At 38.3% G+C, this 72,089-nt stretch overlaps 1 long non-coding RNA gene across 1 annotated transcript; it reads right to left on the bottom strand.

Moving 5' to 3' along the window:
• Nucleotides 1-44,118: 44,118 nt before the first annotated feature.
• LOC102900774 lies at nucleotides 44,119-69,357 on the bottom strand. Its single transcript, XR_442269.3, has 3 exons — nucleotides 68,919-69,357; nucleotides 57,899-57,986; nucleotides 44,119-44,152 (listed from the first exon to the last, which is right to left on the bottom strand). It is a non-coding gene; the product is annotated as an uncharacterized LOC102900774 (long non-coding RNA).
• Between the last annotated feature and the right edge of the window lie 2,732 nt (nucleotides 69,358-72,089).

Genomic DNA, 72,089 nt, shown 5'->3' with positions numbered 1-72,089 from the left:
TGCAGCATTTCCTTTGAAAAGTTCCTTTTGCACCTGTCCCTCCCCCCAGGTCTCTCTGGCCATTCCTTCAGGCAATCATGCTCTGCCATCCCCAATAGCACAGAGACCAGCCACCTAGCTTTCCTTCTGGTATTTCCTTTCTTAAATGGTCTTCCTTTCCCTCCCTTCCTGCTCACCCCTCACATTGTATATTCCCTGTGTAACAAGGATAATTAAATAGAACATCAACTTCTATCTCCAAAAGTAATATTCTCATATCCATCACTTTGCTCAGCAAAGAATCATCCAGCTACCCGGAACCAACATCCGCTAAGGCAGTAGGGGATTTTAAGTGACAAAGCCCCTAACCTTAAATTAGTTACGCTACACAAGTTCCCAGGATAATCCATAGAACATTCCTTCTGCAGGATGCAACAAATCTTAAATTCCAGGAAGGAATGGTAACACTGGGTTTTAAATTTATCTTCTTAAAATAGTGGATTTGGGGACACCACTATAGAGAATTTGATTCAGTAGGTCCGAAATGTGGTCCATGAACCTGCTTACCAGGCACTCTTGGTGATTCTGATGCAGGTGATTGCTTGGTGATGCTTTCCTTTGAGAAATGTTTGTAAGACTCAATTATTGACTACCATTTCAGTGAAAAATTTGAGTTCCAATCCAGATGCTAGAAACAGTCTGAGGAAATTCAGCCCCACAAGTGTGGCAATGACTTCTTCCCTTTCCTTATGGTAACAGCATTATTTCTGAGCATCAGAGGCAGGAGGGAGAGAAAGGAACAAGCTAGACACATTTCTCATTTCAGTGGGGAGGGCTTAGAGTTAACATCATGGACATTAGAAGGAACCAGCAGAAAGGGAATAAACAGTTTCCATTTAAAGGTATGTGGGAGGTAGCTTCCATGCATAGAATTTTCATATTACTGAACATTTTTTAGTTCAGAAAATACGTATACTGGGATTAAATTTTTACTCCATCACACTAGAAGTTGTCATTTTAAGTAGATGAATAGAATTCAGGTAAAAATAGAGAGCACATGATGTCAGAGTAAATAACAAAAGGATAGCATAAATCAGATGCAAAATCTTATGAAAATACACTGGAAAAGACATCAAGATATCATGTATCCAAATACATGATACCTAAATAAAGGTAGTACGAGATAATGCTGGGCATGTAGACTCTGGAGCTGGACAGCCTGAGTTCAACTCCCAGATCCAATACTTACAAACTGTGAGAATGTAATGCTTTGGATCGTTTTTTATTTATAAAATGAGGCTAATGATAATGCACCTTATAGGACTGTTGTAAAATATAAAATGCTTAGATAGTGCCTAGAACATGAAATACACTTGAATAAAATAAATGAGAGGTATTACTATTAAAAAGTTTCATATTTGGGGGGATTTGATTTGGGGGTTTCAATTTCTCAAAGTATGAGGTCAGCAGGGCAAAGAGGGTAGAAGGAAGGAAAGGAGGGGGGAGGGAGGGAGGAAGAGAGAGAGAAAAAGAGCAAGAAAGAAAGAGAAAGAAAAAGAAAAAGGTTAAAGAGGTAGAGATTATGAAAGTAGGGGGCGAAACCATGAATAATCTGAAGCTGTTGTTAACTATGGTGAGAAGCTACTAGAAATGTTTTATAGTCTCCTTGTGTACTACAAGGACTTCATTCACCAGGGGCTTCCAAAGTTAGAAGTCCAACAATTTATCTGATGAGCAGAAGCATGAAAAAACATATATATTTTTTAAAAATTTTGAAGTGGGTTGTGCCCTGTAGCTCAGTAAAGAGCCCCTCTAACAAGGATGGGAGGAGAATGCTTCAGAATTTGGAAAGCTATACTTTTCCCCAACCTTTTTTTAAAACCAAATGTCATATCTTAGAATTTTAAGAAAATGATAAGAGAAGAAAGGACAGAAAAGAAGAAGAAGAAATAATAAGAAAACTTGGATAGAAGCATAATCCATATTTGGCCATTCTTGCTCACCTCTTAGTGAGCTACTTCACTGAACAAACATTTGGATATATATTTTTATATGTGTGCATATAAATATAAGTGTATATATATCCCCCTGGATTCTGATTCCTCAAGTGCAGAAGCTATGTCTTACTGATCTATATATATGTTTTTTTTTTCCCAATCCTAGTCTTTAGTACCATTATTTCTTTCTCATTTACTTGTCTGTTTTTCTTCAGCAACTACAAGTGTGCAGGTTCTGTGGGGACATGAACCACGTTGGGCTTGGTTGGACTTTTGCAGTATAATATGGGCCTGATTGTAGCTCTAGATTTGAAGACTGTTGGCTATCATGCTTTTGTTTGTGGCAGCAGTAAATTCCATTTAAATTGGTTCACACAATAAAGGGGACTTTTTGGCTTAAGATAACTAAAACTTCCAGCAGTGGAGCTTAATTCAGATGAGGCTTGATCTGATGATGACATAAAGATCTGGTTTCCAGTCATGGCACGAAGATCATCACTTTCTTCTGCTTCACCTGTGATGGTGAGGGTTTCATCCTAAGGGTGATCACGGTCTGTTTGCGGATGACATGATCGTATATGTAAAAACTCCTAAAGATTACACACAAAATAACTTAGATCTAATAAACAAATTCAATAAAGTTGCAGGGCACAATGTCAACTGTATTTCTATCCATCAGTAGTGAACAATCCAAAAAGGAAGTTAAGAAAACAATCCCAGGGGCACCTGGGTGGCGCAGTCGGTTAAGCGTCCGACTTCAGCCAGGTCACGATCTCGTGGTCCGTGAGTTCGAGCCCCGCGTCGGGCTCTGGGCTGATGGCTCAGAGCCTGGAGCCTGTTTCCGATTCTGTGTCTCCCTCTTTCTCTGCCCCTCCCCCGTTCATGCTCTGTCTCTCTCTGTCCCAAAAATAAATAAACGTTGAAAAAAAAAATTAAAAAAAAAAAAAAAGAAAGAAAACAATCCCAGTTACAGTATCATCAAAAAGAATACAGTACTTAGGAATTAAATAATGAGGTGAAAGACTTGTGCGATGGAAACCAGAAAACATTTATGAAAGCAATTTAAAAAGATATGAATAAATGAAAAGACATCCCGTGTTTATAAATTGGATGGCTGAATATTCTTAAAATGTCAATACTAACCAAGGTGATCTGCAGATTTCATGAAGTTCCCTTCTAAATTCCAATGACATTTTTTTTGCAGGAATAGAAAAATCTATCCTAAAATTCATAGGAAATCTCAAGGGAACTTGAACAGCCAAAACAACACTGAACAAAGAGCAAGGTTGGAGGGCTTACGATTCCTAATTTCAAAACTTACTGATTTCAAAACAAAACGGTAATCAAACAACATGGGACTGGCAGAAAGACCTACACCCAGATCACTGGAATATATGGACTCTCTCTCAGAGAAAAGCAAATTAAACCCACTGTGAGTTTGCATCTCACACCTGCTAGGACGGCCATTATCAAAAAGCAAACAAACAACAAAACAACAGAAAAGAAAATAAGAAGTGTTGACCAGGATGTGGGGAAATTAGAACACTTATGCATGTTAGTAGAAATGCAAGGTGGTGCCAGTAATATGAAAACCGGCATGGAGTTTCCTCAAAACATTAAAAATAGCATATGATCAGCAACCCCATTCCTGGGTATTTATCCTAAAGACTTAAAAACAGGATTGCAGAACGATATTTGCAGTCCCATGTTCATTGCAGCATATTCAAAGAGGCAAGAGGTGGAAACAACCTCAGTGTCCATTGACATTAAAGGGATAAAGAGAGTGTGGTATCTATGTACCAAGAAATGTTATTCAGCCTTTTAAAAGAAAGAAATTCTGTCAAATGCCACAGCACAGATAAATCTTGAGGAAATTTAAACCTTGAGGAAATTATGCTAAGTGAAATAAGCCAGTCACAGAAGAACAAATACTGCATGATTTCACTTATATGAGGTATCTAAAATAGACTCATAGAAGCAGAGAGTAGAATCGAATTTGCCAGGGGTTGGAGATGAGGGAATGGAGAGTTGTTATCCAATGGGTACGGGGTTTTAGTCAGTAAGTTGAAAAAGTTCTAGAGATCTGGTGTATAACAATATACAAATAGGTAACGAACTGTACTATATGCTTAAATTTTATTGAGGGTAGATTAAAAAAAATAGACGCTTTGGTGAAGAATAATATTTGCATAAATTTAGAGACAGAAAAAATAAAGTGCATGAGACGCAAGCCAAGCATGAGTGTGTTAAATGTGGGACGTTGAAAAGAGAAAATTGAGTGAGAAAGAAATTGAGATGACACTATAGATGTACATTGTGTTGAATTATTCATTATAAAATAAATAGCACGTGTTTTATTTTTTAGGGCTTGAACTTTTGCTTAAAAATAACCTACCAGGATTTATACTTAATTGTATAAATAAAAGTGAGTGGTACAAATAAAACCTTCAAAAAAAAACCTAATAAAATTTTCACAGACCCCGTCTACTATTTAATTCCTCTTCTTCCTCCACAATTAGACTTATCCTTTGGCCTGTTATCCATTCGCGTGTGTGTGTGTGTGTGTGTGTGTGTGTGTGTGTGTTTAACTATTTCTTTATTCTTAATATTCTCTCTTTGTCACTTTTCTCCCTTTTACATTTCCTTTACATACTTTTTTTTGTGGTACATTTGCCAACTGTTTTTCTTTTCATCCTCAGTGGTTCCAAAATCTTTTGCTGTAGACCATTAACGGTTCTAGGTGGAGAAGTAGGAGGCAAAGCTATGTTCAAGGTAGGCATCTCTTAATTGAAATCCTGGCTCATCAAACTGTACAGTTAGCCCTCAGCAAGTTACAGCACCCTCTGTGAGACTCAGTCTGTCCATTTTAAAAAGCAGAACACATAATGCTAACTCACAAGTTTCCTGCAAACATTAGATAAAGGAAAAAGTAAAGAGCCTAGTACACAGCCTGGTACATACTTGCAGCTCAAAAGATGTATTCCTTTTCTTGATTTCACTTTCCGCTGAGAAGGCAGCATCCCCCCGCCCCCACCTCAGAGCTCGAACGTTTCACAAGACATTTCTGCTTTCTCTGAGTTCCATTTCCATAAACCTTTCAAATACCCTCCAGTCCTTATCCTCAGGTTCTGCGTACATTTATTTTTCAAAGTGTCAAGTTCCTTGATCGTTCTCTGTAGCTATCTAGGTTTTCCTTTTCAAGTCGTTGACTTTTATCCTCCACTCTGCCTCCTTCTTTGCCGTGTCCTTTTCTTGGGTTGCCAAGTGCCCTTTTCTTTTCAGAACATTCTTTTCAACAGAATATTCTATTTCTATTGGTCATATTACCTAGAAAATGGAATACAAAATTTGACCCGGGGTTGTTGGAATCTTCCCCTTTCTTAAGGTGAATCACATTATAGTATAAAGCAATTGTAAATTATGCTTAGCATTCCTGCCAGATGTGTCTTCTAAGAGGTTCTTACAGCTATGCAGGACCACCAAAATGTCTCCAGTACCCGTACAGAATAATCATAGAGGCCAGACACAAAGAAATGTACAAGGAAATTGGCTTATTTTTTTAAAGAAGAACAGTCTTTTTATTTTCTATAACAGAAGATGAAATTCTTGTTTTCATCTTGTTTTCTTTTTTCTTCTTTTTTTTTTGCTATAGTCATCTTATATTGTTTTTAAATCTCTGTTTATAGAAGTAATGTTCTTCTTTTATTTTAACTTACTAACTTCCTCTTGCTATGTTATTGCTCCTTAATTCAAACAGTAAAATGTTTCATTAAAAGCCTCCATTGATATCTTTAACAGTATAATATTTTCATTTCCTCCCATGTTTATGGCTTTAATAGTGTAGTATATAGCTTTAATGGCCAAGTATTGCTTGAATAATATTTTCATTTTTCATCATTCATTTTAGCTTTATGCTTTTACTGGATTTTCTTTATTCTCCTGAACAGCATTACATATCTGCTCGTTTCCTATTTTTCTGAAGAAATGTCATCCTTTATTCAGGAACTTAGCATTCTCTCTGTTTCACAGGTGAAAACTTCAAGGCTCCCAAACGTTAAATATCTGGCACAAGATGCCACAGCTATTACATTTGCAGAGGTAGATTTTTTAGTGGTTATTTTTTATTTTTGAGAGACAGAGCACAAGCAGGGAAGGAGCAGAGAGAGAGAGAGAGAGAGAGAGAGAGAGAGAATCTGAAGCAGGCTCCAGGCTCCAAGCTGTCAACGCAGAACCTGATGTGGGGCTCAAGTCCATGAACTGTGAGATCATGACCTGAGCTGAAGTCGGACACCTAACCAACTGAGCCACCCAGGTGCCCCTGAATTTGCAGAGCTAGAATTTAATTTCATGCCTGCTGAAACATGGGAGGCCTGTGGGGACAGTGCTAGAGCAGAGGAGAAGTGGTGATGCCCCAGTAAGAAAAGAAAGGCATTTAAAGGAAAGTAGCATTTGAGCAGCCCCCAAAGATCAAGAAGAAATTTGCTGCTGTAGGTAGCAAAGGTATGTCAAACAGAGGGAAAAGTCAGGGCTTGTCATCAAGTTAAGCTCCACTTCATAGAAATTTTATAAGCAAGATCCCATAGAAAGTTGAAAACTCGATATTTTGACATTTTTTATATTCGCTACATATATTCTCTTCAATTCTTATATTCTCTACATTTATTATGTTCAATTTTTACATTCTTCACATTTCCTTTTAAATGTATCATTGTCTAGCAATGGTGCCAATCATTTCACCTTTTCCCCCTTTGCCTGCCACTGAAAAATGGAACTGAGGAAGTTTTCCCCGCTGGTGATCAAATGTGCATGGAGTCCAGTGGGATGACTTTGGACCAGAGAACACCTCACCTCCATCAAGTCCCATCACAGCCCTCTTGTCCTGACCTGTGCCTTCTGTGTTTTTTTCCACATTTTTATTATTTATGTATTTATTTTTAATTTACATCCAAGTTAGTTTTAGCATATAGTGCAACAATGATTTCAGGAGTAGATTCCTTAGTGCCCCTTACCCATTTAGCCCATCCCCCCTCCCACAACCCCTCCAGTAACCCTCAGTTTGTTCTCCATATTTAAGAGTCCCTTATGTTTTGTCCCCCTCCCTGTTTTTGTATTTTTTCTGCTTGCCTTCCCTTATGCTCATCTGTTTTGTATCTTAAAGTCCTCATATGAGTGAGGTCATATGATATTTGTCTTTCTCTGACTAATTTCGCTCGGCATAATACCCTCCAATTCCACCCACGTAGTTGCAAATGGCGAGATTTCATTCTTTTTCATCCCCGAGTAATATTCCATTGTATTTATATACCACATCTTCTTTATCCATTCATCCATCGATGGACATTTGGGCTCTTTCCATACTTTGGCTATTGTTGATAGTGCTGCTATAAACATTGGGGTGCATGTGTCCCTTTGGAACAACATACCTGTATCCCATGGATAAATACCTAGTAGTGCAATTGCTGGGTCATAGGGTAGCTCTATTTTCAATTTTTTGAGGAACTAATTCATTTCCTTCTCTCCACTTTGAAGTGACATTAATTCACATTGTCTCTTCTCTCTGGGCGGTTTTCTCTTGCTTTTGAGCAAGGTGCTTCAGAGCTTCTCCATCATTCAGTTTCTCTTTCTTTGTCTGTCAATTTTATATTTTTAGTTTTATTTATTTATTTTTGAGAGACACAGATACAAGGGTGAGAGGAGAAGAGTCACAGAGAGAGACAGAGAGGGAGAATCTCGAGCAGGTCCGCACTACCAGCACAGAGCCCAATGCAGGGCTTGAACCCATGAAACCGTGAGGTCATGACCTGATCTGAAGCAGAGTCAAATGTTTCACCGACTGAGCCACCCAGGCGCCCGTCTTGGTCTGTAACTGACCACTCCAAATGCCCCAAGACCCCCGGATTCTGTGCCTCTTCTCTCCCTGCTCAAACTCTTTATCTTCATGTGTCACTTAAACCTTGTCTTATGAGTATTTCTCTCCTGTTGCTATTCCTGATATACCTTATGCAATGAGTGTGTATCAGCCAGTGCATTCTATCAATCTCCAGAAACTATTCAAGCTCATTTTGCGCTTCACAGTCTTCCACTTTCCTCCTTTCTAGAATGTTTTCTACCTTCATAGTCTACGGGGTATCATTCCCTACCACTGTTCTCTGGTCTGAAAACATGCAAGATTTCCCACATATTTTTCTTATTTTAAAATTTAAAAAAATTTGTTTTTACATTTATTTATTCTTGATAGGCAGAGAGAGACAGAGCACAAGTCGGGGAGGGGCAGAGAGAGAAGGAGACACAGAATCCGAAGCAGGCTCCAGGCTCCGAGCTGTCAGCACAGAGCCGAACGCAGGACTCGAACTCACAAACCGCGAGATATGACCTGAGCCAAAGTCGGACGCTCAACCGGCTGAGCCACCCAGGCGCCCCTTAAAATTTTTTAAAGCTTATTTTTATTTATTTATTTTGAGAGAGAGAGAGAGAGAGAGAGAGAGAGAGAGAGAGCAGGGGAGGAGCAGAGAGAGAGAGGAAGAGAGAGAATCCCAAGCAGGCACCATGCTGTCAGTGCAGAGCCAAATGCAGGGTTCAAACACACAGGCTGTGAGATCATGATCTGAGCTGAAACCAAGAGTCGGAAGCTTAACTGCCCGAGCCACCCAGGGACACCCCCCTATTTTTTTAAATGCTTATTTATTTATTTTGAGAGAGAAAAAGATAGAGCATGAGCAGCAAAGGGCAGAGAGAGAGGGAGGCAGAAAATCTCAAGCAGGGTCCTCACTGTCAGCATGGGGCTCAACCTTGTGAACAGTGAGATCATGACCTGAGCCTAAATCAAGAGTGGAACACTTGTCTGAGCCACTCAGGTGCCCCCAAGACGTCTCACCTGTTTTTGATGTCTTCTCCTTCTAACAGTAATTTGCTCACCTTCTATAGATTTCTGCAATGTTTCCAAGTTTTGGAAACATTAACTTTAGGGAAGGAAGAATGTTCCATTATTTTTACCATCTCTCTTCCTCTGGCCTCTTACTCCTATTAATTACATGGCCTCTTTTTCTTTTGATAAAAAGAAAAGGTCTCAGCCTTGCACTGTAACACTCGTTATTAATATTACTTTCTTTGAGACTCCTGTCATATCAAGTTTTTCTTTACCCAGTACATTTCACTTTAATGCAATGTTTTATTCAAAACGTTCTGAAATATTGAGTTCATTTTTGGGCAATAGCTCAACCTAAACATTCCTTTACTATCTCTAGGAAATTATAGTGAAATTAATAACAAGGGCAGCCCTGTGCCTATCTAATGAATCACAGGTTTGGCTCTAAGTGTTCTACTGTGATTTAAATGGTCTGGGATATTGGGAATGTCAATGGTTAGCTTATCTTTTATATGTCTTTTTACAGACATAACTATAAAGGTTGAATTAGGGCTGATTGGATTCAGGATTAAAAAGCACATTTTGAAAGTGTGAAGCTTGTCTAGAAAAATGTTGAGATGAATTCGGTGAAGGCTCCAAGTGTTAAAATGAAACGAATGCTATTAACTCTCTGATAGGTGGAGGTACTTAGCTGTTAAAAAAAATCTAAATCTGCCTTGTACTACTCCTCACATTTTAAAAAATTCTTTAAAGATTTATTTTTAAGTAATCTGTCTACCCAACATGGGGCTTGAACTCACAACAGCGAGATCAAGAGTCACACAGTCTACTGACTGAGCCCAGTCAGGTGACCCGTAACTGCTCACATTTTAAACAGGAATTGTTTGTCATCTGCTTTGTCATTAAGAATTTGACAATTTGAGCAAAATGACATTGTGTAGTTATGACAGCACACATGAGTACACACACATGCACACACACACACACACACACACACACACACACACATCACCTCCCAAAACTTTGGCTTGTTTTAATAAACACAAATATGAAATAAGCCGAGAGATCTGGAACAATGATAGTACCCAACTTTTAACATATTCGTATAAATAAGTAGTTATCAACCTTGGAAATATTTAAATCTGTATATAACATTTAGACTATTTTCATCACTATTAATGATTTCTATCACTGTTTCCCATGCCCAGTGGAAATACCTTCCCATGTCATTCAAAAAACGACTATTCACATTCCAGAGTCTAACATTCCTTCATTTTGAAGTCACATCTGTGCATCTGTGCATGTATTCTCAGTCCAGGTTTCATATTTAGTTGCCCACTCAGTAGAAAGAATCCTGGAGTATAAGTCTGCAGTTCCAGTCCTTGTCTGACTCACATTTTTGACAATACTCACACAGCCACAGTAGTATCACCCTCACGTACATCACTTACCTGTTTCCAGTCACAGAACCAAGTTCTTTCCATGCACCATTTTTTTCTGTCTTCTTATCAACCTAGGAGGTTGATGTCAAAGTTTGCTGTCTCCAGACAGAAGTCACAGTCACAGATGTTGGTCCTTCGGCCTACAGCCAGCTGCCACCCTTCCTTCTGTTCTCTGTAAGTGGCTGGAGAGATGTCCTAGGCTTGCCTCTGCTCTGGAGTTTAGGATGAAGTTTCTCCAGCATCATCTGCAAAGTGATCAAAAGAAGGTGCTGGCAACTGGCTTGCCACCTTCACGTTATAGACCAGATCTGTTGAGATCGCCTTTCTCCCCATGTTAGAGATGACAAAACTAAAGCCCAGAGAGGTTAAATGATGTGTTCCAAGTCACAGAGCCAGTAACTGGTAAAACAGGGGCTTCAACCCAAGTGTATGTAAATCCAAAGAATATCACGGAAATTGTCTCATTCGCCGTATGACCTTGCAATTTTACTTCTCTCACTTGCAACATTGGTACTACCAAAGGAGCTTCCCTCATTCTCCCTGACCTTGAGAAGATTCAGCGTTTGAATATGGTAGGAGCTAGGGTAGCCATTCTACCATTCCTTAAATGCCTTACGTATGCACTGTATTCTGGTAGTAACCTGCTCAGGAGGGGCCCTTCATTTTTGGCCACTTAGAAATCTTAAATCCAGAACCTAGGTCTAAAATACATGTTAGTCTTTTGAGTCATATTACAAGAAGACCATATTTTGCTGCTTCCAGAGTTTGAGAGACTGTATTGCTAGTTGCCATATTCTTAAGTGTTAGAATATATTTCTACTTGAAGCTGCACTAGCTCCATATTTGTAACATTTTAGGTTCAATTCTCCAAAGGCTCATTTTCTTTCCACTCCTCAGGCATGAAGCTTTACCCTCGGCTCAAGCTCCATAGCCCTCCCTCTCTCTGTCTTGGGCCTGGGTCCCATCTACAGAAGACCTATTATTCCCATTTCCTTTGCTCTTCCCGGCATTCAGTTCTATGGTTCTTTTCCTCCTCTTTGCTTTTCATCTCGGGACTCAGACAAAGCTCTCTCGTGAAGTGCTCTCTATCTTCATGAGCCATCTTCTTCCTGCTGCTCTCCCAGAACAACTTGTTATTTACCCTCCGCTATTGTGTCCATTTTCCTTTGTTTTCCCACCACAGCTAGAATTCTATATTCTCTATTTCTCTCTCACTTCAAGAAGCCTCTTCCCGGGCGCTCTTTCCCGTCACAGCCCCAGAGCTCCATGAATTCAGGTGGGTTAGTGTGACTTGTTCCAGTGTTTTCTGTCAGACCCTTTCGTCCCAGAGCCAGAAGAGGGCACAGCTGCTTCTGAATCTCTCTTATTATAACAAGCTATGGGGAGATTTGCCCTTCACCGTGAAAGTTAGAAGCAGTATCATTGTGACAAGGGACTCTCCGATGTCCTTGCTCCCCACACCCGAATCAGTCCTTGAGAGCGATGATGATAACTTCACTAATCCTATAAAAGGCTGAGCACTTCCCTTGACTTAACTGAAGAAAGCTACTTGCAATTAGCTGCTTGCTGCCTGTACCAAGTAAGTTGCAACTTACTTATCCCTCTCTTTCTGAAGCTCTCCTTCTATCCTGAGGCTTTCTCTCCCAGGTTCCCAACAAATGAAGTACCCAGGCTGTGTAAACTTTTCTATATTCTCAGAAGTGCACTCCTACTGCAAACTCTTTTTCCACATTCCCAGGTTACAGCTGATGTTAGCTACATATAGATGGATTTAACCAATCTTAAGGGTTAGAAGTCTGAAAGAGAAACTGGTTAGCCGAACCCTCCAGAAAGAACTATTGAGAATTGCTTTGCTATCCTTGAGAGGCACCCCCCCCCCCCCGACCTTCCTGTTGGGGCTTCTTGTCTCTTTCCACACTCTACCAGGCAGCGATGCCCCACCATCTTCGGACTCTTCTACTCTGTGTGTCTACCATCCCTTATTCATCAGCACTCTGCCGGCTGGCCCAGGAAATCAGGATGATTTGAGCCTAGAATTATGACTCATTGAATATGCAATCTCTAGTCCATTCTAATGGAAGGAGGGGTGGGGGAAGGAGAGAAGATAAAGAGCATGGAAATTTGAGGATAGAAATCGAATTTTTTTTTCCCAGTTAAAAAAGACTTCTATTGTTTCTGAGAATGTCTTTTCTACTAAGTTCATTTTAGAGTAAAAACTTCTGGCTTCGATATGCCATCCCAAATGCTTCCTGAATCGCAAAGACGTAAATACAACTCCAGAGCACAATATTATTCTGTGACAACTGTAAGTGATAATACAGTAGTTTTTAATAAACTAATTTATCAAAGACATTACATATTAGAAAGCAAAAATTGAACATAAAAAGTGTTCTCCTGTCATTTCATAAGTCCTTTGAATTTGTCAGCAAGTGATTGAAGCTTATCTAACAGGAGTTAAGGTATTAGAACTGCGTAAAACTTAAACTGTTTCTAATTTGTGCCATACTTTTGACAATTATTTTATATGTGCTTTTGGGGGGTTTTGTATTTGAGAGAGAGAGAAAGAGAGAGAGTGCAAGCAAGAGAGAGGGGCAAGATAGAAAGAGAGAGAGAGAGAGAGAGAGAGAGAGAATCTTAAGCAGGCTCCAACGACTTTTGTGGATTTTTTTAAAATACAAAGTCTTTATTAAATGTTTAAGATAAGATTCTGGAAGATTATTATTTTGGAACAGCCCTAAGCCCAGGGTTGTTTCTCAATATGTCAATTTGTAGTTAATAAAAATTTATATGTCATGATAAGCGCATGTGCAAAGCATCAGTGAACTTATTCTCTGAAAGTACTCAGTTGGTTTAGCAAACAATTGTTCAGCCAATCTCATTCTGAAGCTCCTGTTGAAGCAAATATCCTGAAAACATATTGGATTAAGCACTTTGATATGTGAAATATTTAAGTTCTTTAAAGCTTTCCTTGAGTAAATGACACATTGCAATTGAATTTTGTGGCAACATGCAGAGATGAACCAATGGCATTAGCCAATTTTTCAGGCATGCTATAGTCTGTATAGCCAGTGTTTATAGGATTCCCACCATAGTGGAACTTGTGCATCTCCCTTTGCCTTCCCATCATCCCCTGATTTCTGTAGGTTTACGTGGTTGACGAAAGACCTTTCAGACACAACTCTAACGAAGACAAAATTGACACAAGTCAGCCAACCAATGCTTTTAAACCGTGGTCAGAGATATTGGTGCCAGGTGGTCGTGTGACCCAGTCCTGCCCCATTAGCATGAATCTGAGGATTGTTGAACATTGTATGTCTCAGCAGACATAGTGCCAATAACCACAGCAAGCACTTTGCTACCCTGAGGCAAGTCTGCCTGAGGATGAAGCAAACACACAGTGAGAGAAAAACCTAGAAACCCTCAGAGAAACAGGTCAAAGCCACCGTGAGGCTCACCCCACCTCTGGATTTCCATTTACATAACCAACAAATGCCCCTGTTTAAAAACTGGTTTGAGTGTGGCTTCTCTCATTTACAACCTAAAAATGTTTAGCTGAGACATCTCTGCTGTGCTTTGAACTCTCCCTGGAAGACTACGGGGGCTACACAATGCCACACTCAGGAAGTTTGGTCTTTGACGTGCTATGACCTATACATGTACAATAGTAGCTTACGGTCATGAGATAGAACAGAACGCACAGCTGTATTAGTCAATGATGAAGAAGGCACAAAGATTCTCAAAAAGAAAAAGATCAAGAAGGGCTGTCTCAGAGTGTCTTCACAGGTCTGGACCTCGAGAGACAGGTGAGATTTGGATATAAAAAGCATCCGCCGAACTGGACAAAGTAAGTGAAAACACTAGGCAGGAATGGGCATATCTCTGCTTGGGAAAGAGCAGGACATAAGGTTAACTGGGTCACGTTACAGAAGATCTTGAAGGACAGCCAAGGGAATCCAAATTTTATTACAGAGCATGAATGTGTCTTAAATTTATATTTCCTATATCTACTTATAAAAGGTTTACACACCCACTGTAGAGAAGTCAGGGGGGGAAATAACATAAAAAGGAAGTAAAATTACTCTAATAACATCACTTAAAGAGAACCGTTATTTTCTTTTTTTGATGTTTATTTATTTTTGAGAGAGAGACAGAGACAGAGAGCAAGCGGGGAAGGGAGAGAGAGAGGGAGACACAGAATCCAAAGCAGGCTCCAGGTTCCGAGCTGTCAGCACAGAGCCTGATGCAGGGCTTGAACCCATGAACCATGAGATCATGACTGAGCCACCCAGGCTCCCCAGTAACTGCTAGTTTCATTTGAACATATTTCATTAATCTTTTTCTACATGAGTGCTTATATATAACAAAATTGAGATCATATTGCCTATGCAGTTTTGTATCCTACGTTGTTAATAACTACAAACGTTCCACTGTGTAACTGCTGGATCCATTATTTTGTCATGTTCTATTGTTAGAGAAGTGGAATTATAATTTTTTGTAGGAAAATGTTATGCATGAAAACAGTATTTAAGAAAGGCTTACCTTCAGGAGTCTGGATTGTAAATAAAGAGTAGGGGAAAATCTTTCATTCAGCTAAATATTTATCTTCATCTCACTAGGAAAGACTGTGAATCAGGACTAGGCTGAGTATTGAGAGAAAAACAAGATAGATGTTGACGAATTTTGAATGATATTGTGCGCCCTAATAGGGGAATAGTCATGATAGATAGAAATAAGTTAAAGGGGCGCCTGGGGGGTTCAGTCAGTGAAGCGTCCAACTCTTGACTTCGGCTCAAGTCATGATCTCATGGTGGATTTGAGCCCTGGATGCAGCTCTCTGCTGTCAGCACAGAGCCCACTTCGGATCCTCTGTCTCCCTCTTTCCCTGCCCCTCCCCAGCTCGCGCGGGCATCCTCTTTTTCTCCCAAAAATAAATAAACATTTAAAAAAAAAAAGAAATGTTAAAGACGGTTAAAACAAAATTTGAATAAGAAAAGGTTAATGTAATTATCAGGGGGCGCCTGGGTGGCGCAGTCGGTTGGGCGTCTGACTTCAGCCAGGTCACGATCTCGCGGTCCGGGAGTTCGAGCCCCGCGTCGGGCTCTGGGCTGATGGCTCGGAGCCTGGAGCCTGTTTCCGATTCTGTGTCTCCCTCTCTCTCTGCCCCTCCCCCGTTCATGCTCTGTCTCTCTCTGTCCCAAAAATAAATAAAAACGTTGGGGAAAAAAATTTAATGTAATTATCAGGAAAGGATAATCTAAAAATAGAGCCTTTGAGGAAGATAGTTGTATGTTACACATACTCAGAGTGAAACCATCTCAAAACAGCCAAGTGGAAACATCTATCAATTTGGAAACTAGTCTCAAAATTAGTGGGAGAGCCTGACCAGAAATCATATTAATAGCTTATTTTATTTAGCACTGACCATGTGGCAATTGATGCTTATGCACCTTCCAGATACCGCCTGTATATTACACACAAGTGCGACTCAAGAGGAAAGAGGTTATGTGTGGTGCAGGCCACCAAATGGAGTAAAAGACCAAGAAATGGGGCATTGTGAAGTCTGACGACAAGAGAAAATGAAGTCACTTTAGGACACCTAGATGAATGAAATTAGCAGCAATCATTTTGTGTCCATGTATCATTCAGGACATAAAATCAGTAGTTCCCAAAAGGAAAGTCAAGATGATGTTGAGAAGTTAGAGGAATGAATGTCAGGCACGAAAAACAACCTTGCTACAGAAGGCAATTGTTCCAATAACGACAGCCAAACTTTACTGAGTGCCGAGCCTCGCACCAACTGATGTACATCCTCACAACAAATTTCAGATGCGGGTACTCATAGGAGTGTCTTGAGGCTGTGAAACAAATGGCCGCAAGCCAGGCGGCTGAAACACACAGAAATGTATTCTGTCGTAATTTGGGAGCCCAGGAGTCTGAGGTCAAGATTTCAGTAGGCTGTACTCCCGGCAGGGCTGGAAGCTCTGGGGAGAATCCTCCTTGCCTCTTTCAGTTTCCGATGGCTGCCGCAGTCCATGGCTTCCATGGCTTGTGGTCACCTTATGCTGCCTCTGCCTCTTCCTTCACACCACTTTCTCCTGTGCTGTCTGTGTCTTCTCCTCTTCTATGTCTTATAAACATACTTGTTGGATTGAGGGCCCAACTCAAGATGATCTTTTCTCAAGATCCTCAATTTAATTACAGCCACAAGGATCCTTTGTCCAAATAAGGTGACATTCACGGGTTCCAGAGATTAGGATGTGAAAATAATTTTTTGGAGACCACCATTCATCCCATTACAGTATTATAATCATCTTCATTATGCAGAATGTAAACTAAGGGCTATAGGTTCAGCAGCCATCTCACACCTATACAGTGAGGACAACCATATTCCAACCCAGGTGGTCTAACCCTTGTGTCTGTGATCTAAACCACTGCACTGTATGTGATACACAAAGTATAGGGGATGAAATAATGTAGAATAGGAGTCAGAATCAGAGACTTAGAAGAAAATGGTTCTACTAATATCAAGACAGAGAAAATGCCCCTTGACCATAGAGGGCTATGGGCTTCACCAGTTTGGAGTGAGCATATATTGTTGAACATCAAGATCAGACTGCATGTACGTATTTGTTGCCAAAGTGAGTTGTTTGGTAAGCTGTTATAAATTTGATTTCACAATATGGGACTTGTAACTAATCTTTTTTTATCGTCTTTTACGTCAACTGCTCCAGTTAAAAGGAAAAGATCCCTGAAATAGATGGGCCTCATTCACTATAATTGTCATCCAAAGTTTAATCCATACAATGGGAAAACCAGGAAAGGAATTCTCCATCAGAATGGTGCTTGGACAATACAGATTGGTGTCTGAATAAATCATGTGTTATATCTATACATTTCCTGGAGTTATTGCTGGTGCCTTATTAAATTACACACTATTACATTGCAAGATATGTGCGTGTGTGTGCACACATTTAATCCTCCAATTAGACTGTAAGATCCTTGAAAGTCGACTTCTATCCTCAGTAGGTAGGACAGGGCCTTGCTTATAAAATTAAACCAATAAACATTTTTGAGAGGCTAATTTCTCAACCTGTGCAAGTATCTGACCTAGCAAATATCACACATAAGTACGATATTTAGCTAGCATAAAGTTGTTTTGCTTTCTTCTTTAATTGTCCTTCACTCTACAGTAGTAGAAGATAATTCAAACCAAGAAATTTCCCTACGGAATGGTCACACTGGCTGTGAATACATGATCCAAACATCATTACTGCAAAATTGTAGTAAATATGACCTTGAAATATTATCAGTAATCAGTGTAGCATTTCCATGCCAACTTGTTAACTTAATATATTTGGGGGAGTGCCATTCTTCCTTGATAAAGAGGTGTTAAGACTGTTAGGAAGATCTATGCTGACCTTTTTTACGGTAAACATACTACCATATGTGGCTCATTCTTATATCGCAGACATATTGATTTTTCTCCTATTTTCCCAGCTTGTCAACTATACAGACTATTGCTTTCTTAAATCTGCGTGTCAAGGAGATATTCTTGACCATCCCACCTCAAATCGCTCCCATTTCCAACCACCTAGTTTTATTTTCAATCTCATTTTATTATTTAAAATCAGCCTGGCCATTTCCAACCTCGCTTGCACTGCCTGCCTTCCTTCCACTGTTACCTTTATTCCTGGAGTGTAGAATGGTGTCAGGCACATAGTAGGTCCTCAGTAAATACTTGCTGAATGAAATAATGAATCATTGGATTCCAACTCTTACGTATAATTAAAGTCCTCCATTGAACTCAGACTAATAGTATAATCTGCTCCTTGGCAAATACAGGAAAGATAGAGAAGAACCCAGGAGAGCTTTAAATTACACTGCAGTTTTGGCTTTTATTTCTGGGAGCATTTTTTCCACAGGCCAAATCTTTTACTGGAAATACTTAGACCCCTCTACTATTTCAGAAAGTAGCAACATAATTTTTATATCTACAGAAAACAGTTTCCTAATAACGTTAGTCATGATGTTTTGCTCAATGCTATGCAGTTCGTTGTAACAAGCATCACATTATAACCTATTAATTAATTCCTGTTAATTAATTAATTAATATAATTCCTATTAAATGTTTAATGTTTGGGGTTAACCAAAATCTATTAGAAATGATTCTGCCATCTAGCATAACGTAAGACTCTGCAATCAAATCAAGGCCCTCCTTCCCATCCTTTTCCTTTGCTAAACTATTTATTGCTGTCTAACAGTTGGAAGTGAACGGTGACTATCCATATTATTGCTGTAACTGTGAAGCAAATAACAGGGTTATTCTCTAACTGCCACCATCCCTCACACACAGATGCTTCTCTTTCCATTGCACAAAGGAATTGTCCAGAAACAATGGCTAGTTACCTGCTTTGTTCAGGCCTCATGTCTGACTCCAGGAAAGCAAAGGTGTACAAAAAACAGAGCTGAGTGTCTAGGACGGATGCAGCAGAGAAAGTGATCACTGTGGTGTACAATGTACAAAGTATAACCACAAAAATATCCCCATTGGGTTAGAACAGATGAAGAGCATTTAGCCCAGCCTGGTTGGGAAGCGGGGAGAGGCAGATATCAAATATGATTAAGGTCCACCTCTGGCTTCTTCACTTCTCCCTAAGAGGAAGGTTTTGTCTGTTTAAAAGTACATAACAAAAAGTCATGTTTGTGGATATTAGCTATTGCTTATTCTCACCCAGTATGCAGCTAGGATGTTTTTCCCACCAGTTCGCGTAGCTATAGATACTGTTTTTCCCCAGCTCATTGTCAGAGAACTGAATGTAGTTTGCTTATTCTCCACAATCCCTGGGAGAAAGACAGTATCCATTTTCACTTATCTTTAATATCAGTAATGACTTTGTTGAAGGATGATGGAAGCTAAATGTGAATTATTTCTCATCTGCCCTGACTTTCAGCCAGAGCTAAAGGCTAGGTTTCCGCTTCACTTATTCTTTTAATAAAGATTTTTGAGCTCCTATTCTGTGTAAGCCATGTGAAGACCTGAGGCAGGCACTGCTTGAGACACTGGAGATAGCCACGTCCCCGATCTCCTGAAGATGACATTCTGGGGAAGGCTGGGGGTAGTGGGAGATGGAACAAATATACAGGGTAATTCCAGCCAGCAATAAGAACTATAAAGACTGTAACACAGGAAACAGTATAGAGCTACGTAGCTAGAGGGTCAGGAAAGGAGCTTCAGCAGAGGTGAGTTTGATTATTGCCTGAATGGCAGAACGATCTATCAGGTGAAGAACTGGGAACAACAAGCAAGGGCAAAGGTCCTGGGGTCAGGAACAAGAATGCTTTGATTGAGTGATTGAAATAAGACTGTTGTGGCTGGGCTGTGCAGGCAAGAGAGAGACAAAGACAGAGAGAGACAGACAGAGAGATATATGACAGGATAGTGAAAAGGGGGACTGACACCAGATCTATTTTTTATCTCAAATTCAATAATGGATTACAACCCCTTTATTCATGCCTGAGTCCTGATCCTTTCCACCTGGGCAGGTATTCAACAAATATTTGATGAATGAGGAATACATAAATAAATAATTAAATGAATGAATGAAGAGGTGAATGAGTGGATGAAGGTATAAATATATGAAAAAAGTATACTAACCAGGCACTTGCTTTGTTCCACAGCTAAGACTTAAGTCACCTGGCCACAATTCCTTAAGGCACATATTTAATATCTACCCCAAAGCTATTTTCTCTTCTAAGGACAGAAGCCAAGTACATATGGCAAGACTTAGAAGAAGATGCTGTATGCCAAAAACTCTACCAAGGTTGCAGGCATAAAAAAAAAAAGTTAACATTATATGGAAATAGAAATATAAAACAACTTAATCCTTCATTTTGTATAATTCTTTAAAACTTGCGGGGCGCCTGGGTGGCGCAGTCAGTTAAGCCTCCGACTTCAGCCAGGTCACGATCTCGCGGTCCGTGAGTTCGAGCCCCGCGTCAGGCTCTGGGCTGATGGCTCAGAGCCTGGAGCCTGTTTCCGATTCTGTGTCTCCCTCTCTCTCTGCCCCTCCCCCGTTCATGCTCTGTCTCTCTCTGTCCAAAAAAAAAAAAAAAAAAAGTTGAAAAAAAAACTTGCATAGTATTTTATATGTATGTTTTTATATGATAAAGATAACCCTGGGATGTAGTACTCTTTTTAATATTTTTTAATGTTTATTTATTTTTGAGTGAGAGCGACAGACAGAGCATGAGCAAGGGAGAGGCAGAGAGAGAAGGAGACGCAGAATCCAAAGGAGGTTCCAGGCTCTGAGCTGTCAGCACAGAGCCCGATGCTGGGCTCGAACTCAACAAACTGTTGAGATCGTGACCTGAGGCAAAGTCGGATGCTTAACTGACTGAGCCACCCAGGCTCCCCTGGGACGTAGCATATTCATGCTCATTTTACATATGGAGAAAACAGATCCGCACACAGTCCAAAGAGCTGATATGCAAATAAGCTTAAGGAGAGCCTGGCTGTTCAGCTCCATCCTCAGAACAGCACCTCCCAGGGAGTGGAACCGCGGTGCAAAATCACCTGTGTGCAGAAGGAAAAATAGCATCCTAAGAGCTCATGTTTCTAGAAAGGTTCCAACTTAACAGGCCAGCGAATTAAAATAGTGGCACTAAAACTCTCTTTCTGTTTCCCATCTTGAAATAGTTTCCCTCCTCAAACTTTTTACTTCCCTCCTTCAAAGAGGAGAGTCTCCTTGTCTGATTATATACTTTGTATCAATCCATTGCAACTGTGTGCTGTTCTTATATGCAAAGACAAAGTCAAGAGAAGGAAATTCTAGCTGCTGGAAATATATTGAGACTTTTTTCTTTATTTGTATGAATGCCCATAAAAAGTATTGAACTGTGCATGAAAAAAAAGCTGTAAGTTCTAATTGATGATGTGTCAAGATGTTGGAAAAGCATCAGAGACAAGAGAAAACATTGTACATATTTGATCGAACCATATACATATGACTCTTGTTCGTATTAGGTACTATGAGCCTTGCAAAAGCAAGCACCAGTGTTACTGAATGTAGCCCTAGGCCCCCAGTAAGCTTTATTAGATGCTCACTCTAACTCCTGTTCTAAGTATCTTCCTTCATAGTCTTCTTTTTGTAAAATCACATCCTCAAAATCACATGGAAGGCATTTATTTTGGTGAACGTTTAGTGAGCTCTTATCATACACTAGTCACTATGTGAACACTTTACATGATATCTAATTCAATCTTCACCACAATCTTACAAAGTAGGAATCACAGATATTCCCATTTTGTGGACTGTTAAGGAACCAAGGCACAAAAATGTTATGAAACTTGCCCAAGGTTACACAGCCTCTGCTGTAGTAGATAGAACTAAAACTCTAGCAATCGCCTGCTTGCGTCTTTTTTTTTTAGTGTATATTTATTTATTTTTGAGACAGAAAGAGACACAGCGTGAGGGGGGGGAGGGGCAAAGAGAGAGAGGGAGACACAGAAAGTGGGCTCCAGGCTCTGAGCTGTCAGCAGAGACAGACACCAGGCTCAAACTCACAAACAGCGAGATCATGACCTGAGCAGAGGTCTGACGGACACTTAACCGACTCAGCCACCCAGGTGCCCCGCCTGCTTGCATCTTTTTTTAAACTCTTCCGTGAGGGCACTCTAATTGAACCTTGAATGTCCAGAGATAAAGTCAGCTATCCAATGAACCTACAGATGATGCTTACATTTACAAAATGAATATTTTCCAGATCATGCTCCTTCCCTAGAGGTTATATAGAATTGCAGGTTGACTATTTCAGTCCCCAATATGTGCAAAAACACCTCTATTTTTCTACAATCCAATTTAAATCTGATTTGAGCCACCTGTCTTCCTAACAGGATCTCAATCTCAGTCAACATGGGTGTTCCCTTTTCTCTGAAGTTAAGGCTAAGTTTTCTCTAGTGTCGAAGCAGTAGGGGGAGGGACATCCGCCCAGCCCACTGCATTTCCATCTGTTCCTCAGAAGCCCACAAGACTTCCTACTGAGTCACCCCTTACTTATGCTCCCCAAGACAGCTCTAGATCTTACTCACCCAGCTGCTCACGTCTCCTCCATGAAAGCATCAGAACTGCCTACTCCTGAATACCCTAAGAGCCATGGTAGGTCGTATGGTGCTACCCAAGGCCATTTGTCACACACATGTTATTTCACTGACACATCCTGGAGCCACTTCATGTCTAGGGTCTTCTTGTACACCAGGGCTCTACCCGGGAAGAGAAGCACCAAACGCCTCTACGATTAGATTCCTCCAGACCCCTTCAGGGATTTTTTTTTTGCCCCAACCTCGGAAAAGAGCTAAGGTTTGGTGAAATACAAGCCTTGAGTCTTTCCCAAAGACTCAGAGTATCAATACTTCCCTTCTAAGTGTCTCTTTTTCCTCGCTGACGCACCTTGTCCAGACTTGGTGATATGCCCTGCAATGACATCGCATATTCTCCAGGGTTTTGTTTTGGGAGATTTGTTTGTTCCTGTCTATGGTCTTTGTTTTGTAAACTCAACAACCAGGTAAAAATTTCAGTGCAAAGTTCTCACTGTTGCATTGCTCTTTCCTTGAGGCAATGCATATCTAGCCGTTGATTCCATGAAAGGCCAAAAAGTAAAAGAAAATATCGGAGAAATATATCTTTATATTTCAAATATTATACTATGACACGGAAAGATACAGTTGGCCATCCCTCTAAAAGAAGCTCTTGATGAATAGCCCCACCTGAAATGATAGTGTTTACCAGTATCTCACCCTTTGAAGAAATAGCAATATTTTTTATGTTTTTCTAGACAGAGATACTAAAGGTCTGACATCAGTTCCAGTGTGTGTATACGTGTGTCTGTGTGTGTGTGTATGTGTGTGTGTGTGTGTGTGTAAGGGGCATGGTTTCCCAACCACCAAGAAATTCTTGAACACTGGCAGAGGAGTGTCTTACAATACAACTCAGCTATGATGCTGTCTATCTATAGACAGCAATCAGATCCCACAGATTTGGGGCTCAGTCCTACAAGACTCCTCACCCCACCCTCCATCCTCTCACACACACTTCAGACACAATTCACAATTCCAGGTCATCACCTATGCTTCTGGGCGACCACCTACAGACTATAAGTTCCCACACCTCCTCCTTGAGTTCAATTACTTTGCTAGAGCAGCTCCCAGAACTCAGTAAAACATTTTACTTACCTACTAGGTTACAGGTTTGTCATAAAAGGATAGCTCAACAGCAACCAGATGGAGGGGATGCAAAGGGTGAAGGAGCAGAGAATTTCCATGCCCTTTCTGTCTATGCCATTCTTCCAGCACCACCATGAGCTCACAGCCCCAGAAGCTCGCCAAACCCTACCTTTTGGGTTTTTATGGAGGCTTCGTGACAAAGGCATGATTGATTCCATCACTGGCCACTGGGGATTGATTGTACCTCCAGCCCCTCTACCCTCCCCAAAGGAGGAGGCTAATGGAAGTTCCAATCCTCTTTATCCATTCATCAAACACAATGGAATACTATGTGGCAATGAGAAAGAATGAAATGTGGCCTTTTGTAGCCACGTGGATGGAACTGGAGATCGTTATGCTAAGTGAAATAAGTCATACAGAGAAACACAGATACCATATGTTGTCACTCTTATGTGGATCCTGAGAAACTTAACAGAAGACCAGGGGAAGGGGAAAAAAAAAAAGTTGGAGAGGAGTGAGCCAAACCAAAAGACTCTTAAAAACTGAGAACAAACTGAGGGTTGATGGGGGGTGGGAGGGAGGGGAGGGTGGGTGAGGGGTACTGAGGAGGGCGCCTGTTGGGATGAGCACTGGGTGTTGTATGGGAACCAATTCGACAATAAATTTCATATTAAAAAAAAAAGGAAGTTCCAATCCTCTAATCATATGGTTGGTTTTTCTGGTGACCAATCCCCTATCCTTAGGTGACCCAGAGACATTTCAAAAGTTACCACACTATCATAACAAAGGAATCTTTGTCATTCTTCTCACTTAAGAAATTCCAAAGGTTTTAGGAGCTCTGTGCCAGAAATGAAAATGAAGACCAAATATACATTTCTTATTAGAAATCACAATATTACAGATACAAAAGAGGAAGGAAGATGGTAATACCAATCTTTAAAACAACTTATACAAATGTGACCTCATGATGTATTATCTTTAAAATATCCACTGCCTGCTTTTCATTCAACCCACAGAGTATTTTAGGGAATAGAATATGATCTTCCTATATAGAGTTAAAAATGTACTCATGTTCTCCTGAGTCTATACTCTTGGTTGCAATTCTTCTTCTTGCCAAGGTAAATTCATCATTTCAAGAATTCCCTAATCCTTCCCTAATCACAATATTCCCTAAACTCTCCTATCAGAGAGTTTATCTACAGCATACAGTTATCCTTTGTTTTGGTAACAGAGAATGACCACCAACATAGTTGACAAGCCATATTCTTGTTTTCTTTTTCCTCTTTCTCTCACAATGAATAATGATGTGATGTGATTCATGTAACTAATTTGGCCCAGAGTCAACAAAGTATTTTGGAGGTAGGATGCTTTTGCAAGAAAGAGACTAGTATTTACTTGGAACTTTCTCTCTACCCAGCACCAGTGCAGGACCACTACATAATCATACTTTCTAATTTAATTTTGAAACCAGATTGTAAGGTAGGTATTGTTATCTTCATTTTACAGATAAGAAAACTGAGGAACCATATCACAGTTTCACAATCAGTAAGGTAAAGGCCTTCAAAATCATGTGTTTTAATGTTTTTTCCTCTTCCTCAAAAGGTTGAATGTCTGTAGAAGAAATAGTGAGAAGATATCGAAGCGTGTCACTTGTGTGACGGAAAGAGGAAATATGTCCACAATGAGCCAAAACATGGGATACTTTGAGGGAACATGAGAAAGAAACTTAAGCACAATTTTGCTGCTAGAGGTACCAGATGTCTTCAAACTTACATTAATTTGCATTGTATTGTAACGAATGAAAGATGAGAAGACCCGAGCCCCAGGCAGTACAATGACTGAGAACCAAGAGAAGGAAGAAGATCCAAGAGATGTCAATGATGTGGATGGATGCAGATGTAGACCCTGCGTTGCAAAAATAGCAGAGAGCCACCAACAGGCTCTGGCTTCCTCACTTTGAATATGACAGTTTTGACTTAGGTTTCAGTTGGATCCTACTGGAATGGGGGTCCTTTCTTAACAATACATCTAGTGTTCAGTTTCTCTTCTTTGTTAAATTTGGAAGTACTACACAGTTTTGTCTAGAACAACCAAACTCACGTTTACTACAAGGTAAGCTTCAGTGAATGTTCACAGGCCAACAAAAAGCAACTGTTTTTTGTTTACCTGTTCATCTATAACTACATTGGAGTGCTAGTCTCAGATGTCAGCCCTCCCTCAATGAGATGAGGCACTTAGCTACATATATTTATTAAAAAAAAGTGTTTTTGTCTTGGTCCTCTCCATGCTCTTTTGGTGGTTGTGCACGTGCATGTGTGTAGGGTTACACATGCATTCTGTTCGCCTGTGTTTTATGCTAAAGAACTTACGTCACCTCACCTGGATTCTTTACTGTGTCTATTTGGATGCGCCAATAACAAAATGCTATCAGTCTTTCAGTCTGCAATTACCAGCGTTCTTCCGCTATCGTATTTCCATTACTTTAGCTTTTTATTTTTGTTTTCCTATGTTCTACTGCAGCAATCTATGCACATGGGGAAACCTGAAACTATGACACATTCTTCCAAGCATGCACTGGGAACGATCTCTTCACACACTACTATTTTAAGCGGGTTTTATAGGCTGCCATGAATTGTGATAGGAGGGGAACAATTTCAGGATTCATGTTCTCTCCATAAATCCCTCCATGCAAAACAGAAAGAGAGAGAAGAGCGAGAGAAGGAGAAGAAGGGAGGGAGGGAGAAAACATAATTATTTTTCTGTTTGGTACCGTTAAACGCTTCTTACGCCAACAGTTATAGTTAAGGCAATCTGTATTAATCCATTTGAATTTTCTCTCTAATCATGACATGCCAATGTATTTATAATAGAAACACACAAAATCAAATTCCTTGAACATGGTTAGACTTAAACAAATGTTAATTTTTTAATTTCCTTTGGAAAAAATGTATCTAATTGTCTCCTTTTAGAAATAAAATTTTATTCTATAATAAAATTAAGAATAAAATACTATCTTTTAAAAAAATACAGAGAGTTGGCCAATTCTAATTATGTATAAAAAAACTAAAATATGATTAAGGAAAAACAGATTGCCAGACAGGTACAGGCATAAAACTTGGCTGGGTGTTCATGCTGATACTTACACAAATCGCATGCTTACATATGTTATGCAACTTCTAAAACATATTTGATCGACGTATAATACTAACTTGTCTTCACTTTAATTTTGAAACATCTCTTTATATTTTTTAAATTCATTCATTCAACAAACAAACCATTCAACGGATACTGCACACACGTTCTTTGCTCACCTCCAGGTGGTACAGCGATGATTTCCAGAATCTTCCACAAAGGCCAGAATGACATAAATGTAATAGAGTTTTTAAATGTTCAGGCCCAAGGGCGGGTTTAGATGAAGTGGAAGGTTGATATTTTCAGGAAAGCAGGAAAATACAATTTAAAATAACTCATGTTCTTTATTCTAAAGCTACAGAAAAACAATTACTATATTACCCCATTTGGAATTGCAAGTTCCTGCTGTCTAATTTTTTGTGGTTGGAATTCACTGGGCACCAGCTCATTTTTTCTGCCAGTGCAGCTAAGGTATTCTGTAGATTTCCTGTGAATGCAAGTTTACGCTGTGCTGGTGGAGTGAGGCTCCAGGCGGGAGGGCTGGCCGGGCGCGGCATGGACAGAACTTGTGGACAGAACAACAGCTAAATCAAATAAAGGCTTTCGGTGAATGATAAAATGTCAATGCGGTCAAACAAATATGTTCTTCTAACTGCTGTGGCAAATATTTTCTTCCTCCTGACTGCCAGCTCCTTTGAAAGATGACTCCCAAAGGCTTTTTCCTCATTGTTTAGGCTTTGTGTGGGGCAAATTAATTCATGAATTGTTGTTATTAAAAATACAAAACAGGGCAAAACAAAACAAAAAAATACCCATTTCCCCAACCGTCCTCAAAAGGCCCACGGGAGCCCACCCAACAGAATGGCCTGAAACAAAACAATTTTGTTCAAAGCCAGGAAGACTGGGCAAACCTTGCAGGTCTGCCCATAGCTACCTGTATCACGGGGAGCTGCAGAGAAATATGCAAACTGGCAAACCGGGTACATTTCACTGTCTTACAACAATATGTTTTATTGTTCTCTCGCTAAGTTCTTTGCCAAGGGCAAGCAGCACTGAAGTGGCTGGCGGTAGCCCAGACACAGCCGTCAGCATGAGCCTTACCACTTCTGGCATTGCTTTTTTTGCCAAGAGGCACCACGATCGCTTACCAATAAGTCGTGATGAGTTGATAATGCAGGTAGACGAAATCATAAATATTTCAGCATCTAAGCATGTTTCTCCATCCAGAGCAACATAATACTGCAAGGGCAAAGGATTCTCCCCTACCAATTAGAGAGAGGTGGGAACCGCTATTAGAAAATCCATTGTGATAAGACTACTTTACATGGAATACATTAAATGGCCGATCTACAATGGTCAAAACAGAACACTCTTTAAAATTAAGCTTCATTTTAAAATGTTTTAAAGTCTAGGCTATCGGAGCATTTTTTTAATTATGAAAACTTATAAAACATGAATTTGTTTCTGGGGAACATTAAAACCAAAAAGTAACTTATCTGAAACGAATCAGAATAGATAAGAAAAAGAAAAACAAAATTGGTTGTATGTGACTAGCCGCAATTGACAGGCTGGTGCTCAGTATGTTGTATGATCTCCCTACTGAATTTGCATTCGCCCCTTACATTACCAATTTTCATTGTTTGATAATTATTAATAATCTAGTTAGGAATATGCCATAAAAATATATTGTTTACCATAATTCTTCCATTCTTTAGGGAATTATACGGGCTACAAAGCCTTGTATAAAATGCTGTATGAAGCTTTCACAGCCTGCCTCGCTGGTACCCACCTTGAGCCGCCTTCTCTCCCTGTCCAGGGCACTTAATTCTCCCCTTCTTCTCTACTCCTTTTCTTACTGTTCCATCCAAGCTTTCAAAACTCCGCTAAGGGAACTAAGGACACTTGTAGCTGTGAAAGCACCGTGGAAGATAGGAGACAGGTTGTGGATGCCAACCCCGCAGCTCACCGTACCTGGGGCTAATAATACCTCACAGTGCTAGTGGAAAAAGAAATAGCACATACAAGGCTTCTAAGTGAAGAGAAATACGTATAAAGAAACTTCAGGAAAAACAACAACAAAATAATGTAAATATGTCGCCTACTTGTGCCTTGATCAGAAATGCTCCCAAATCAAGAGGCTCTTCACTGTGTGTTTCCTTCGTAAATTTTAAATCAAGTTCTGAAACCGTCAGAACAATTTTCTATGGGAAGGGAGGGCAACCAAGCCAGAAACTGTCTGATAAACAGAGGTCGGTTTGTTTTCTTGAAGAAGAAGCAAAGTAATTTGCTTTTTCTCTTCAGTGAACATTTTCCTTTCTGGATTTTCATTCCAAACAGACTCAGGGAATATATTTTTTCATAAGTATATGGAATAAAATAATATCTGTCTTCAGATCCTTCTACTGTAACCACCCTATTTGGATGGAAGGAGACCTAATTTATCTAAGGTTGCAATTCTTATCATTTATCAAACGCAGTTTGGTTTTATTTGTGGGTTCATTTCATGCTTAATACTTTTAAAAGAAAAGAGACATATGTTTCTGGTTATGTTTTGGGGGTTCTTTTCAAGCTGTACTTGAATCAATAATTTCCCACACCAGTTAAGTATCATAAAAAATCAATACCCAATCAACGATGAGTAATAACCCAAAAACACAAAGCACTAGCCTGAATCAGCCAAGTGACTTGTTTACACAGGGAACTAAGGATATTGTGTCTACACCCAATGCCCGATTTGAAATTTCTTCACAACTGCACAGATAATTCTGTTTTAAAGCACTAGATGGCAGTATGAATTCACTTAATTTGGAGCAAGACAAGTCCATCCATAATTTCAAAGAGAAAAAAAGATGAGAATTTTCTTTAACTGATTTGATAGTCTGACACATAGTCTTAAGGAAATGAATTTATATGATGTAACAGTTATTACATTAAGTTTCAGTGGAAAAAAAAAACACTAGCATTTTCTTTTGGCAAGAAAAACATGACTGTTACTACAAACACACACCAGTCAAATCAGCACTCAGAGTCTAGTCAGAGAAAAAGAGTCAGACATGCTTGTTGGCTAACTTGACTACTTTCTGACTTTCTTGATTACTTGACAGTCAAAACAGTCAAGCCAGTTTGTGTGTGTCAATACAGGCTGCAGTTTTTATGTTACAAAGTCAACTTCTGTGTTTGTTGGATTTCTTTTCTGCTGCCTTTGTAGTCTGCCTGGTTAGTTCGGTTGGTTAGGGCACTCTACTAATGAGGCCAAGGTCACCCTGGCTTCCATCCTTGCCTGGGGGGTATGTTCTCCTCACAGAGAGAAAGGCAGCTTCTGGACTAGAAACTGTGACCTTAACTCTGACCAGCCATCTCATGAATGCCTGATCTTCAAAGATTACTGCATAAGAAAATCTGGATGATCAGAATAAACACATCATTACAAGAGGATAAAAGCAACTCAAAATGTATATCCTATTAACAGCAGATCTGCAATGTCATTTTTTTTCTCTAGAAAGGACCCTGAGACTGCTTCTAAAATCAACTCCGTTAACTAGCAAAGTTGTGTTCCTTGTCCATCCGTTCGAAGATAGTGTTAAGAATCTCTTCTACGCCAGGCAGGGCACTAGATATTGAAGAGCAGAGAAGGGTGTAAGGACCTACCAGTAGCCCAATGACGTAGCATTCTCATTAGGAAGATGAGTCCAAACAACGCTAGATAATGTGACAAATACCATAATAGACATATACGTACACTTCCAAGAAAGCACAGAGAAAGTCTAATTTCTAGGCAGTCGTATGAGCTAGATCGTAAAGGATTGATGTGCATTCCACTACCAAATGTGGACAAGAGCATGCAGAAGGTCAAACGGTGTGTGGAGATGCAGGTGCATGAGAAAGAGACATGTCTGAGAACATAGAAGTGTTTCCTGCGTCTAGAATTTTGGGGTGTGTGGTGGACAGTGGCAGGAGTTGAGCTGGCAAGGGGTCCAAATTCCATCAGATAAGCTTTATATACTCTAAAAAAAATCAATGAAAGCCAAAATATAAAATAAATATCCATGCGTCCTCATTAATATGAATAAACAGTTGAATAAGTAAGTAAGTGGGGGAGTGTGGATAAACCTCCTATCAAGGAACATCCCAAGTGATGTATGCAGATACTATCCCCTCGAGGAACATAATTCCTCTCTCCTTGAGTGTGGTCTGAGCCCACTAACTTTCTTCCAAGCAGTACAGTATGGGAAGAGGGATAAAAGAGTGCTTTATCATAGAGAAACCTTGCAAACACCTCAGCCAGGTGATCCAGGTCAACATTAACAGTGAAAAGTCATGTTTATGGTTTTTTAACTTTTTATTATTATGGCCTTCTTCCCCCAAACCCATAACTTCAATTTAACCATGATATCAGACAAATCCCAACTGAAGAACATTGTACAAAATATCTGACTGGTGCTCCTCAAAACTGTCATGGTCATCAAAAACAAAGAAACTGTCACAGCCAAGAGAAGCCTAAGGAGACATGACAGCTAAGTATTATGTGACATTCTAGATGGGATCCTGGAGCAGAAAAAGGACAGTTGGTTAAAAACCAAGGAAATGTGAAGTATGGACTTCACCTATTAATGTAGCAATATTAGTTCAATAATTTTTCATAAATATATCATACTATTATATGACAATAATAGGAGACACTGGCTGCGAGATACATGGGAACCCTCTGGACTACGCGATTTTTCTATAGATACAAAGCTGGTCTAAAAGAAAAAAGTTTAAAAATCTGAGTAGCAAATAGTCATTTTGAATAAAATTAATGCATTATTTTTTCAAGAGCTACTTGCAAAATAGAGAATTTGCAAATTCTCTACCTCTACCTACTCTCTAAAAGGAGGGGGAAAAGGAAAGTAGGAAGGGAGGGAGGGAGGGAGAGAGAGAAGGAGGGAGGGAGAGAGAGAAGGAGGGAGGGAGAAAGGACTGGACCCTGGCTTCAAAAATATCTACACATTGTGAATGCCACATAACATATCCATGTAGCACAATGAAGTGATTATAAAATAACTGATGGAAAAAGCCACTGTCAATCTTATCCATGATCAATGGACAAGGGTGAGGAACACATATGCGTAATATTCACCAGAGAACGTGGATTGTGCTCCCATATTTTTCCTTGGTGGGATAATTGAAAACACACCAGGAGAATTCATGTTAAGTTCTCCAAAGTTTTATTAAAATATAAACAAGCAAAGGATACCACTTGAAGTCATTATTACACAGCATGCAAAGCTTGAGTTCCTTTAGGCACCAGAGACAGGGGAGAAACATAATGGAAAGAATTTAGAAGGTACCAAGAGAGATTTCTTCTTCTTCATGAGCTAACATGGCCCATTAGAAAGAACAATGACTATGAACAGGGTAAACTCGCTCCACCCACTTCCAGGTGAGGAAATGAAGGCTCAGAACACTTGCTCCCATGGTCGCAGCAGTGGCAAACGAGTGGCAGTCTCAAGCAGTTTTGCAAAAGGTATTTTCTGTACATTGTGTTCTCCATAAATGGTATCCCCTGGAATCATACAGCCTGGTGGAATTGTAGACGTCCTAACAAATCCAGGTCTTCTGAGCTCTAGTTTTGTATACATGTTTCTCCTTAGGGACAGTTGAATAGGAACTATTCACCCGGTGATATTTTTATTATTGCAAAAAAGCAATTGTTTTGTTCTAGATTCTTTTTTGCTCACTCTGCAGCTTGCATTGGCAATGAGAAATACCACCAGCGCACCAATCCAAGGGCAAAAACATGATGTGTCCCTTAGTCAGCAATTGAGGGGAAAGAGCATTTATTTCCAGTAATACCTAATAGGAGTGCTTAATACAAGTTCATTAATGCTGAGAAAAAAAAAGTTTGGCTACCTTTTATTATAACTCTCAGTACATTTGTGATATTAAATTTGTCTTCCTACTTGATAGTTATTCATTTACTTACATGCTGAGAAGTTTATTTTATCTAAGATGCTTTGTTGGAAACTTTTTATCATCTTTTGCATTATCTCTTTGAATGGTTTTGAATTATTTTGACAGTTAACAACAGTAGGGAATACATTATTTAGTGATGCAGTAGTCTCATACAGGCATGCACTACAGTTAACTCACAATATATATGCTTCATTTGCACAATCACCCGTTTTCTTTTTTCTTCTTTTCTCATTCATTTACCAAATTCTGGCTGAGACCCATTAATTTCATATCATGACTTACAGTTTAAAGAATATTACCTTGAATATTAATTCACAAAAATATATCCCTAATATTACTAAACAAAAAATATTTTTAGAATCCCTTATATTTTAGATTTTATACTGAAACAATGGCAGGTATATATTTAGACTAAACGCATTTTTATTAAATTATATAAGTGGGTTAACTTTCTAACTTAAACATGTGGGTCGTTTGTTTTAATAGGTAACCAAATGATTTTAACACACCTTGGACACCAAATTTTTTAATTTAAAAATCACATTAAATATGCTAACAGTAAAATTGGTAAAGATAGATATAGTTAATATAGATATATATTGTAGACTATATATAATACATATCTATTAAACTTATTTCCTGGGAAATTACCTTAATGGCATGAATCCTAACCGTTTAGGATATTTTTTGGAAATATAAAATAGTTGGAAAGATTTTCAGGGCCGATAAACAGGTGTAACATATGATTGACAAATTATAAATTAAAGGTATATACATCTTTTCTTCAACATAAACATGAATCTTGATTTACTTTTATATGAAAATTCCAGAAATGAATGCTTCTTAGTTTCAAGGGAAAAATATATGAAATTTCCTCTTCCTCTTCTCCTTCCATCCTGTCTTCTCCTATATTTTCCCCTCTTCCGCCTTTCCCTTTTAGGTTTTCTTTTCATTATATGTGGCTAGATAAAGAAATAAGTGTAGATATAAGTGTGTAAATGCATGACCGCTTGTATATACACACCTGCATATACCCCTTTGCCTTTTCCACTGAGACAACAATGGGAACAGCAGAAATGACTTATTCCAACGATGGGGTAACAAAAGTATCAGTCGAGCCCAAGCATCTGGTTTCACCAGAAAGTAAGACAGCGCTCAAAGAATAGTAGGGGTGTGCTCTAAGGACACGGCAATCAGTTTGAAGAGATTTCCATTGGCAAAATCTGAGATAATTTGGCCGTAAAGGTGATAGGTATATTGTAATAAATATACCGTAAAGCAATAGGTAATTACTACCCATGGAACAAAAAAGGAATTCATGAACTCATGCTGGTACTAAATAATTGAATTGAGAAACTGATAAGGAATGGGATATTGCCAGAGTCTGAATGTATCACACCACCAAATCTTTATTAGTTACAAAAAGAAGATAGCTTTACTGTGAAGAAGGCTGAAAGACCTCCTTTAGTGAAGCGAGCAGAGTGGACATCTCCATTCATGAGATCGGCTGAGGCCGTGAGCCCCGGATAGGATATAACGAGGGAAACTCAGTGTCATTTCTGTTCCATTCGTACCAAAGATGCAAAAGTTGAGTATAGTCATTAGAAGAATCTGACATACTTGCTTATTTGCTTAATCCCCTCTGTATACGGTCAATCTCCTAACCAAGCCCAGTCAGCTGCTTGGCCCCCCACCCCACCACCAGCTCCTCAGTCTTCAGCCAAGGTAGCCCTCAGCCTCGTGTCCTTCCTTCAAGGGGTGGATGTTCTCTCCTCTATCTTATGTTATTACTCACTGGGGAAATTTTTACTGCACTTTTAGTTTTATAAAATGTTTCTGTTCAGGGGCGCCTGGGTGGCGCAGTCGGTTAAGCGTCCGACTTCAGCCAGGTCACGATCTCGCGGTCCGTGAGTTCGAGCCCCGCGTCAGGCTCTGGGCTGATGGCTTGGAGCCTGGAGCCTGTTTCCGATTCTGTGTCTCCCTCTCTCTCTGCCCCTCCCCCGTTCATGCTGTGTCTCTCTCTGTCCCAAAAATAAATAAACGTTGAAAAAAAATTAAAAAAAATAAAATAAAATGTTTCTGTTCAGAGACAAACACAGGTGTTTATTGTAGAAACTGCAAGATTTGGAAAGCACCATCCAGAATTACCTGTTGCATTTTAGTGTATAATAAATACGATTTTTTTCTACATTGTTCTTGTTAGGCGGGGAGATGTTATGAGATATTTTACAATATTAAATAATATCTTATAATTTTCCCCTTAATAATACTTCTTAAATTTTTATACTAATAAATACTCCTTTTTTGTATTATTTTAATGACTGCATATCATGCCCCAGATTAATGTAATCAAAATTTTGGACATTGAGGGTGTGTCCAATATTCTTCTACTATAAACATTACTACATGTGTGTACTTTGCATAGACTCATGATTATTTCCTTATGATAGAAAATTTCTGGAACAAAAAATTCATAACCTATTTTGATATTTATTACTGAAGGGCTCTCCAGATGTATTATAGACATTTTTATTTCTGCTGACAGTATGGAAGCCCTGCAGCCATTCCACATAAGCTATTATAGCTTTCTAAGGGTCTTTAATTAGTAATTTTATTTGTTATAATAATCTATTTTTGCGAGATTAAGCATTTAAAAAATGTTTATTGGTGGGTGCCTGGATGGCTCAGCTGGTTCAGCTTCCAGCTCGTGATTTCAGCTGAGGTTCTGATCTCACAGTTCATGAGCTCGATCGAGCCCCACTTTGGCTCCATGCTGTCAGCATGGAGCCTGCTTGAGATTCTCTCTCCATCTCTGTCTGCCCCTTATTTATTTATCAAAATAAATAAGTAAACTTTAAAAAAAAAGCTCTTAAAAATGTTTATTGGCTTCTTGTGTTTCTTTTTTTTTTCATGAATTATTCCAACCCTTTTCAACATTCTTTGGAAATTGTCTTTCTTGAAAATTTATATTCATTTTCTGAGTTCGCTAATCCTAATAAAATATGATAATCCTCGATGTCAATTTAGATTTCCATCCCTGTCCTTGTAGAGCAATGAGAGATGCAGACACGTAACAAAAACTACAATACCAAATGAAAAGTATTTTAGCAGATACGTTTAAATTTTGATATGGAAGTATACCCCAAGAAAGCATAAATCCTCGGTTGGAGGTCAGAAAAGTCTTCAGGAAGGCAACTACGTTTAAGCGGGACTTTGAGGAGAAATGGGAGCTTTCCAGATGGTCAACTGAAGAAAATGTCTAGTGCGAAGGGATAACCATGATCAGACACATGAAACCATGAAAATGAGTGGCTTGTTTAGGAAAACATGGAAGAGTCTTATATAACTAGAATTTAAGATCCATACCTATTCAACACACACACACACACACACACACACACACACACACAATATGTATGTATATCGCTTATATACTCAAAAAATTTCCAATTTAACCATAGGTAATTGTAAGACTCAGATCCTATTATAACTATCAAATGCCATATAAAAAGAACGAATGTAAGAGATGTTTTCCTTTTTAATTTCCACTGAGGTAAATGTTTTTAACTGAGTTGTCACTTTTCACTTGGTAGCCAAAACCTTATATTTGGGGTTCATTTATTCAAGGTTTTTGATACTGATCCCTTCATCCCTTCATTTATTTTTAAACTGTTTATAGACCACCTATATGTGAGCAAGCAATTGTGAAATTCAGAGAGTCCCTTTACATGGTTTTTAAGAAATGTGTGAAATTCTTATGAATCTGTCACAAATTCATTGATATCAAAATGCAGTTATCCAAATGAAGCAATAAGTAAGTCTCTATGCTTCTGGCAAAAGTTTCACACCAAAACAAAAATAATTCTGTAAATGATCGTTAACATTTAGTGGCCCCAATTTTTTTCTATTCTATTCTATTCTATTCTATTCTATTCTATTCTATTTCTAAAGTTTCTATTTTTAAGCATATTATATTTGTCCTGTTTTCTAAATATCTATTAATAAACTTAAATAAAATTTTAATTTTAATTAAAAAGTAAGTTGTTTCCATACATACATAGTGATCTCAAACACCTTGTCTTGTAAGTGTTCCTTATGTAGCTAATCTCAAACATGCACAAAACATGCTAGTTTCACATGCTAGTTTCAGACACACTGTATCTGAAACTTTACAAATATACTTTAAACTCTTAAGCCTATATAAAAGCATCAAATCATAAATTAAAAAGTACTTAACTGAATTCCTCTTCAATGAAGGCACTTGGAAAATACTGTAAGGAATGAAAATTTGGGGCAGAGCCCTGTAAGTAGAAAAATCTCCAAACCAATTAAAGAGGAAAAGTCAGTACCAATGTTAAAAAGGTAAAGAACAACACAAAAGTTAAATAGTAATTATGATAATTACTCAAGGGTTGTAACCAAGCAGTATATTATTAACAGCCAAGTGTAATGCATATCCATGATGTACTAAAATGTCAAACAGAAAGAATTCAGAGTGGAGCCAGAATGACTTTGGAAGGTTCTTTGTCTTTAATTTCCAGAAAATGAAACCAATAGTATTCATCAACATCTGTTAAATCTTTTTCCCCATCCTGTAGAAGATATTTCATCTACTTACTTTTTCTTTGTTCTCCTTTCCACAATGTGGCAGTTTAAATGACTGCGAAGTCGATAATGTCCTTTGAAACATAAATCTCTGCCAACTTGTTCAGATTTTGCTGACCACACAACTGATTCCACCATTTTGGCTGAGTCAACAGTTTCCTATCAATTTATTCAGATGGATGAATTACTTGCATGTGTCACTACACTGATGTAAACTCAGGTGAGATCCTCTGAATTTTCCCATAGGAGCCCACCCACTGGTCATAACATCAGCACACGTTCAATTCTGCTGGCTTCCTGACACAAATACTGGCAGGGTCAGGAGGCTAAGGTGAGTTCTAGGTTTCCAATTTGCACACCACCATTGCTAATATTTTTTCCACTCCTTCCCAATGTGAATCCAATCTTGACGTTCATTAACATAATTATAACTGAATCCATTTCCACATCTAGAGTAATTAGTCATAAAAATCTTACACATTTGTTAAAAACAATGTAAAAGAACTCTCTGAATTTCAAACTGCTTGTTCGCATGGAGGTGATCTATAAATACTTTAAAAGTAAATGAAGGGATGAATGGATTAGTATCAAAAGCCTTGAATAAATGACCCCCAGTGCTAAAGCTTCAGCTGATAAGTGAAAAGTAACATTTGGGGGTTCCAAAACATCACATTGTACAAACTAAATATATGCAATGTTTAAAAATAAAGAATAAAAAATAAGGGACATCTATTTTGATGTATTTCTATATTTTTTTCATGTGTACGTATGTATAATAAACATTTTCCGTGTAAGTAAATGTTCCAAGAACATAATCCAGAAGTAAATATTAAATATAGTCTTAACAATATTGCACAGGATGCTGGCATAAAAATCCTAAACAGTATTTTGAAGTCAGGGAAGCTGTTACTCCAGATTTCCAAGTAGCTGCAGTTAGTGGATATCATTCAATTAGATATAGATGCCAGGGAAAAACTACGACTCTTAAAGTAGACAAATCTTGGGGCGCCTGGGTGGCTCAGTCGGTTGGGCGTCCGACTTCGGCTCAGGTCATGATCTCGCCGTCCATGGGTTCGAGTCCCGCGTCGGGCTCTGGGCTGACCTCTCAGAGCCTGGAGCCTGTTTCAGATTCTGTGTCTCCTTCTCTCTCTGACCTTCCCCCGTTCATGCTCTGTCTCTCTCTGTCTCAAAAATGAATAAATGTTAAAAAAAAATAAAAATTAAAAAAAATAAATAAATAAAGTAGACAAATATTTTACAAGACAGTTTTTTTTTTTTCCGTTTGCCAACCTGAAAAACGTCTTTCACACTATGAAGCAATGCATGTATCATACAGGAAGGAATTTTGTAGCCAAGCAGATTATTCCTTCTCACACCACATAACAATGCACTTAGCTGGGCCAAGTTTTCAACACAATGTAGTTACAGAGAATTTTCTTATAGACTCACATGGAAGGTTTTTAAGAAAAATAACAATAATAATTAATAAGAGTCAGAATAGGGATAGCTAAATATTCTGGGAATGTGTATTCGTGAAGTTACTGATTGCTAAAAGTAAATACCAGATACCTACTTTTAGCCGGAGTGCAATTCCAAAGCAGAGCCTCCCTTTACCTCAGCTTCCTGATGCTTGATTTCTAAAGCGATGACCACCAAAGGGAAGTTTCATTGTCATGGAGGCAACATAGTCTAACAAGGGCAGAACCTTCTAGCAGTTGGTCAGGAAAACTGTGATGTTTTTTTTTTTTTCTACTTACTCAGAGAGACCACAGGCGGGGTGGCGGGGCGGGGGGGGGGGTGGACAATCAGATTTTTGAGTATCTGTGTATCTACATTAAGTGGAAATAATCTCTGTTTTTCCCACCTAGCGGGACCCAAAATGACACTGAATTTTGACAAAATGTGTTATTAGTTAACGAGATAATAACGATGTGCCTTGCTTCTAACACAATTCTCTAGGTTTTGGTTTGTGTTTTGTTTTGTTTCAGGTAGAGATTTTTGCTTCGAGTTTTGTTTGTGTTTTGTTTTTGTTGTATTTGGAAGCTCACCACAGACACGGTCCAAGTTTGAAGGAGAATCATTATTCCCTAGAGTATAATTGTTGGTTGGCTTCAGTAGAGACAAGGTGGGAGGGGATAGAAAAGTCACATCACCTCAACACACTAGGATCATATTCTCTCCTGTAACACAATGAGAATAAATACAGACTCCCAATTCATTATAATAAACTCAGAAACGTCCGATTCTTTCGTCGTTCTGAAATCAAATACTAAATGATGCTGAAAATAAATGCGCCATGGATAGAGATGGAAAATTTTATATTCTAAATGTTATAAAATAAAGAAACAAAATATTTTTAATAATTGGATGTGATCTACTTTCAATTTTTTAAGATTTTTCTTTAGTGAAGCTCAATTAATTTCATACCTATTATCTCAATTCCCTTTACAACTTTCCCGTGCAAGTGATCCTCAAATTTTTCACACCATTACTTTTAAATGAAAAGTGTTAGAATTCCATATATAAATACATTTGAATTTGTTAGAAATGGTTGCGAGAGAGAACAGTATAATATTTTAACACCAATTTGACTGTATTTTACATGGTTTGTTGTTGATAGGGAGTTCCTCATAGAAACTCAAAATGTCGAATCTCTTTCATCCAATTTCTTGCAGAATAATTTTAGGTGCCATACATCCTATAAAGTGAAGATTCCTCTTTTTACTCCTCCAACTCCATTTCTTTGTTAAACCTTTCAATATCACAAATAAATCCTATCTTAGACATTGATTTGGCCACATTATTTCAACTTACATAGATAAGATTTCAATACCAATTTCTATTTCTCAAATGCGGATTTAACTTTTGATCATTTATATGTTGATCCAATGAGAGATATGATGAAACTGGTTCCATTATCTTATCTTAGACACCTGCAGTCACTCACTAACATCACAAAGCTGTCCAAAGTTCTATAGGGTCCTCTGCTGCTAAAAGCAAGACTAAAATGAGCATCCAAATATCTCCATGGGAACAGCCAAACATACCAGAATACTGAGCAATGTGTTTGGAAGGCCAAGTGTATTTTGCTGAAAGCCTCCATAACAAGAGTAGAGCCTTTGAGAAAAGAGATTCTAAGAGGGGCCATTATATAAAATCGAGTCAACTGCTTATTTGGAAAAGATCTTTGGTATACAAGACACTGATCTACTTTGTCTTAAATATGTATCACATTGACTCAATTTATTATAATGAATGGAATATGGCTAGTTCTGTTAATAAATAGATTGATACTTCATATTAAGAGCATAAACCTTGGCATTAGACAAAACTGGGTTCGTATCCTGGTGCAATTGTCAATTATGTGGTTTGGGGTAATGTACTTGAATTCTAAATCTGTCTCCTTTTTTTTTTTAATTTTTTTTTAACGTTTATTTATTTTTGAGACAGAGAGAGACAGAGCATGAACGGGGGAGGGGCAGAGAGAGAGGGAGACACAGAATCGGAAGCAGGCTCCAGGCTCTGAGCCATCAGCCCAGAGCCCGGCGCGGGGCTCGAACTCACGGACCGCGAGATCGTGACCTGAGCTGAAGTCGGACGCTTAACCGACTGAGCCACCCAGGTGCCCCAATCTGTCTCCTTTTTAAATCAATAATAGTAACTACTTCATAGTTTAGGGTTACTCTAAAGATTCAATGAGATTATCCATAGAAAGTATTTAGCAGTTTTATGAACATTGGTAGGTACTCAATAAGTGATAGCTACATTAAGAAACCTATGTCAATCCCCCTACAAAGACTTCCTTCACACAATAATGCTACTTGGGGCCCTATCATTAATGTATTACAGTATTTGGCTTAAGTTTCTGCAGTTTTTGTGATTGGATGATCACCATCACAATTCTTATCCACTATAATATTCCGGGTACAGTCTAAAAAGTCGAATTAACAGCTAAAAGTAGCTGGAATGTTTCCAGAGTTACCTAAGATGTTTTATTTGTAAGCACCATGTTTACTTAGAGCCTTTCAGTTTTATGTTATTCAGCCTTTTAGCACTTAATATTTCCCAAGCAATACCTGTAGAAGTTGTGAGCAACAAACCAAGAAATTACCCAAGTCGCTATTGGATAGGTCCACTGCTTATAAGCAGCTACTATCATAGTCCTCTTTTATTGTTTTAATCTGATTCTGGCCCAGAGTGGTTCCTAGGTAGTGACTACAGGTGTCCTTAGGTAACATCTGCCATAAAGTGCTCCCCAGAGAATCAAACAGAACCAAGCATAAAATGCTATACAGCACACCCTCGGCACTAACAAATCTAAGATTCAAGGGTTTAATTCTCAAGAAATCTCCGATGGTCATGGGCATGAAGCAACTTGTGATTGACTGTCTTATCCCACAAATCTGATTACTCTAATACTCCACTGAGAAAAAGTCACTTAACTAGCAAGTAAGCCTAATGGCAGCTTAAGCATCTCCCTTATGGTTCTCTCTCCATCCTCCTGTGTATGTTTATCCTCAATAAGGAATAAAGAATAAAGAATTTAATAAATAATAAAAAAATAAAAAGACTAATTAATATTTTTGGCTATTCTATTTTCTATATTTTCCTATAGAAATCATATCCCTAAATTAGGAGATCTAGGAAGGCTGGGGTTTATTCCTCAGCAATATTGAATGTTCCCTCCATTTCATTCTTCGAAAGGTGAGGAACTTTATAAGACATGACAAAACCACTGTTTCAGAAATACTTCTGATTTCTTATATTGAAATAAATGATTCTCATCTAAGTGCTATTACTTAGATTAATTTTTTCTTTTCATGCATTGATTTCAATGCATTGGTAATTCTATAATTTACAGTGTAAACTTACCTATGACTATAGCTAAGATAAGACATTTCTTGTGAATCTAAATAGAAATGTATCTCTCGTGTGTGACAGTCAATATATCTTAAGCTGAGACTATTCACGGTAATAGCTAAGGCAGAACCCAGCATTTTATACCTATTTTTAGCATAATTTCAAATTTACTTTTTATATATTTCACTTTAATGTGGAAAGGAAAGAGTCAAGGGCGTGGAGAAGGGTTGGTCTCCTTATAAAGCATTCCATTCACGTGAACAATGCAGAGTTGACAAGATGTGACTTCTTACTTATCAGATGGGAAAAGGTGTGGTAAACTAATTCATTTGACATTCTTTTAATTATTGCTTTCTTTTTCTTTTTTTCTTTTCTGAAGCCTAACCAAATGATCCCAAGAAGAAATCCCCAAGAAGAAATCTCACAACCATGTTGTTTTCTGAATAAGTTGCTTTCTTTTCTGAATAAGTTGCCTCTTGAATAGTACAGTGGTATGGACTTTACCATTAATTGTGACTCTGGAGATATTTGTTTATTTATTTATGTATTGTTTAACATAGTAGTCACGTTTCACATTAGGTAATATCATTTTTTCTGTCTCAGTGAAATATTGAGTGTCCACAAATCAAACAGCCTACACCCTCAATCATCCTTGATTCTTTTTTAAAAATGTGTACTGAGAATATTCTATACAAAAAACGTTATCTTAATATGTCCCTCAAATTGATCATACCTCAAATCATCTGGGATAATCTACCTATTCTTAGGACAAAAAAATTACAGACCTCCTGACTCCTCTTTTTCTCTCAAACCCATTTCCAACCATCCACAAATCAGCTTAGAACAGCCTCCAACATACGTCCTGAATCTGATGACTTCCCATACTCCCCAGTGCTGAAACTCCAATCTCTTGTCTGGAGCTGTTGGAAGAGTCTCCCAGCAGGCCCCTTACTTCCACTCTTGCTCCCGGTAATATATTATCCTCTTAGAGATCTTTCATAGTATCATAGTCCATCCCTGCTTAAAACTGTGCTGTCACTTCCCACTAGAATTGGGATAAAACTCTAATTCCTCACGTTGCCTACAGGACTTTGCAAAAATTAAATGACTTCTATCTTTCTGACATCAACTTCTATCATCCTTTTACCTGCTTCTGTTTGTTCCAGGCGCTTGGGCCCTCCATATGTTCCTCAAACACACAAAGCGTATTTATTTTATGGGGACTTTAAACCTGTTCCTTCTACCTGAACTCTTTTCTCCAAGATGACAGCCTTCCTGGCCCCCTTTCCTTCCTCAGGTGTCAGCTCTAAGGTCACCACCTCTGGAAGTCTTCCCTGACCACTCCAGCCAAAGCAAGATGGTCAAGAGTTGGAAGAGTCACTCTTGATAGATATTGTTGCCCATACCGTGATATAGATTATCAGAATTCTATCAGAACGCTAAAGAGAACCGATGTTCAGATGTGTGGACTTGCATGTTAAAGAGATGAGGGGATTGTAGTTGGGAATTGCAATGATGTAAAGATGTGAAAAGAGCATAAGTTTGGAGGAAAATCATTTAAATCCTGGCTCTTTCACTACTAACTGTGTGGCCTGACTACTTAACACATTCTGAAACTCGGTTTCCTTATCTGCAAAATGTGTATAAAACATCACACAGGGGCGCCTGGGTGGTGCAGTCAGTTAAGCGTCCGACTTCAGCCAGGTCACGATCTCGCGGTCCGTGAGTTCGAGCCCCGCATCAGGCTCTGGGCTGATGGCTCGGAGCCTGGAGCCTGTTTCCGATTCTGTGTCTCCCTCTCTCTCTGCCCCTCCCCCGTTCATGCTCTGTCTCTCTCTGTCCCAAAAGTAAATAAAAACGTTGAAAAAAAAATTTTAAAAGAAAAAAAAAACATCACACAAATAGATTTAAGAATTATGTGGGGCGCCTGGGTGGCTCAGTCGGTTAAGCGTCCGACTTCAGCCAGGTCACGATCCCGCGGTCCGTGAGTTCGAGCCCCGCGTCGGGCTCTGGGCTGATGGCTCAGAGCCTGGAGCCTGTTTCCGATTCTGTATCTCCCTCTCTCTCTGCCCCTCCCCCGTTCATGCTCTGTCTCTCTCTGTCCCAAAAATAAATAAACGTTGAAAAAAAAAATTTAAAAAAAAAAAAAAAAAAGAATTATGTAACGTGTATACCTGGAATATAGTAGCTACTGCACTTAATGGGGCCAGTATTTTGTTTTCATTTATTTCTATCATTCTCCTATGTTAAGCTTACTATGTATGTTGCCTCAGTGTGTTGTAATTACTTCTCTGAAGGAAAAAGTAACTAGTCTATAACACATGGCCAAGTAAGTTCGGATAACAGTGGTTCCCAGTTATGCTAGTAATAAATGTTTGTCAAAGTCACCACACCCAATTTAACTTCCAGACTGAGTTACACCCAACATGAACAAAACAGAAAAGTGCGCAGAACTATCTTATTTGATGGACCAGCATTTTAAATATTTGAAAGCAATTTTAAATATTCAAGTCATAGAAGAATGCAGCCATTCATTTATCCTTTCCACAAATACCTGTGGAGCACCAGGCATTAATCCAGATACTGCGGGCTCTGTATTACAACAAAGAACAGGACAAAACCCTCTGGCCTGGGAATCTTTAATTCTTTTTTTAAGGTTTATTTATTTTTGAGACAGAGAGAGATAAAGCATGAATAGGGGAGGGTCAGAGAGAAGGAGACACAGGATCCAAAACAGGCTCCAGGCTCCGAGCCGTCCACACAGAGCCTGATGCAGGGCTCGAACCCACAAACCGCGAGATCATGACCGGAGCCGAAGTTGGCTGCTTAACCGACTGAACCACCCAGGCGCCCCTGGCCTGGGAATCTTGCACCATACATCACCTCATCTTAGAATCAAATAAAATGCATCTATTGCCTTGTACTCTTGACTCCAAATGATAAACTGGGGGCCAGGGCTCTTGGATTCTCTTCCCAGCTGTACCCATCATCCATGTGATTTGAGGCTAGTGACACTTCCTTTGAGCTTCCGTTTCCAAGCTGTACCTGGCTCTATCTGAAGTGCCCGGAGTTCCAAAATACTACGATTCCATGATTATATGAAACTCTAAAGCCAGAAGCTTAAAATCGAGAACTACTTCATTCCTTAATGTGTATGTGTTTACTATTCTGTTATCTCAAGTATATCATCTTTTTGCAACTATCTATCTCCCACATTAATATTTAGTACTGAGTTGAGGAGGAGATGAAACTTATTTGGAACACAATTAACTTAATTTTTTTTTTTTTTACTATAAATGATGGTCTAAGATTTTAGCCCCTAAATCTTATATTTTCCTTTCAATTGTCTAAATGCCAATGTACATGTTTGTCTATGACTGGGAGACAATGCAGTATCAAGAACTTTCTCTCTTTTCTCCAAAAACTAACCAAGAAACATTTGTGTAAGGCCGGTTTTCTGGGTTCAAATACTGTCTTCATTTAAATAAAAGACTATTTTCCCCCAAACATTCACTTATTATCATCATTATGATTATCTGCATTGATATCCCAGATGATTCATTTTTATACGGTTCAAACGCATTAGCCATCATAGTGATCATTGTCAAGCAGACGCTATGGCTTATTATTTTATGGCTAAAGAAAACTTTTTTTTTTTTTTTTTTTTTTTTTTTTTTAGTAACAACATGGTATCCAGGTTACATCTTGATAATCACTTTAGAACTGAGAGTAAAAAATGGCAGATGGAATTTTGTTGTTTTTCTCTTTCCTCCCCATCTCCCTTTATTCCCTCACATTGTCAGGCTGGCTCCCTCCATTCAGATGGCGAGACTGTTCTGAATGAAGGCAGACCTGCACCTCCGGCAGTCTCTCTCCAGTTCAATTACGGTGCTTTTGCAGGGCTAATTAGCATTCCTCAGAGCTGGAGCTCTTTGAGTGACAGGTAACCATGGAGAGTCACACTCCTGTAGGTGATCAGCAAGAGTCTAGCTCTTCTTTTTAATTAAAAATTAGAAAAGCCTTAAAGAAAACGCATAGCATTTACTGATGTATGCTGTTAGCCCAAGGTTGCCATGCTGGAAAAAGAATAACAGTAGTGTCAAAAGAAAAACTGATGCCATTTCAAAAGGAATAGAGGAGAATAACCATGATAGATAGATACGGGCCATGTGTTTATTGTCTTTCCCAAGAACGGATACCCAAAAGGAAAGCACAGAGAAGCACAAGATCATCTGCTCCTGACAGTCCGTTTAGATAATAATGCCCTAGCTTTTAAATTTGAAAAATAATATTGCATGTATTAACAATAGAATTTTTGGTCATTTGGTGACTATTAGAATTGGGATTTTGGAACAAGATATGCAGTTAATGCTGAATGATTTATATTGGTAAATGTTCACTGCTGCTGATGAGAAATATAATAACAAAATAAAAAGGTATTGGTAACCTATTTCAATCCTGAGCAATATAGGAAAAATCCCCTGAGTACACAAATATTGGACCTGATCTTGAGAATCGATGTCAACATGCAACGGTGGATCTTTCCAACAAATGAATATTCTAAGTAAGGCAGAGTGGTGAATTAAATATTGTCACCCTAGCTTGGCAACCTAGATGCAGAGAAATGAAAGAACAGAAATTTTATACTATGTTAAGGGTATATTTGTATACCCTACCTATTCAAAACTAGGGAAGTAAATAAGTTGGATAATCAGAGTCAATTTTAATTTTCCCTGAACTGGAAAGCAATTTCTCTTGTTTTCTTTTGGTTCTGGTCATCTTATGAAATATTTAATTTTAATATGCCTCTCCCTTTCCTGTTTTTACCCAAAAGCAGAATTATTGTAAAAACACCCTGTGCTGTTATTTCTGGCCAGTGTAAAGCCACAAAGCTCTTACAGTCTTATGGGAGTGCCTAATCTCATGAGTTTACCACTCTTATTTCAACTATGGCAGTAGGGAAGAATACAAAGCCATGGTGAATTCTTCAACTACTCTTTTGTAATGCTTTCTAATATGAGAGGAATTCACTAAAAGGACAGAATGATAAAAGCAGTTGTGTTATTCTGTAGTCACACTTTTCTCTCATTCACATTCCAAAAATTAGGATCTTTCTTCTAAAGTGTAGGCTGGATGAAAAAAATTTTAACCCCAAAGGCTTCCCCATAATATGAGCAATGGTCATTGTACATTGTTCATCAAAACACTTTTATAATTCTCAATTAATTTGAATGCTCTTTCTTAATAAGCACAATTCCTCAACTTTCAAATATTCCACAAGAATTTTCCAGAAAACAGATTCTTAATCTCAAGTTTCATAAATCTGGCCTCAATAAATTCAACTTGTTAATTACTCTTGACTTTAATTTGAAAATTCAAAGAAATATTATGTCTCAAGAGTCTCAAAACTTGTTTTATTTTTTCCTGAAATTCTTCTATTCCCAGTAGAATTATGCTACAAGGTTAAGAACCATTCTTGTTTAATAGTATGAAGAAGAGCCTATTCTAAAGCATTTCATTTTGAGGTATACTATATTTGAACCATTATGGAAGGAAGTAGCTGTTGGTTCCTTAGTCCTTTCTTTGATATTTACTTCTTCCATGCATAATGTATATCAGCTTGCTTTCTAATAGTGAAACCAAATCTCTAGAAATATTGAGTTGAACAGAGAATATTGCACATTTATTTAAAAGCAGTCTCTGAAGAATCAATGCCCAATAATACTGTACAGATTTGGAATGCTGACTGAGTTTCATGACAATTTCCAACTATTTTTAAAACAGATTGAGGGGTGCTGGGGTGGCTCAGTCAGTTAAGTGTCGAGCTCTTGATCTCAACTCAGGTCACAATCTCACCATTGGTGGGATTCAGCTTTGTATTGGGCTCTGTACCAACAGCATGGAGCCTGCTTGGAATTCTCTTTCTGCCTTTGTCTCTCTCTCTCTCTCTCTCTCTCTCAAAATAAATAGTAAATAAACTTAAAAAATTACAGATTGAATTGTTATATATTTAGAAGTGTTTTCATCTATATTCAATCATGGATATTCAAAGACTGATAATTTTTAGTTCTCTGTCTACATTTTTCTGTAGATACTGAATGAAAGAGAAATTTTACAAGTATGAACCCCTTTATCTAACAGATTTAAAATAGTGAATGGGAACCAGGAATAGTCTTGTGCTCAGAACTATTGGTATAGCTAATCTCTAATCTAATCACTTTGTAATTTGGCTGTCTCTTCCTTACTATAAAAGAGAGAAGAAATCAGCTAGTAACAAAGATTATTAACATTTTTAAGAAAACGTTGGTAACCCACATGCTTGCTGTTGTCCCATGATGGAATATTGTTTAGTTTTCCTTCTGGATGCAGTCTTTCAGGTTTTCCACAGTGATTCACCAGAATCACAAAAGGTCAGAAACATAAAGCCTCCTATTGATGTGGTTTAATCTTCTCATTTTATAAACAAAGAAGTGGGCATAAGGAGATTAACTGGCACCAAGCTAATTGGTTTCAGTGCTAGAACTGGCCCTGAAACTCATGCTTCAGATTTCCCTCATCAACAGACTTCTCCAAGGCTAATTCCATTCCTTTAGACCTTCTCATCAGATTCCACATACACTTGTCATGAGTTGACTCATGAAATTGACTCACAAAATCAACAAATAGCACAAAGCCATGGCTTGCAACATCTTACCATATAACGCCCTTTCCCCAGTTCCAAGACCTTGCTTACTTCAATGTCATTAACCCATGAAGATGTTGAATCCTTAACTTCAGCTGGCATGGTGATATTTTTTACCTTTGTAAAAACCGTGACAGTCTCATATTACTTTTATATATGCTCTACATTCAGCATGGCTTCACCATTAAACCTTGGTCTTTTGAGGGGGAAGGAGAAAAAAAGAAAGTACTTTCTTGACCATCTAAGATTCTATTATTTTAGATGTCTCTACATCACTGAAAAGAAGACTTTTTTAAGTCATCAAACAAAAAAATTAAAATAAGCCAGGTATTTCTTAAGAAAGTAGATTTTGTATGATAAATCAATACAGAAAAGATGCATCTGAAAAACATTAAATATCATTAAAAGCGTATTTTATTTTTGTGTGTGTTGTTACATTTAGAAGAATGATATGCCAGATTTTCTTTTTTTCCATTCAGTTAAGACAATTCGGTCGGAAAACCCCAAATATAAAAATCAAAATGTCATTCCTATTCGGTAAAAGACTATTATATTGTCATTTCAGTCCATTTTTTCTGCTAAAATCTTTTTTGTTGTTGTTCGATTTTTAGTAGCTATCATCATTTCTTCTATTAGGAAGAATAGAATTTCTTCCATTTCTTTTATTAAGATTGGATTGCTGTATTGTGCTATGCCAAGGATTGTATGCTTAAATGCTATTTAATTTGAATACATGAAATAAATACATGGAAATTTATGCACACACTCACAACTAAATCACCACCAAATTCATCATTTTGTTTCCATTCTGGTTGCCACACTCAGGGACCTTTCGAAAGAAAGTAGTAGCATGAGCAGAGAGAATAAGAGGGGAGAAGCAGGGCCTCCCAAAAATTATTATTAAGAGAAAAAACCTTGAAGAACTGCAGCTATTTACATTTTCTAAAAGGAATTGTAAAGAATTTGAGGTATTTTGAAGTAGTAATAAAGATTAGGGGTGCCTGGGTGGCTTGGTAGGTTGAGCATCCGACTCTTGATTTGAGCTCAGATCCTGTTCCCGGGGATCTGAGATCGAGCCATGCATCAGGCTCCATGCTGAGCATGGAACCTGTTTACAATTCTCTCTCTCTGTCTCTCTCTGTCTCTCTCTGTCTCTCTCTGTCTCTCTCTGTCTCTCTCTTTCTCTATCTCTCTCTCTCTTCCTCTGCCCCTCTCCCCAGCTGGCGCACTCTGTTTTTCTCTCTAAAATCAAATAAATAAAATAAAAATAAAAACTAATAATAATAATTACAATTATTACATTAATATATAAATAAGTATGCTTTAAATCCAACGGGTGTTAATTTCTAGAATTCTCTCCCTCATGCCCCATTCTCAGTTCCATTTCACAGAAGTAGTCATTGTTAATGGTTTTCATCTATCCTTCTAGAATATTTTATGATAATGTATTTAAAACATGAAGTGCTTTCCTATTGAAAAAAAAACAAGTTGCCTTTTCTAAATGGCTGCAAAGGGGAAAAGTAGGAAAAGTAGAACAGGGAGGCAGGAGACAAATGTAAATACAAACTGAGCCTTAATACAAGAAGGGAAGTCCTTAGTGGAAAAGAAAGTTGGGGAGAAATCTCCCTCACATCGAAGATACTCAGGAGTCGGCTGGATTATCAACCCAAGGAAAGAAAGAACATTTTGTACAAAATTCTCACACATTGTATAAAACTTTTATGTCCTCTTTAACCCCAAGATTCTATGGAAATTAAACACACACACACACACACACACACACACAACATGCTATAAATAATGTTTTAAAAGCAAATGTTGATTTATGTCGTTTTAATGGGATTAAAGAAAAAGTTTCTTCTGACTTCAAAACATTTTTAATACAGTAAATTACGTGAAAGCCTAAAGAAAACAAAGCTATAAAGCATATTTCCAGATTTCCTTAAAAATAAAGAAGGAAAGAAGAAAAGAACAAGAGAAGGAAACAGGCAAAGAGAGAGGGAGGAAGTAGGAAATAGAACGGAAAAGAAAAGGTTGAAATGTCAAAACAACTTCTTTGCTTTTCAATATTTCTGACAGATTAATATTAAGTCACATTTAAGTGTCATTGATTCAGGCCAGAGTAAGATAAGCTGAGAGGAAAATGAGTTTTATGAGAAAGAGAAGGACAATAGAGTAAAAAGATGAAGGGATAACCAGAAAGCAGGAAGTGAAGAAAGACAAAGGAAAGGAAAAAGAGAGGTGATATGTTCTGGAAAACTGCCATGGCCACTGATGTCAGTATCGGTCAGCAGGACCGGTAACCTTTCGTAAAGACAAAACAAGACTGATAATTGGTCTTTAACAGTTGTCCAAAAAGATTTCTTTTCAAAACTCAGCTCTAGTTAGAGCACATATTTTCAAAAGTAAAATAGTAAATTGTGGTTCTCTTTCAGATTGTAATTTATTAAATTTAGAATATTGTTCTGTAATGTGAAAACAGCTAAACATATTGAATCACGTTTTTCTTCTGATAAATTTTTCCAAGTAGTCAAAGAATGTGATCATGATTGTACAGAAGTGCCGTCGCTTAAGGTACTTAAATTACTGTACATGGTTAAAAGTGTACCAGACTTTGGACATACGCAATGCTTTTTACCAGAAGTTGAATAACGTCAGCGTCTATGAAACTACTGAGTTCAGCTTCTTAATCTCTCTGCTGCCGAACAGCCCACTAAATCTCTCTGTTAAATTCACACGTGCCCTGGGTGTCAGCTGCGTCCTAGCGTATCCGAGAATGGATTTTCCATCGAACGTGACTGCCAAAGCCCTTTCTCTTCTGGCACCAGTAGAAAGACTAACATATACCTAGAGGCTTCAAAATAAAATGTATGATGACCTTCAGTAATCCAAGAAAATGTGGGCAAGGCTTAAAAAAAATGTGAGATGTGTAGACACTAGAGGAGATCAAGTTTTACTAATTTATCCAGAAACAATCACATTAGGCTTTTCAAAGGCGAGGTAATAGTTACCAAAAATGTTTAGATCTATTATAGACTTTTTTCCACCACACTTGGCCACACAAATTCTTGCCCAAGTAGGACCTTTCTTTAAAGCAAACTCTTAAGGGTCTGCAATTTGAAAAGTGGTTTATAAAGGTCCACTCTTTTATTCTGACCATTCTTCAACAGTAACTGAAAAGTACCCTCTAATTTATCTATGTCACGTGTGACGTGTCATTTTGAAAAGCCTAGAATGATTCAAGTTGATGAGCTCCCTAAAAAAACTTTCTTTCTCTTTCTCTCTTTCTGTTTCTCTCAACTAGAGCACAGACTAGTACAAAGCATTATGTGAGATACTACCAGAAGAAATTCATAAAATATATTTAAACAATCCCTATTGTCTAGGATCTCAAAATTTAGTAATGAGATTTAAATACATATATACATATGTGCCTACACACATGTTTAATGTTATGGATATTTTGAATATATACACACACCTATATAATCAAAATTCAAGAGAGAAGTGAGAAATGGAATAAGAAAGATAGAAAAAAGAAAGTGTTTTAAAAATCACAACTGAGAAAGAATACGTTTTCCCTGGAAGCAAAATAGAGAAGTAGTTAGAATTAGCAAAACCTTTATGAAACGGGGAGGAGAAAATTCTAGGCAGAGGTCACAGCACAGTACAATAAAACACTACAGTGTTGTCTGGGAAACTGTGATTTTAGGAACACAATGTGTCCATGTGCCCAAGGGCACAGAAAGGAGGGTAGAAGCTATTCGCTTTGAGCTAAAGTGTTAGACTTTATTTTGTCCAAAGAATAAGCACCAGTGAAGCCTTTAGAAAGGAGTAATGTGATGGGATCATATAATTCAGAGACTTATAGTCAACATACCCCCTTTATGAGTAATCCCTGTATGAAAAAGGAAATGGGTTAAAATATGGCCTCCAAGGCTTTCAGTGAATCCTGGCCCTGCCTGTCTTGGCTATCAGCAGGACTATCTTCCTCCAGGGCTACCTTTTCTACTTCCCAGCTCTACAGCCTTTGGATTCCAGGCATCTAGGATTGTTTTGGGGTTAACTTCTTTTGCCTATGATATCCCTTCTTTCTGAAATAACTTCTTCCTTCCCTTCTCCCCCATCTTCTTGTCAAGCTGGCTTACTCCAATTTACTCTTCAAGCTCCTCCTTAACTAGACCCTTTTGCACTCTTACTCCGTCACTTTGATTATACCTTGACTATAACCCCATTGCAGCATTCAGTCCAACTCTTCTAAAAATATATTTAGTCCAACAGATTCATTCTGATTATACCCAATGTCTCAATTTCAAGAGCTGGTGCTGAAAGTATTTCTAAACCTTAGGTTTTATGTTTATTTATATAAACTGAGATGTTTTGTTTAGATAAGACTAAATCTCTTTGTACGCACTTAAATGTACCTTTAGAAATAATAATTACTATTTATCTCATTAAAATGTCAGCTATACCGGAGCGCCTGGGTGGTTCAGTCAGTTGAGCATCTGACTTCACCTCAGGTCATGATCTCGCGGTCTGTGAGTTCGAGCCCCGTGTCGGGCTCTGTGCTGACAGCTCAGAGCCTGGAGCCTGCTTTGGATCCTGTGTCTCCCTCTCTCTCCACCCCTCCCCTGCTCATGCTCTGTCTCTCTTTCTCTCTCTCAAAAAACATAAATAAATAAACATTAAAAAAAATAAAATAAAATGTCAGCTATATCACATAAAATCTCATTCAATATAAAATTTGTGAAATCGGTCGTTATATATTGAAAATGTACAATTTATACTGAATAATAAATGGCTCTTTCTGCATAAAGAGAGGGGGCTGACACATCTAAAACTTTTCACTTCAGTTTGTTATTGCTAAGTCTCTTCATAATCCTCGAGTTCATACAAACAGCCAAAGGCAAACTGAACCTAACACATCTTTTAATTATTTCAGAGAAGACACAAGATTCAGCTTAAATGATTCAAAACTATTATTGGCTTCAAAAACAAGGCTGTCTTCAGCAAGTCACTAAAATAAGCACTATCTTATGTTCACGAGGACTAAGAGACATCAAGGCAGGCTAATGAATATCAGAGTGTGAGTTTGATAAAAACCAGGCAGCAGCTTAAAAATTTATTTAAAATTCCCTACCTCTCCTTCCTATTCCCCTTTTTATTAGGTGTTTGTGGAGAAATACTGTCTATCCAAAATTCTCAAGGATTTGGAAGTGGGGAAAAAAAGAAGTCAATGATTAGGTGCTCAGTTTCTCAAAAAACATTCCATTTCAATTTTGACCCAACCTACCAACACTACTATTTCTCTTATTCAGTAAAACCCCAACCAGTTTGAAGAGTCTTTCCTCTTTTTTTTTTCTTCTGATCTTCCTACCTAGTTGGAAACTGAACTTTTATAAACAACACTGATGACCATTTGAATGGTGCACTTGTACTAAGCAATTGTGCACTTTCCACAAATATTCAAAGCTTTAGGAAAGCAAGACCAATGAATCAAACATTCTTAGCATACGTCAGAGTGTCTAACTATAAAGCTGTAACAATTCTGCTGTTGCCTACAAATGAGTTCTCTAGGACACAATGTTGTTCTCTCCCTGCCCTAACCTCTCCTTTTAAATAACTGTGTCCATATTTGTCATCAGGAAATTCCTGTCTTCCATTCTTGGTCCATGTGATTCACAGAGGATTTGAACCCAGTCACCTGGCTTCAGAGACGGGCTTATAACTCTGGCCATAGTGGTTGGTTCACGAATAAGTATGTGAACTAGGTCCTATTAATTAAAATCATTCCTAAGACTTCCGTTAACATTTTGGAAAGTTAGTAGAACTTTCTAATCAGATTGCCAATCTTAGGATGCGATAAGCCTAGAATTTTTAAACCTCTTGCAACCACCACACAGAAGGAACCATGGATGAAGTCACTGAGAAGCAGAGAGAAGATAAATAATGGGGGAGGGGGAAACTGACTAGAAGGGGGTGAAAGAAAAAAGGAAAAGAGAAAGAGATGGTTATGTCATTTTAGCTCCTGGATCAAGCCATATCTGAATCTACACTTGTATTTTTTAATTACAGGAGATAAGTTGCCTTTTCTTCTAACGAGTATCTGAATTGGTTTACTATCATTTGAAACTGAAAAATTCCTTTGAATACAAGCACTAGAAACAGAACCAGAAGACAAAATAAGCCTGATAATTGAGTCAATGAACAATGTAGACTTATTCTGACAGATGCTTATGTCTTCTGGCCTTAATTGCATAGATAGCTATAAAGAAATGAAATTAACCTAATAGATTAATGAGGATGTTAGCCAATAAGATTTTATATAAGCCACATAGGATTTTTTGTGGATTATTTGAGCATACTTAATAACTTACGAAACTGGTCTGCATTTACATTTATTTATTTATGTCAGTTTTGAGCTAAAAAATAAAAATATAAGCTCCGTCGATGAAAAACACACAAGGCTTGATGCAAGTATCTAGCGGCCCAGGTGACAGCATATCATATTCGTATTTTGTTTGTAAGAAACCAAGTTATGGCATTTTCTCTATATTTGTATTATGTTAATTTGGTCCTTGTCTGGCTCTGATGCTGCTATGCATATTAAGATGCCACCCAGATAAAGTAAAAAAAGAAAGGGCATATTTGGTGGGGAGAAGGAACAGCAAGTGAACAAATGGAGGTAGAATGACAAGAAATGAATCTGTTTTAACTTTCACACTTTTCTTCCACCAAGACCATTACTTTATTATCTTAGACTTTGACAGATATTGACAAGAAATTGTATTTTGCAAAACTGAAAGTAAATTTCAGTGTGCTAAGTTTTTAACATTTGGAAATCTGTGCTTTTCTGGCTGTGAAAACAGTGAGGGTCCGTTCTTTACATATTATTTTATTCTCTGACAGTTCTCAGTATTGGAAATATTATTTTCAAATAATATTTGAAACAACTGCATTGTCATGACACCGGCTTCTTTCAAACAGGACCCAGAACAACAACAAAAAGATGATTTCATATATATATATATATATATATATATATATATATATATAATTTCTATTATATTTTTATTATAATATCTGTGTTTTTGAATTGAGAAGAGTAAAACATATGCAGAACACAAGGATGGGTTCATAAAGAAAATGTTGTCATGTTTTTCATAAGGAATTTTTGTTACCTGTCTATCCAATGGGGAGGTCTAGGATGGAAGAAGAAAAAAAATAAAAGAAGCAGAAAATGAGAAACTTTCTCCCGTGGCAAGTGTTAATTTCAAATCTATTTAAGTAGAGGACTTGGGAAAGCCAGTAAGTGATCTAAATAAAGCTTTTCTTGTGCTTAACTATCAAAGATCATTTCTGGGTTTGGACCTGGCTTGGTGTCCAAGGACTTCATTCCAAAAATACTACAAACTTCACCTACCTGTTTAATCAAGTGTCTTGTAAATTATCTAGAATAAAAGGTGGTAATCAAAAAACAGAGTGCTTGAAATCGGTTTTGTAGGGAGAACAAACAGGGCCGGAGATTTGGTCACAAACATTGGAAACTCAAATGAACAGGAAAAAAAGAACTTTTGAAAGTGAGATTAAGAAATTGGAAAATCAGCTAAATTTATTTCCTATGCAGAAACTGAAATTTCTAAGAATGATGACAGCAGCGGAGCAGTAAAATGAGGCAGTGACTGAGAGGCAAAAGTCATTAGGAGGAAGGATGAGAGGCTCCTAGTTGGTAGATTTCAAAGCAATTAAAAGAGAGGCGGAGAAGAAGGTTGTGGGCTTCAGAAGAGCCAGCGTTTTGAAAGAGGAAGACAACAGCTATAAAACAACAATGGGGGACCAAAGGTCATGCCTATCCTGCTGCCTTGGCCTTGAAATGAAGAGGGTTGAGAGGCAAGTTAGCCCATCTTTGGTAGATTTTCCAGGGAAGAGGATGCTTAGGAGGCTACCGAGTTTCAGTCAGTGAGTAAAGGGACTATTCAGAGGAGAGGCTGATGGTATAGATGTGTTTGTTAACCTCAGAGTAGGAGTTCCAGAAGGTTTGGGGAAGAGGTGGGACAAAGTGGGGGGAGGGGCACTCAGAGCTTGAGTGAAAATGAGCAGCCCAGAGATGATGGACCATTTTGCTTTTCTGATCACACAGATGTGAAACATGATAGCTCACCCAGCAGTAGGAGGCTGCAGACGTGGTTATAGAGATGAGTTCTTGCCAATAAGAAGTCTAACTGAATCAACAGCCAACAGGTCATTATAATTTAGTTGCAATTGACATGAGCTACTGACGTCTTAAAATGACACTCTCTCTTTTACTCTCTTCAAATTTCCTGAATTCACAAATGCCTTCAGTCCTGGTTTATTCCACACAAAAGTTTGTAGCATTGATTTTTAATCCCACCAAGGTTTTCAGTGTGCAATATCAAAGAATTTCTAGCGATCCAATACCTTTGTCTCCTTGAAAGCATCTGGAGATCTTGTAAAGCTTAGATTTCAGCATCCACACAAAAATCTTCCTTAGCATTTTTATGAGAGAGATGATAACACAACTAATGCCTGGGCTTTAATACTAAATCCACAGACATAAAATTTCCACCAAAGGTGTGGAGAGATAGTTCATGACAGGACTACAGGGGTAGACTCACAATGTTGGTGCAGGCCCTTGGTGATAAGAGAAGCAAAAATCTTTGCTCAAAGGGCATATGTGTGTGACTCAGCCATCCAAATTAAGCAAGAGTATAGACTAAACACCAAGTACCCTCAATAGCAACAACTTTAAGCTACTGATAACCAAGGAGCAACTGAACAGGAAGAAAATTTTGTCTTCAAAATTCATATTCCATACTTACTGAATTTTTTTAAATGTTTATTTATTTTGAGAGAAAGAGAAGGAAAAAGCATGAGTGGGGTAGGGGCAGAGAGGAGAGGGAGAGAGAATTCTGAGCAGGCTCTGCACTGTCAGCCCAGAGCCAGATGCAGGACTCAAACCCACAAACTGTGAGATCATGACTTGAGCCAAAATCAAGTGTCGGATGCTTAACTGACCGAGCCACCCAGGCACCCCACATACTAACTGACTTTTAAGCTCCCATTTACAAAAGAAAAAAAAAACATACCTTCTAGGAGAACACACACACACACACACACACACCCCTCAGATGCCGCCATTACCTCAAAGTTGCAACACCAAGTTTTATTCTCAGTTGGATCTGTGATTTGTGGTGTCCTCTCTGGGTTATCTATCTGATGGAAACAATGTCTGTAAATGAAGAAGAAACTTTATGAGTTAATCTTTATTGGTATATTTAAAATTAGTTACGGAAGGGAAGTACTAAAAATAAAGTAGTATTATTCCGAGAATATTATTTCTAGAATATAGCTATTATGTTTTTCTAGGAAGGTCTTATATGAGGTGAAACATAATAGGAAACTTTCAGTCAGCCTTTAGGGCTTTTTTCTTATAAACATATTTACATTTTTCTTGAGTACCTGACCACAGAAGTGTTGTTTTTCTTTCTAGTTTCTTTCCATGCTTCAAATATAGTTTAACAATTGAAGTCAATGGGTTGCTTTTGAGAGAAGGCAAGGCTTTGGTTTTCTCAATGCTTAGACCATTTTATCCTTTTGTTGCAAACCTAAGAAGCTCACTAAATGAAGTCCATTTTAAAAAGAAAATATTCAGAAATTATAATGTCAGACTTAGGGTTTGTTTTTATTTATTATTGTCTCGATATTAACAACCATCATCGTTAAAACTTCATTTATCTGCTGTATTACTGATTTCAAGGCACCCCACATCAATAACCTCATTTGAGTCATAAAGCAATCCCCCAGGTTGGCAGGAAAGGATTTATTATAATTTTCCATTTATAGGTGAGGAAACTGAGTTTTTAAAACATGTAACTACTTCAAAAAGTCAAACCTGGAACTCAGGCCATGTGAAATCAAACCTAGGACTTTTAATATTAAATCTTATGACTTTGTCATAATCATGCCTAGTTCACTTTGCACTGTTCCTTTAGCCCAGTAAGTATAATATTTAATAATATGTATTCATTGCGTCTATTATTTTTAGGAGCCTAAAGCTCACATGGACTGTGTATTCATTTCCCAGGGCTGTGGTAACAAATTACCACAAACCTGATGGTTTAAAATGCCATCAGTTCGTTGTCTCACAGTCTGGAGGCCAGAAGTCCCAAATCAAGGGCTGCACTCCTTCTGAAGGCGCTGAAGAGAAGCCTCCCTTGCTTCTCCCAGCTTCTGGTGGCTCTCAGCCCTCCTTATGGCTGCTCACTCCAGTCTCTGCTTCTGTCTTCACATGGCCTTCTGCTCTGGAGAAGACCTTCCCCCTCATCTAAGGACACGTGCCTTTGGATTTAGGACCTACCCTAATCCAGATGATCCTCATTTCCAGACCTTTAACTTAATTATATCTACAAAGACCATTTTTCCAAATAAGGTCACAATCACAGGTTTCAAGACAGGGACAGATCTTTTAGGGGACCACCACTCAATCCACTACAGATGTTTATCCCTAAATATTACTAAATTAAGTGTTCCTATAAAATACCGGATAATTATAACTAGAAAACTTTGAGTAACATTTTACAATGTCCATTTAGAAAGTAAGTTGGAATCTAAATAACTAGAAGATATAAGCCACTCCCAAAAGTTATAGTGAACCTTTTAAATACTTTAAAATTTTAATAATTATATAAAATTTGTCAGCTAGGATTTTAAGAGTGGTTACAATACAGTAGAAATAAAATGCTTAGATTAGTAGGGTTTCAGAGACTACTACTTTAATTGATGAATGACGTTCCCACTCATCAAGTCACAAAGTCAGGTTATTTGGCAGACATGGCCTCTAATACCCGATACCCACTTTTCCTTGCCTTCTGGACACATAAGAGGAATATGCATGCTTAGGAGTGACAGAAATTACAATTGTCACTTCCAGGAAGACGCATGTTAGTTACTGGCACCCAATTCTGTACTTCACTTGGTCTCTGCTATGGCTATTGGAAAACCACATTGCTAAGGAACTACAATGTAGATCCCTTCCATGGAGGACAGCTCAGCTGCCCTGAGACTTCTCTGGGCTCATAGTGTGCGTTGCATGAAAGAAGAATAAATCCGGGTGTTTTAAAGTACTGAAATTTTGGGTTGCTGTCAGTGTAGCCTAACCCAATCCATGCAGACTAAAACAGTTATTTATACTAGGAATAGATGTCACCATGACAAAAACTCTAAAGTATGTGGCATAGGCTTAGTGTTGATCCTACCGGGGGTAGCAGTTGTGAATGGCCACCTCCTGCGGAGGCTAGAAGCTGCAAGTCAATCATCTGCAGGGGCAAATCATTTGGTAATATTACCACCTATGATGATTTATAAAATAGATCTTATTCAAAATAAAACTTGTTGCCCTTGACAAAAGATTAAATAGAAAATTAGAGTGTCTGCAGATTGATGTCAATTGCAATTGGCTGGGTATCACAAAAAGAAAAAGATGATCTCAGAAAAGAATAGACTGATTTGCAATTAGGAGCAAACAATATATAGAAGAGTAAAGAAGTTTGGGGATTAGTAGGATTCTAAAAACTCCTTTCTCAGAGACTACTTTGTACAAAACAGAAAAATGAAATCTAATTATTAAGGCTAGGATCCAATCAGGGGTATGGCTACCATACTATGTTTAAATCTGGGAATGGATTATGGCATCTCAGAATAAAGATATGATGAAAAGTGGGGCACCCCAGGGGTGCCTGGGTGGCTCAGTCGGTTGGGCATCCGACTTCAGCTCAGGTCACAATCTCAAGGTTTGAGAGTTCGAGCCCCATGTCAGGCTCTGTGCCGACAGCTCGGAGCCTGGAGCCTGCTTCGGATTCTGTGTCTCCCTCTCTCTCTGCCCCTTCCCTGCTCACACTGTCTCTCCCTGTCTCAAAAATGAATGTTAAAAATGTTTTTTAATAAAAAAAAAGGGGGGGCACCACATCTATCATTTTAGTTGGCCAAAAGAGACTGAGAATGTGACTCTCTTCCTGAACCATGAAACACTTAATGGAAAAACAACTGCAAATATGAAAGGGAGTGGGGGGAGAGAGGATAGAAGGAAGGAGAAGAAGAGGAAAGGGGAGAAAATTAAAAAGTAAATATTCCAAGAACCAAATCTCAAAAAACCTCATGGGCATGGAATTGATACATGGAACTGTGTAGCATCACATAGGTAAGAATCCTTTTGAGAGAATTTCACTGCCAAAGGAATCCCATGACTAGACTCAAAGAGACTGTGCCTGTTTATAACTTAAAATCACCCTTGGTACCTAACCCTTTTCAGGCAGGTAATGGGCTAAGAAAATTGCCTATTTCTCAATCTCTTATTCCTCCTTTTCCCCAATGCCCATTATAGGTTTGACAAGGGAGAATAGAGAAAGAATTGAGCTTTTTTGTCACCAAGAACAATAGACTGGGATCCCCCTGAGGGAACAAAGCCAACATAACTGAGGAACATTCCCCACTACTAAGTCAGTCAGGCACAACTGCCCATCAGCTTGTCTGAATTCCCACACTGAGTTTCACTATCACCCTTATTCCTTCCTAGTCTGTGGATTGTGAGGGGGAGAAAACAACTTTCCCTTTCAGTTTATATGTCTCTATATCAAGAAGAGCCACATTCTCATTTGAGATCATGGATTCCATGCTGTATAAAAAGCTTTTGGATGGTCTCTCTTATGGAGATGAATATAGGATTGGGGCAGAAGAGAGGAACGAATACTTGGTTATCGAAAGAGTGGTTGGTCTATGGCTGACTTGACAACAGTTTACTAATACCAATTCCTTTTCCTCTCAGGTCCACCAGATAATTGCATTCACCCCTGAAAGTTCAGGATAGCCCTGTGACTTGTTTAGCTAATTAACTGTGAGCACAAATGATGTCTGTCCCTCCTGAGTAGGAACATTTAGTTGCAGGTACTTGACCCTCTGACTCCTGTTCCCTGTCATGACACTTCTGCAGCACATATTGATAAATCATTGCTATATTAAAATCATGTGGAGGAACACCGCTTTATAGGATATCCCAGACCCATAGAAAATTTATGTGAGAAAGTGTTTCTGTTTTAAGCCACTGAGATTGCTCTCTTGGTCACTGTAGCATAATTTAGCCCATCTTGACTAACCCAGGATCAATACTAAAATTTGAATAAATGTCTCCCTCAATTTTCTTCTTGTTATTGAACTCAGTTTTACAATAGCTATTATATTTTAAAATAAAACATCTAAAAGATAATCTAACAATTTATAGCTTCAAGCTGATACTCAATAATATGTTACATTCTTTTGTGCCTAGTTTATCTTTCCTTCAAAATAAAAGAGTAACTTTAGCTATGTTAAGAGCATTCAAATAGTTTGATTTTTTAAAAGGATTGCATTCCCAATCCTTAAATTAAGTGGCATTCCATCTAAAAAAAAAAAAAAACAGATAAGAATAATCTTTTTGAGTTTTGTGCTAGTGTTTTGTTTTGTTTTTTAAGACTGACCATGCTTGGAACTTTAATGTCATTAGAGTCTGCTTTTCAGCATGAATCAATCTACCTCAAACCCCAGGCATTTTACTTGATTCGGTAAGTGAAAAAGTTCCATAGACCAAGAAAATTATTTAGCAGTAAAGTATGTGAGAAACACTTTGACAGTTCTTCCGATCTTTTTTCCCCCAGCTATAAAGTGCATTTCTTCTCCTCCCCAACTCTGTCACTTTGAACACCATCCAATAAATTGGTCATACCTATCATAGTTACCCGTAGGCAAAAAAGAGAAAAAGAGAGAGAGGGAGACATCGTTTCATGAATTGACATGAGGGTACTTTTGCCAAAACCCAATAAATTCTTTAAGGCCAACTTAATACCCTCCAAAGCCAGATAAGAAATGCAAAGTTATCTTCTTACTGATGTAGCTATTTGCAAATTCAATACTGTCAAGATGTCCCGTTTCCAGGAAGAGTAGATTCCATGGAGCCTTTTGCTGACAAAGAAAACTCTCCATAATGTTGTTTGTTAACAGATTGTTTTTCTGCCTGTTTAGCTCAAGCCAAGAGATTAGGCAATTATCCTTTAGCTGATCTATGGACATGATCTATGGTGCATGTCTTGTTATATTTTGGGGCAATTTACCTATGGGAGCCACCAGTCGCTACCTGCTAATAAAGGTTTTCAGGATCCCCCAGCTTAAACCCAGAGAGCTCCCAGAGGAAGGGTATTTACACCTTTAAGGGCAGCCTTAACTTGAAGGCTCACATATGGGTCACAAATTGCCAGGCGTGCATGTGTATACCAGGTCTAGTGTAGACCATACAAAATCATATCCCATCCCTTTGATTATGTACTGTCTTGTCCCTGTCTGGATGACTTTTCAGAAGCTGACAGAGCTTTTACAATTTAATTGGTGTTGACACCTTTTGAAGCCATGCCTTGAGGCACTCAGGGTCATTGTACGCTTTCTCTGTTTCCCTCCAATGCCTCCACTTGGCTACCTCACAGCCTGTGGTGCCTGGCTGGCCCCTGCACTTTTTATTCATGTTCATACTTGTTCTGGGTCCTGTTACAAGAGCCCTTGTTAAATGCCCAGCAGGCAGCAGTGAATGGAGATTTTGACTATGTGGGATTTGAGGCCTCTGGCAATAATGGAGAATAAACTATAAATATAAAAGTATCCCTGTTGTGGGCTGTGTTGTTATCACCAAGGATTTATTCCAGAGGACCTCAGACCTAAGTTATTTTTCTGTGCATGCTCGTGGCTGTTGGTCTTACAATTAGGTCTCTGCCTTCCATGCCGGGGATTCTCTATGACTTTTCCTCTATCATCATTTCCAATTCGGTACCTTCCTTCTCTTAGCAATACTCTCTCCTAACAGTTGTAGGGATAGCATTATGATTCTGACTCGCCTTCTTACTTCGTTACCTCAAAGTTTAAGGAAGAGACAAAAAGATTGAATCCTGCATTGTTTTCCGGCTCAATTCTGCAAAAGTGTCTTTTTGCCCCTTAAGAGTCATGTTTAACAGGCAACTTTGTTCTTCATTCCCAAGAGTGACAGGCTGAGGAACTGTCATCTTTTAGAGAGCTTTGCTCAATTCTCTATATTTAAAAAAAATCAAGAATTCCAGTCACAGTTATCAACTGCGTATAAACTTGTAAGCTATCAAAATTTTTTTCTTGCTCACAAACCCCATTAAAAAATATTGTTATGTATGGAAGTGTTAAGATTTCTCTGGGAAAGCTTTTGTTTTTCCCAACCATCACATTTATATGGTCCACAGTGAATAGAATAAACCGGACAGATGTTTGAATTTTTTTTGAAGTACATTAAAAAAAAAGACTATCGCCATTCATATTAGGTTGTTATTCTAGAAGATGAGATCTATCAGAGAGACAAAGGGCATTCTGAAAATATTTGTACAGATGGTGTTACAGGAACTAACATGGATTAAATAAAGCACTGCCTTAAATGTTCTTATTTTTACATAATATAATTCCACTGAAATTTCAGGTCATTATAAAATATAATATAATTATATAAAATATAATATAATTATAATATAATTCCATTGAATTTCAGGTCATTATAAAATCAATAAATAAGCAAATAAAAATATGAATATCATCAGTAATAATTTTCTAGTGAACCGTGTGACTAATTTCCTCCAAGCATGAGCACATTTGAGGAAAATTCACAACAGACATGGTTTCTGTTTAAAACCATATTTCTAGCACAAGACTTAGGTAAAGATCCTTTGTTTCACCAATAAATAATTAACTTTCTTCAAAACTAAAGAGACAGCTTTAAAAAAATGAGCCAAAACCAGCAAAAAGGATTACCCAACTGGATGAAGAGACATTTGAAGGACAAGTTCATCTTTCCACCTGTGAAAAGCTCTTACAAATGAAAGATGGACCTGCTGTCCCTTCAATACACCAAAGCTGGGGAAAGATAGAACTATTTTCAGGTATACTTAGTAACAAGGAGCAAAATTAAAAACAATTATGAACTTGCCAATAATGAGAGATAAACGGTATTCGAATTTGCAGGACTGAAAATGGAGAGCCGACTCAGGCTTTTAATTTTCTGCAAGAGGTCAGATGTAGAGGGGACAAGCAAGAATCATCTCCGTCCGTCTGTGTCAAGGGCCAGTGTTTCCACTGATCCACTGTATCATTTGTTAATCCTGTGATTTGGGGAAATCATTCAAATGTTTTTGTGAAGCTCAGCCTCTTCATCTGGGAATCAGAGCTATCTACTTCCCTCGATTGTTGTGAGGAGTAAAGTAGCTTCTTCACGTGCCAGCATCTAGGACGTATCAATGAAGCAGCAATTAGAATTTCATTAGATTGGGGGGGGGGGAGGGGTGTATTTTTGTGACCTTTGTTGCTATTTTGAGACATGGCACAATATTTTATCTTTTGTATTACTGAAGCCTTCATTAGTTCTGGGAGAAAATTTTTCAAACTTACTCCACAGCTGGCATACCCTTTTTGAAGATACCCTAGAGAAAACATTGGGGCATTTATCAGAAAACAGAGACAGTGTATTAGATAGTGACCATTATAATATTCAAGGGGGTGAGGGGATGTTTAGCATTGTTTGGAGGTTCAGCTGTAAGCCTTTTTCATTATGGCACTTGTATGAAAATAAAGGAATCTCCAGAGAAAGAAAAGTGTTTAAAAATGACAGGTATGGGATTAAAAATAATGAAATACTATAGACTGGTAATGAGAGAAATATACCATATCTGGAACAGTAGAATGATGCATAAGGAAAGTAAATCAAAGGGTGCCTGGGTGGCTCAGTCAGTTAAGCGTCCAGCTCTTGGTTTGGGCTCAGGTCATGATCTCACAGTTTGTGAGTTCGAGCCCCACATCTGGCTCTGCTGGGGATTCTCTCTCTCTCCCGCTCTCTGTCCCTCCCCCACTTGTGCTCTCTCTGTCTTTCTCAAAATAAATAAACAAACTTTAAAAAACATGCTTTAATAAAACAAATCAATAGGACTCTACTTTCAACTCCAGCATAAATGGCAGTGTGCTGCCATTTATATATTCATTCGTCACATTCCTTTGAGTGCCTATTTGTAGGTTCTATGCTGGAGATATTAAGAGGAATAAAATATATATCATGTTCTTAAGCTATACTTGAGTAAGACCTTCACCTGTTTACCTCTACCGAGTCCCATGTAGGTATCTATCAAAATAAATAACAACACTTTATTGACCTTATTTGCTTATTGATCTGCCTCCTCACTAGACTATAACATCCAGGGAGAGCAGAGGATGCTTTGTTTATCTTTGCATCTTAAACATTTAGTAAGCATTCAATAAATGCATATGAAATTAATATTAATGAATGAGTGAGTGGAAGAAACAGATGAATGGAGGCATAATGATGACTCTGAATTTACTACTGTGAGTTACTCAGAGAAAGAAAGCACACATCCTTTCTCAGATCTCAGATCTCATTCTCGGACAGCACTAAAGTGACCTCTGGCTACATATGCCACCATGTAATTACCTTATGTATGTTTTACATTGACTGGCTTATTCTTCATCTGAAAGTTGCAGACCAACAGGGACTTTGCCATTCTTGTTCCAGCACTCAGCCAAGTGCCTGTCGTGTAGAGGGAGCTAAGTCAATATGTGTTAAGGGAATTAATGGGTTGATCATGATACAATGCAAGAATATGAGAACACATTTCAGAAGAAGAATTAGAAAGGACTCAATTGGGGGTATGTAAAATTTGATATGAAAACAGCACAACAAGGTTGTGATATACCCTGCAAGTTGCTGTAAGATTTGTTTTAGCACCAAAAAGAAGTCAGGGTTGGGAGTCTCAGACACAGATCTGGGAGTCCTCTGTGTTAGGTTCAGGACTTGACTCAGAGCAGACATTAAATAAGTGTTTGTTGAAAAGTTGCCAAAGGCAGAAATTCTTGAGAGAAAGGGATGAGGAGAGCAAGTGAAGGAAAATGTTTTATTCCTCGCTGTCACATTTCCTTTTACAACTGTAAAAAAAAACCAAAAGTCCAGATTCATAATACAGAGAAAACCAAATATACAGAAGAGTTGAAACTTTGCTTCCATAATCACCGAGTCAAGCTGTGTGTGCGTATACCGTATATGCAACCAATCTTGCAATTTAATTAAAAAAATTTAGTCAACCTACTTGTTATTTTTAATCACTGATTATAGTGAAATTATTTGTGATTGTTTAGCCTGTATTAATTTAGAGACCATCAGAGTTTAGAGCATCTGGGCTGGCTTACATTATTCTTTCAGAAAAAGACTTTCACTCTACCCTTGTCCTATGTCTTTATAGACAGTTACAGTAAGAAATACCTTTTTATTTTTTGTAATATTATAGTTGAAACTTATAAAATCATGCAGCAAGAAAGAAACTAAGAGGAGCACCTGGGTGGCTCAGTTGGTGAAGCGTCCAACTTCAGCTCAGGTCATGATCTCATGGCTGGTAAGTTTGAGCCCTGCGTCAGGCCCTGTGCTGACAGCTCAGAGCCTGGGGCCTGCTTCAGATTCTGTGTCTCCCTCTCTCTCTTTGCCCTTACTCTGCTTGCACTCTGTCTCTCTTGGTCTCTCAAAAAATAGGTAAATGCTAAAAAAAAAATGTTAAGAAAAAGAAAAGAAAGAAGAAAGAAAGAAAGAAAGAAAGAAAGAAAGAAAGAAAGAAAGAAAGAAAGAAACTAAGATTACCTTGTGTAATGCCTTTATTCTACAGGGGACATATTTAAGCCAAGGGAGAAAAATAACCATTTTTACAATGGTTACTCTCTTTCTGCACTCTCTTTCTGTTGTTAAAAACTAAAAATCAAATGACTGAATAGATTTTCTCTAAGAACCTTAGAGCCACATTGTCCACAATGGTTCTTAAAAACCTCTAGGCGTGGTGCTTTCTTGGTGAACTCTGTCTTATCTTTTAATGAAAACATTTATCTTAAATTGTGACTTAATCCATAAACCACTTCAATCTATCTCAAAAAAAAAAAAAAAGGCAGTCACTTAAAGGAATAATTACTTGTAGAATAAAATTTTTATTCAAAAGTTAGTTATTATCATGTGCTCAGCTAATGGGGACCATAGTCTTAAAAAAATTATTTTCTCTCCCAAATAATTAAGAATTATCCCAAATCCAGGACATCAGCCAGAGAACAGCAACCTATTCTTAGTGTCATATCGGAAAAAAATTTGGCTTCAAAGTTGCTGTAAATAGTCTGTGACTATCTCTTAAGAGAGAGGGCACAGGAGCATTCTCTCCTGACAAATCAGCATCATCCAATGGACCTCAAATATCCTAGATATCAACTGACAAGTTAGAAAAGAGTTCAATGTCCAACTCTGGTTCTTTTACCCAACTCCTCTGGCCCAGTTTCCTTATCTTAAAAATGAGAGTAAAATAGAACTTATTCATAGGGTTTTCGTGAAAATTCATAGCCTTTTAAACAATGTCAATAGTGGTAGTTATTATCATTATTGTCATTATTCTGTATGAAACATCAATTATGCACTAGGCACTGAGGTTTAATAGCTAGAAATCGTGTATGAGACAGTCCTTGACTTGAAAGATAACACCCCCCAAAACCCCATTAAGTTTATCTAAGATGATGAGACTCTTAATTTTTAAGAAAAATGAATACATTTAATTCAATGTTATTTTATCTCAATGAAATTGAGTTTTAGAGTTAGAGAGTGACATCACCAAGACAGTGATAGTGTGCTCCTGACTTTGCTCCCCATCACGAGAATAAGTAACAACTATTCAAGAACAAGACGCTACTGAGAGAATCCTAGCATATAAGGGTGAGGCTAAAGCACCCCTCCTGTATCACAGAGACCACGACGGATTGCATTAGAAGGGTAAGTGAAGCAGCTCCCCATTGACTGCATTGACTGGCCCCCAGGCAGGACAGTATTACATGGAGAGGTCTTCCTTGACCTGGCAGTTACTCCTGTGGACAAAGAGAACGGGGTGGGGGAAACCAGCCTCCCCTAGCATTGTGGGTCACTTTGTGGGAACCCTTACTTTGATCTCGCTCCACAGGGATTGCAGTGGGGCTCCACCACTGGAAATCTGTGATGGAGGAGTGGGGTGGGGCTTACAACCACCAGCACGAGCATCTTGGCAGACTGAATGCATACCTGCAGTGTCCAAGAAGTAATCCCAACCAGCAGTTTTGTTCATCTGCAGAACCAAGCCGAGGAAGCACCAAAGAACTTGCAGGGATGCAGATCTCCTTGACTCACATCCTTACATGAGAAGGTTTGCCAGTCCTAGAGCTCAGTTTGCGCACACGCAGGCAAGGTGCTAAACCACAACCACAGCCACTGTCGGGGATGCTTTCCGGCCCTACCTGCCTTGTTGGGCTGGTGACAACTCCTGGAAGCCACGTAGCCCAGTAATGCTCAAGCAGAGAGGTGGGTAAGCAGAGCTGATTGGCCCCAGACCAAAACCAGTAGCAGGCATGAAGGCATTCCCGTGGTATGCACACGAGGGAGACTAACTCCTAGCAAAAAATGAGGGTAGCTCCCAGCTGCTCCCAAATGGAGAGCTTGTTCGAGCCTGTTCCAGAATTGGAGAGCAGCCGGGTACAGTTCCTCCCCATTCCACCCAGGCAAGGGGGCTGAGACTTAGCTCCACCCACTGTGTAGAGTGTCTTCCAGCCCAATCTGAGCAGAAGACTGGCAATAGTTCCTGGAAACGCTGAGGTCCCAGGGCTCATGTGGAGAGAAGGGCAGACAGAATGTTTTGTCACAAAGACAAAAGATAACAAATGCTGGCATGGATGTGGAGAAAAAGGAACACTTATGCACCGTTGGGGGGATTATGAATTGGCACAGACACTATGGAAAACAGTGTAGAGGATCCTCGAAAGATTAAAACTAATACTACTATATGATCCAGCAATTGCACTTCCGGGAATGGACTCAACAGTAATGAAAACACTAACTCGGGGGGCACCTGGGTGGCTCAGTCTAAGGTTAAGCTTTCAACTGCAGCTCAGGTCATTATCCCACAATTCCTGAGTTCAAGCCCCTGGAGGGGCTCTGTGCTGACAGCTCAGACCCCGGAGGCCGCTTGGGATTCTGCATCTCCCTCTCTCTCTGTCCCTCCCCCACTCATGCGCGCACGCGCACGCTCTCTGTCTCTCAAAAATAAATATTGAAAACAAATTTTTTTTAAGGAAAACACTAACTTGGAAACAGATATGCACCCCCATGTTCATAGCAGCATTACTTACAATAACCAAGGCACGGAAAAACGGAAGTGCCATCAATGGATGAATGGATAAAGAAGTTGTGGCATAAATACCCAATGGAGTATTACTCCGTTGTAAAAAAAAAAAAAAAAAAAAAAAAAAAGAGGAAATCCTACCATAAGTGACAACATGAATGGGCCCTGAAGGCATTATGCTAAGTGAAATAAATCAGATAGAGAAAGACAAACACTATATAATCTCACGTATTACATGTGGAATCTAAAAAACAACTCCCACTACCACCAGAACAAAAACACCAGATTCCTTAAATAAGAGATCAGATCTGTAGTTGCCAGAGGTGGGGTGGGGGGAATTGGAGGAATGTGGTCAAAAAAGTATAAACGTTCAGTTGCAAGATAAATATTAGGAATGTAATGTACAACATGATGCCTGGAGCTAATACTGCTGTACGATACATAAGAAAGATAAGAAAGTAAAGCCTAAGAATTCTCAAAACAAGATTTTTTTTTCTTTTCTTCTTCTTACACTTCTTTTTATTGTATCTGTATGAGGAAGTGGATGGTAGATGAACCTACTGTGGTATTAATTTCGCAGTATATGTAAATAAACGATCATGCTATACACCTTAAACTTATACAGTGATTATGTCAATGATATCTTAATAAAACTGGGGACAAATAAATAATAACTTATAAAAATAATGCCTTTACTGTGCTAGAGTAGTCACAGAAGTTTCCTAAGAGAAGTAGAATTTAATATGAATGTGATAGATCATATTGAGCTATTGTTTCACAACTCATTCATTGTTTGCTGATTTTCCTTTATTTTATTTTATTTTATTTTATTTTTGTTTTCTTCCTTTTTTGATTTAATTTTTATTTTTTTTAAATTTACATCCAAATTAGTTAGCATATAGTGCAACAATGATTTCAGGAATAGATTCCTTAGTGCCCCTTCTCCATTTAGCCCATCCCCCCTCCCACAACCCCTCCAGTAACCCTCTGTTCTCCATATTTAAGAGTCTCTTGTGTTTTGTCCCCCTCCCTGTTTTTATGTTATTTTTGTTTCCCTTCCCTTACATTCATCTGTTTTGTCTCTTAAAGTCCTCATATGAATGAAGTCATATGATTTTTGTCTTTCTCTGACTGACTAATTTCACTTAGCATAATACCCTCCAATTCCATCCATGTAGTTGCAAATGGCAAGATTTCATTCTTTTTGATTGCCGAGTAATACTCCACTGTATATATATATATATATATATATATATATATATATATATATCACATCTTCTTTATCCATTCATCCATCGATGGACATTTGGGCTCTTTCCATACTTTGGCTATTGTTGATAGTGCTGTTATAAACATGGGGTGCATATGTCCCTTTGAAACAGCACACCTGCATCCCTTGGGTAAATGCCTAGTAGTGCAATTGCTGGGTCATAGGGTAGTTTTATTTTTAGTTTTTTTAGGAACCTCCATACTGTTTTCCAGAGTGGCTGCACCAGCTTGCATTCCCATGATTTTCCTTTATTTTAAATGTTCAAGAAGGCAATTTATCAAGGTTCTCAATTTACTAAGGTACACAAGTATTTGTTTAGTAGACACAAAATAAAAGATATTTTATTCTCTTTTTTTAAATGTTTGTTTATTTTTGAGAGAGAGAGTGTGTGTGCCCACGAGCAGGGGAGGGGCAGAGAGAGAGGGAGACAGAAGATCCCAGCCCAAGCAAGCTCTGGGCTTACAGCAGAGAGCCCGATAAGGGACTCGAACTCTCGAACTGAGATATTCTGACCGAAACTGAAGTCAGAGGCTTAACTGATTGAGTGACCCAGGTGCCCCAAGATATTTTATTCTCTTAACACAAGTTAAAATTCGTGAAGTTTCATGATGAAAGGTGTACTACTATTTTACATTGCTTTTAATTTTAGTGTGTCTCTTTAAATAGTAAACACTTCTGAAAGTAAATAATGGCTATTAATTTAAAAAGGTCACATTTTGTGATTATCATACTCCACATGATGAAGTGAAGACAACCTATGACACTGCAGCAGGAAGGGGAACCTGCCTTGCCCAAAGAAACTACCTCC

Source organism: Felis catus, chromosome F1 (genome assembly GCF_018350175.1).
Source record: "Felis catus isolate Fca126 chromosome F1, F.catus_Fca126_mat1.0, whole genome shotgun sequence".
Taxonomy (NCBI): domain Eukaryota; kingdom Metazoa; phylum Chordata; class Mammalia; order Carnivora; family Felidae; genus Felis; species Felis catus.
Note: the sequence above shows the minus strand (reverse complement) of the source record. Positions and strands in the feature narration are given on the sequence as shown.